Genomic DNA, 66,192 nt, shown 5'->3' on the forward strand with positions numbered 1-66,192 from the left:
GGATTGGTGTTGTGCATCATCAACTAGAGGGAAATGTATATTATCAGCAGTTGATCCCTCTCCCTCTCAAAGATGAAATATTTTCATCATAATTAAGTATTCTCCTGCTTTTAAAACAAAGGACATGGTTTACTTTGAAAACAACATTTATATTATAATGTTATATTGCTAAAGGAATCAACTACCTATGATAAATGTATACTAGTGTTCTATCCTTCCTCTGCTACAACAAGGAGAATTTCTAAAGGATCCCCTACAACATTTCTCAGGGAATTTACTCAGCAATTCAGTGTTGGCCCAGTGACATCAGTGGCATACGCCTGAAGTCTTTGCTGTCAACTGAAGATAAAATAAATCTTAAAAAGGCCTATCAGTGAGTCCTTGAAACCCCAAACCAGTCAAACAGAATGGCCTAATGTGTCCTTGGGGAGCAGGAGGTCACCTGTTCCTGGATGCATAACTAATTTCTAATAAATTGCTTTTTTTCCCTAATGCCAGTGTTTAGAGGTCACATTGTTTGCATGTTGTTTTTCTGCAGTCTCTCGTCTCCGAAGTCTCTCGTCTCCATTTTCTTACTGCCACGTGAGACGTGAGGAGTCTGGGATTTGCTCTGCTGAGCCTGAAAAAAACGGTTGAATAATACATTTGATCGTTTTTATTTTTAATGACTCATGATTTTCCTGAATTTCTCCAAAGATTCATAAATACTGCCTATGACTGTTAGAGACTGAGGGACAGCCTCAAAGTATCTCCATAAAAATGAATGCAATTTTCAAACAAGGACTTTTTTATGAAGGTATTGGAACAGCTGCTACCAATACTGTGTTGGCAATAACTTCATCAAATGTTCCTTAATATTGTCCTTTTTCTAAATGTTGGACCTTCAAAGCACTTGATCTATGTCACATTAACAACAGTGACTATCTTCAGAAAGTGATAGGGCTTCGATGTGACCTTGTGCCTAACCCTGTTACACATGTGCCTTGAGCATGTTCATTGCTCTGTGACATTTTGCTCCTTAAAAATAACACAGATGCTCTGACGTCCTCGGCAGGCCTGTCTGATTCCAGGCATTGGAATTGGACAGTGTCCGGCTATTTTCATTGCCTCTCTGTGAATCGCTCTTGTCTGAGTCACTCTATTAGTTTTGAAGCCTGACATGTTACCAGCTTCTTGATCTTGTCAGATGAAGCAGTCAAACCCTGTCTGCAAATGGTTGGTGTTAATCGTGGATCAACAACTCGGGTTTCACCTGTTGAGCATCCCATTTTAGATATATATACAGTACCAGTCAAAAGTTTGGAAACACCTACTCATTCAAGGGTTTTTCTTGTGAAGACATCAAAATGATTAAATAATACATATGGAATCATGTAGTAACCAAAAAAGTGTTAAACAAATCAAAATATATTTTAGATTTTAGATGTTTCAAAGTAGCTACCCTTTGCCTTGATTGAGCTTTGCACACTCTTGGCATTCTCTCAACCAGCTTCACCTGGAATGCTTTTCCAAAAGTCTTAAGCACTTGTTGGCTGCTTTTCCTTCACTCTGTGGTCCAACTCATCCCAAGCCATCTCTATTGGGTTGAGGTCAGTTGATTGTGGAGGCCAGTTCATCTGATGCAGCACCCCCAAGATGGCTTGGAATCCTTCTTGGTCAAATAGCCTTTGCACAGCCTGGAGGTGTGTTGGGTCACTGTCTTGTTGAAAAACAAATGATAGTCCCACTAAGCGCAAACCAGATGGGATGGTGTATCGCTGCAGAATGCTGTGGTGGCCATGCTGGTTAAGTGTGCCTTTAATTCCAAATAAATCACTGACAGTGTCACCATTAAAGCACCCCCACACCATCACACCTCCTCCTCCATGCTTCACGGTGGGAACCACACCTGGAGATCATCCGTTCCCCTACTCTGCGTCTCACAAAAAAAATCTAATTTGGACTTATCAGACCAAACGACTTCCACCAGTCTAATGTCCATTGCTCGTGTTTCTTGGCCCAAGCAAGTCTCTTCTTATTATTGGTGTCCTTTAGTAATGGTTTCTTTGCAGCAATTTGACTATGAAGGCCTGATTCACACGTCTCCTCTGAACAGTTGATGTGTCTGTTACTTGAACCCTGAAGCATTTATATGGGCTGCAATTTCTGAGGCTCGTAACTCTTATGAACGTATCCTCTGCAGCAGAGGTAACTCTGGGTCTTCCTTTCCTGTTGCGGTCCTCATGAGAGCCAGTTTCATCTTAGCGCTTGATGGTTTTTGCGACTGCACTTGAATAAACTTTCAAAGTTCTTGAAATTATCCGCATTGACTGACCTTCATGTCTTAAAGTAATGATGGACTTCTCGTTTCTCTTTGCTTATTTGAGCTGTTCTTGCCATAATATGGACTTGGTCTTTTACCAAATACGGCTATCTTCTGTATACCACCCCTATCTTGTCACAACACAACTGATTGGCTGAAACGCATTAGGAAGGAAATAAATTTCACAAATGAACTTTTAACAAGGCAAACCTGCTAATTGAAATGCATTCCAGGTGACTAACTCATGAAGCTGGTTGAGAGAATGCCAAGAGTGTGTAAAGCTGTCATCAAGGCAAAGGGTTGCTACTTTGAAGAATCCCAAATACAAAATATATTTTGATTTGTTTAATACTTTTTTGGTTACTACATGATTCCATATGTGTTATTTCATATTTCAGATATCTTCACAATTATTCTACAATGTAGAAAAAAAACAAGAAAAAAAAAAAACTTGGGTAGGTGTGTCCAAACTTTTGACTGGTACTGTATATTTTTATTATATGGGGTTTTGACTAGGCCTGTACTGTGTCTTCCAATACTAGCAAATGCACTTACTCTAATATCATGGCAGACATCATATTTTGATGTGCTGGCAATAACTGTGGACCCATTCAAATTCTGTGTGCACGTGTGTGTGCATGTGTGTGTGCGAAGGGTTGTAGGCCAAGGCTCATTACAGATAAAGGGGGTGGGGAAACTAGTTCAAATTTATTGCCTGTGTCAGCTGTGTCAAATTTGGCAAGCTCAAATGGTCAGCTTGCAAATGGTTGGGGTATACGTAGGGGTCAGAGGCCTTTCTAATATCCACAAATCTGTACATTTTGAGCACACACTACATGTATAAATAAAAACATAGGATTAATGGAATTAGATTAAAGTTAATTACGTTAGTAAAATATTGATACATTTTTACAAATGTCTCATCATTTATCTCTTATGTCTGAGTATGACAGTTCTAGAAAAAGTCCTCTCTAACAGAACATTCTATAAGAGGCAAGTATGCATGTTCTGTCATACAGGTGTTGGACAACCAAGCAATGGCGAGAGCCCTCCTATAAGTGTATGGAGCCCTCTCATCAGAGCACTGCGGAATGACCTTATAGCAGGGGTTTGGGTGGCTAGAGTGGAGGTGCTCCACTGCTGTGCAAGCATCCACAGTGGCAATCCACAGATATTCTCCAAGCTCATCTTCTGAAACAATCTTGAGTTTTTATCATTCATAAAGAGGACCACCCACTTTCTAAACCTTTGCCTCTATTTTTGCAGGGTCAGAAAAGAGTGTCCAGTTGTTCTTTATGGTGGAGATCTTTACGATGTAGTTGGAGCTGTTGGGAGACCACCAATCGTCCTTTCACTTGTTACCGGAGGTACAGTAGCTCTGAAGTATACTGGATCAATATTGTCATGTGTTGACGAAGTTGCTCAAAATAATAAGTAATTACATGTAGTGATACTGTATAGTGAGGCTTTAAAGCTGTACATAACTTTATGCAGGCAGCCTTTGGTCAGCTGGTAGCAAAACATGAATTGATTTGAGGTAGGTAAAAAAAATGGTCACTGCATGACGAGGAATAACGTTTTCACATCTGATTTGTCCGATTTTGGGAGACAAGTTATGCTCTAAGGTGGTCTCTGTTTAAATATGGGTGTGTCTATACATTTATAATCACATATGATCAGTTTCACATTGAAGCATGACACTTGAGTCAGATCTATCTGCCCACCTGTCATGGGTTTCTGTCGTTCCACCCAAGTCTTTTTAAAAAGTCATCCCCCCCCCCCCTCTCTCTCTCCTGAGGTTCAAAGAATTCTGTACCTTTTCTGTGGGTGGCTGTAGGTGCCTGCTTTTCAGTGAAAGTCTGGTTATTTCCATCACAGCTTTAGCGCCAGTAAAGCCAGTGGAGACATGAATAAATAAGATCAGGTTGCAAGGCTTCAGATCTCACCGTCACTTTGTAAACTGAAGTGGGGGTGTGTGTTGGGGGGAGGGGGGGGGGGGTGGACGAGCAGCATTTCATGAAACCACTTCTCTTTTTTTCGTTATACATCCCACTCCCCAAAAATATTGCTGACACCAGAGCAAGGCAGCCTGATGGAGATGAATTCCACAGTGATGAGGCTAGCTACTGCAAAAGCTCTCTCTCCCTTCAGCCACTCCCCAAATTTCTGCTACTTAGCTCCTAAAATTGGAGTCTAGTCACAAGAGCTAAACATCCCACGCTGCCATGTTTCTACGTATAGCAGTATGTAATAACCCTTTTGAACCACAGTCATATTCATCACCCACTCACTATACTAGCATATAAATAGAAAATACTAGAGACATGAAACATTAAGGATGGCATTGTCTCCAAAACTACTTGTGATGAGCAACCAAAAATGTGCATTTTATGCGTGAAAGGTCAATGAGTGTGGTGGACTAGTGGTGGTGGTGGGCTTTAATTGTCCCCGGCACAAGGTGCACCTGTGTAATGATCATACTGTTTAATTAGCTTCTTGATATGCCACACCTGTCAGATTCTTTAAAAAGTGTATATTTGAATTTTACAAGAAGACTAAGCTGAAGACAGGATCAAATATCAACAGATGCCTGACAAACATTCTTTGAAGAAGCAAATAGATTTTCCAGGTGATGTGGTGTCTATTACTGCTGCATAAGAAATTGTGGTTTATTTTTGTATTGCTGCATATGCATCTATATGTATACATACAAATGTGTTTGGAGAATGTTTCCTTACTCTCAAATCATGAATGTTACCTTGGTTGTCTGAAACTTAGTTTTTTTTTTTTTTTTACACAAAAAACATTGTTTGTTGTTGGATTATGTCAGAGACTACAGTTTGACTAATGCAACTTGATGGATGGACTGACTGACCACTTTTAAGAAGTGACATTAACAAGTGGAATCAACTGCTATGAAGTCTGTCAGTGTCTACCATTGCCTGTCACACATTCAGCAGGATGAGTTGTCAGAGATGCTTAACTGCTGTTGCTACAACTTGTCAGAGATGCTTAACTTCTGGCTGAACAGAGGGCCAGTGATGTGAGCGGTGGACGATGTAAACACTGGGACTTGCTAAATTCTTGCACAGAGCCCACATTACACAATGTTCTGTTTGAACGTACCCTTTAATGGTAGAAAATGTTATTTCAACTATAACAGTGCGAGGTTTTCCAATTGTGAAACTGTCTCTTGCAATCTGTGCTGCTAGGTATAAGAATATTTGTAGTTAATGTGCTGTATTGGATATCAGTGTAACTAAAGAAATAAATCAATTCTAATATAATTTTATATAACATTAATTACAACTCATGTATTGCACTGAAACAATAAATTGTGAAAATATCAAAGTCTCTCAGAGACATCACCATAACCTCGATGACGACTTTGACACTGGTGAAGGCCTAGACAAAAATAAACCTTAATTCAATGAATGCCAGTTTAACCAGCGAAAAATAAGAATCCTGTTAACATCAGTTGGTCATCAATTAGTGACGTTGATTAGGCTACTACACATTGGCTTATCTCACCAGACTACCGTTGGTTGCATCATGACGACACAGCCTATTGTTAAAATGATTTGTTTGACACATTAGCTGAACGTGTGAGCAGTAAACTGCTCAACGAGAAAGAACGTAAAAGCGATGGAGTATTTGGCACATCATTGCCACACCTCTTCAAGTGACATTAAGCTACTCACTTATGAATACAGCGATTAATTATGATCTAAATGCATTATAACATAGTTGATAAAAACGCATTTTATATCCGTCACGAGAGAGAGATGGAAAAACAAGATGTAGGGTTAAATTAAAACTTTTCTTGTAACCCGATCAGTCTTTTTATATCTTGTGTATTTTCATAAAATTAAACAAACATACGAAGTTCATGCTGATATGCATACTGCATGTTGGTTCATTTGTCGTTAATTGCGTAGGCTTATAATATGCGTAATATTGTGCGTAAAACATACCCAAAGTGCATCCATTACCATCTGCACCAGGGAGCTACAAAACCTTTTGCCCCAATATTTTCGACTTTGCAGTCAACTCTGCCCTGCCCACCCACAATACAAAACCTACAACTCTCAACTCGTGGGAGGGACCTGCCTTTCAACATTTAACCACTGCCCAGCAAGAGGCCAAGACGCGCTGAGTAAGAGGGCTTTTTAAACGTGTAATTACTTGGGGCTACATTGCGATACAGTGCCTATAGGTGACACTTTTCTTCCCTTGAAATAAACATCCAAATGGCAATAGCTAATAGTTTTTCATGTGGATTTTGGAAGTTTGACTCTAAAATGTATGATGGATCTCGGTGACTCTCTTGGTTGCAGACTTTTTGGATACTCTCAGGAAGACTTTCACACTTCAACACACATGCAGTAACTGGAGTATATGATGAATGGAATAAAACTCATAAACTAACAAGAGACACGGAGTGGACAGGTCAAGCGGATGCGAGGGAACTCTTGGATTATTTTGGATCCGTTGGGAATATTAGGCTACTTGCTCTCTGTGAAGAAAAACATTTGCGATTGGATGAAAGAATGTATGGAATAAATCTGCGCTGTATTTACATGTAAGAAGACTACCGTTTGAAATATTCTTATCAAAACAGATTGCAATGTTGGTGATAATGTTTTATTTATTGTGATTTTATTTTGCAGATCTTTTCATTTCTTCGTGTTGTGGTGCCATGCTCAGGTAAACCCTCTTCCATAGTTCCTCACAGATTGCACATTGATTCCTCGCAGATTGCATAGACAGTTTGGGGCGCAGGTAGTCTAGTGGTTAGACCATTGGCCCAATAACCAAAAGGTTGCTAGCTCGAGTCCCCGAGCTGTCAAGATACCAATCTGTCGTTCTGCCCCTGAACAAGGCAGGTAACCCACTGTTCCTAGGCCGTCATTGTAAATAAGAATTTGTTCTTAAACAAAAAAAAACTGGGCACAGACGTCAGTAGTTCAACGTCTAATTTTGATTAACATTTGGTTTAGGTGACGTGAAATCAACCAAAATATCACCATGTTACTTAGATTAAAAATAGGGTGAAAAAAATACGAAATGCCCTTATGTTGAATACTTGTTGCAAATCCAATTCGTTTTCCACGTTGATTCAACGTCATCACATTTTTGTGGGTGGGAGTAACGGGTAAACAACATTGATTCATCCAGTTTTGGGCTGATGATAAAGATCCTTTAAAGTGCTTGCTTGTTATTTTCAAGTGGGCCTCTTGCTTCTGAATGCACTTAATATGGCTAACGTCACACAATATTTTGTGATACCACATTATTTTATATGATGGGCTTTTGTTTTACCAAATCATTTACACATTCTGATGTTTTATTGTTTGGATTGAGTTATTCAGTGAGGCTCTCCTCGGGCGGTGGTTGGTTTATTTTAGAAAAAAATAGAGGTTAGAAGAAAATTCTATATGTGATTTTATTTTTCCCTTTTGCATAAAAAGGGGGAGAATCACCCGTCTCCTAATTTTAACCAGTATGTGATGGAGCAGGGCGCAATGACGGACCAGCTTAGCCGGCGACAGGTCAGGGTTTATCAACTATACAGCCGGACCAGCGGGAAGCACGTCCAGATACAGGGCAAGAGGGTCGCCGCTACTGCCGAGGACGGCAACAATTACGGTAAGTTGTTCCCATGACACAATGGTGGCTGCATTTGGGCAGAGTATCTGTTTTCAACCAGTCAGACCCATGCATACAAGGCTAAAGGCTTGTTAATAGTTTTTTAATGAGGACTGCATTTGTAATGAGCTGTCTGTCTATGAAGAGGTGTGCAGGGCTAGCCTGGGCTACTTGCCCACCTATTGCTGGCCCGAACCTCTGTGGGGCTGTATGTTCATGCCTACTGTATCTAAACCCTTGTCTGGCGAATCAGGCCAAGTCTTTTGTCCTGGTCCAATACACATGCTAGTTGTTAACCCTAATTAACCAGGGGGTGAATCAATTGACCCATAGGACAACTGCAATTGGGATTTGTTGAATTCCACTTCCATTACTTTTGTCTTCAAACATGATTAATGATAACACTTAATTAATCCTCGCAATGTCTCAAACCTGAAACACATAATATCTCACATAGGCTGTTGTGATGGTCTCTCTCCAGTGAATGTCAATTTATTTTAGGATCTCCTTTTGCATATATATATTTTTTGTTGTTGTAGGCCAATAGATGGCAGACAGTTTATTTTTGCCTTTATACAGGTTTGTATTATTCCACTTCCATATATTTTTTGAATATGATATAGAGAGTGTCCAAAATACACTTGTTATGTAGTGAATTTACATATGCCTAGTGGATTTATCACATCATTTTCATGTGGATATTTGTGTGGATGTTGTAGCACGTCTCTTTGTAGAGACTGACACCTTTGGCAGTCGGGTTCGGATCAAAGGTGCAGAGAGTGGACGCTACCTCTGTATGAACCGGAAGGGGAAACTGGTTGGAAAGGTATGATATCAAATCCACATCACTTTCAAAGTTGTAAGAATTCCAGCGTGCTTGTTTCCTAGTTTGTCATTATGTATAATGAACAAAAATATAAACGCAACAGGCAACAATTTCAACAAGTTTACAGATTTACAGTTTATTTTAGGAAATCAGTCAATTGAAATAAACTCATTAGATCCAAATCTATGGATATCACAATTGGGCAGGGGCGCAGCCATGGGTGGGTTTGGAAAGGCATAGGCCCACCCACTGGGGAGCCAGGCCCAGCCAATCAGAATGAGTTTCCCCCACAAAAGGGCTTATTACGGACAGAAATACTCCTCAGTTTCATCAGCTGTCCGGGTGGCTGGTCTCAGACGATCCCGCAGGTGAATAAAGCCGGATGTGGAGGCCCTGGGCTGGCGTGGTTACACGTGGTTTGCAGTTGTGAGGCTGGTTGGACGTACTGCCAAATTCTCTAAACCAACGTTGGAGGCAGCTTATGGTCAAGAAATTAATCTAAAATTCTCTGGCAACAGCTCTGGTGGACATTCCTTCAGTCAGCATGCCAATTGCACACTCCCTCAAAACTTGAGACATCTGTGGCATAATATTGTGTGACAAAACTGCACATTTTAGAGTGGCCTTTTATTGTTCCCCAGCACAAGGTGCACTTGAATAATGATCATGCTGTTTAATCAGCTTCTTGATATGCCATGCTTGTCAGTTGGATGGATTATCTTGGCAAAGGAGAAATGCTCACTAACAGGGATATAAACAAATGTGATCAGAAATACAGTCTAGACATTGTTAATGTTGTAAATGACTATTGTAGCTGGAAACGGCTGATTTGTAATGGAATATGTGAACAGAGGCCAATTATCAGTAATAAATGGCACGTTGTGTTAGCTAATCCAAGTTTATAATTTTAAAAGGCTAATTGATCATTAGAAAATCATTTTTGCAATTATGTTAGCACAGCTGAAAATGGTTGTCCTGATTAAAGAAGCAATAAAACTGGCCTTCTTTAGACTAGTTGAGTATCTGGAGCATCAGCATTTGTGGGTTTGATTACAGGCTCAAAATGACCAGAAATAAATAACTTTCTTCTGAAACTCATCAGTCTATTCTTGTTCTGAGAAATGAAGGCTATTCCATGCGAGAAATTGCCAAGAAGCTGAAGATCTCGTACAATGCTGTGTACTACTCCCTTCACAGAACAGCGCAAACTGGCCCTAACCAGAATAGAAAGAGGAGTGGGAGGCCCTGGTGCAAAACTGAGCAAGAGAACAAGTACATTAGAGTGTCTAGTTTGAGAAACAGATGCTTCACAAGTCCTCAACTGGTAGCCTCATTAAATAGTATCCGCAAAACACCAGTCTCAACGTCAACAGTGAAGAGTCGACTCCTGGATGCTGGCCTTCTAGGCAGAGTTGCAAAGAAAAAGCCATATCTCAGACTGGCCAATAAATAAAACATATTTAGATGGGCAAAAGAACACAGACACTGGACAGAGGAACTCTGCCTAGAAGGACAGCATCCCGGAGTGTTCTGCCCCACCTGTACTGTGAAGGGAGTAGTACACAGCGTTGTATGAAATCTACCATTTCTTGGCAATTTCTCGCATGGAATAACCTTCATTTTTCAGAACAAGAACAGACTGACGAGTTGTCACATGCGCCAAATACAACAGGTGTAGTAGACTACCGTGAAATGCTTGCTTTTGAGCTCTTTCCCACAATGTAGAGTTAAAAAGTAAGAAAAATATGAGATATACGTGACTTATATTGTGTTATAATGGTACTTATTTGTAATGTCATTCATTAGCCTGGATAGGGTCGGTGACAGAGAGACAACCCAACTTGTATTTCATGTAGCATTACAGTTTCAAGGTATGGGAGAAACTCTCCTCACTCCATTTGGTGGTTGGTCAGGAGTCAACCCTCCACTTCTTGAATGGAAAAATAAAATATGTATTCAGTGTTGTCTGCTTGCCATGAGAAATAAAGGGTTTCATCTCGCATCATCATTTTCATCTGTCATCATCATTTTAAAAGATCTGGTTTAATCTAGTGAATAAATAAATGTAGATAAAGGGTGTAGCTTTCTAGCGGTTCCTCTCTTTTGAAAACCTTAGGTTAGAGAGGGATAGTTTGCTAATACTTCTCACAACTCCTACAATATAGTTATCGTTGTGTGGTTTGGATATGCTGCTAATAATTCGTACCTAATTTTAAATATATTCTTCACTATTCCTAGTTTACTCTTAGTTATTGGCTGTACTGATACAGTATGTGGTATCTTCATTGTAGTTTTCACAAAACTGTCTTAAAATGTAGATACAATGGGTTTGACCTTGTCGTGTAGGCTACTATTTGGCTTGTCTTGTACCCATTGTTTGTAATTGTTATTAGTCTGTTCTGTGTTTCATTACAATATTGAAGTATTCAATTTTGTTTGGAGCGTGGACATTAATAGATAGCAGTGTAGTTCAGAGGGAAATACTGTAAGTAGCCAAATCAGATGTTGTTTTTAATATGCCTTCTAGTAGTGGTGCTAAACTGTGTATGTGCCTATAAACTTGGATTTGACTTAGTCTTTCCTCTCTCTCATCCTTTCAACAGCCTGATGGCAGAAGCAGGGATTGTATCTTCACAGAGATTGTTCTGGAGAACAATTACACTGCCTTCCAGAATGCCAAGTATGAGGGTTGGTATGTGGCTTTCACCAGGAAAGGGAGGCCCATCAAAGCCTCCAAGACGAGGGAGAACCAGAGAGAGGTTCATTTCATCAAGAGGCTACACAAGGGCCCACTACCTTTCCCCAACATGGACAGAATCAAACAATTTGAGTTTATCAGTTTTCCACCCACCCGTCGAGCGAAACGGAACAGGAAATCACAGACTGCTGCCTAGTACAGGACAAATCGGACTATTATTGAGGAAAAATGTTAATTTTATTTTTGTATGTTTTTAATATGTGAAGATACTTAAAATGCGAAAAAGTCTAAAGTAATTTTGTTGTAAAATGATCCCATGTAAATCATGTAAGAGAGTAAATGAGATTTATGTATATATTTAATATGACAGTGTGTATGTATGTGTTTTCTTTTGCTTTTTGATTGGTCCCGTGACAGAATGGGTATTGGATAGGTACATTAATAAACATGTTCAGCTTGGTTATCACAAAACTTAAGTGTGACAAATGCAACATTTGACCTTTAGATCATCTCTCTCATTTGATATGACTGCTTTCTTCGTACTAGTGCTGAAATTGATTTCTAAGTTAAGAAAAGCTCTTCGGAAATGTACAGGAAGTAGTAATGTTCTTGTGTCACAGATCAGTGTGTACAATCAGTGCATAAAGAAAATGTATCCAGTATAAAAATCTGTAGCCAAGTGGCATACCATTCTAACGAACTGCTATGCCAAAACATGATTTATTGCTCAGGTATGATTCTTTAAATCATGGGTGTCAAACTCATTCCATGGAGTGCCGAGTGTCTGCGGGTTTTTGTTTTTTCCTTTTAATTAAGACCTAGAAAACCAGGTGAGGAGAGTTCCTTACTAATTAGTGACCTTAATTCATCAATCAAGTACAAGGGTGAAGCGAAAATCTGCAGACACTCTGCCCTCTGTGGAATGAGTTTGACACGTGCTTTAAATCATCTACCTACCAATATGTAGCCTAGCTACTGTACTTATAGTCAGAAATATGAAATAATTTGCTTACTATCAGTGAGACATGTACTGATTATACTTATTCAATTCCATGCTATTAATTCTGTTGCTTAGCCCTACTGTTTTGTACAATTACGTAAATGCTTCATTCAACAACACCAATCAAACCAACTCCTAACGCCATTCATTTTCTGTGTAGGATGAACTTGTCATGATTCCAAATTGTCAATCACATGGATTTATGGCACTGTTATGACAGATCAAAAATGATATAGCCACTAAGCCCTTTATCAAGGAATAGTCCAATTATATTGTGGAGATTATCACTTGTAATGAACTTGGCAAGGAAGTAAGACATGGATATTACAATTCATTATCATTAATAGCAAGAGATGTGGTCTTATGTTTATTTAATATTCATTTGATCTATTTTCAACCTGATGACAGATTCTTTTTCAGGAAAACCATTTGTTAATGTAGTCCTATGAAAGCCACAATCTGAATGACCCCACTGAAGGTGCTGATCCATTCATCCCTGACATCTGTCTTTTATTCAATCATCATCAAAAGCCAGATAAGAGCATCCATTTCCAAAACTGCGGTTTGTGTAATGCTTTTATAGGGACATTCCCCCCCCCCATCCTTTCATAATAGTGCTTAAACAAATTAGCCTGCTGACAAATCCAAATGTCTCAATGGAGTAGGTATCCTAATTGCAGTGCCCCCCCCCCCCTAACTAGTGGTATACACTGAGTGTACCAGACATTAGGAACACATTCCTAATATTGACTTGGAAGCCCCCTCTCAGAACAGCCTCAATTCGTTGGGGGCATGGACTCTACAAGGTGTTGAAAGCATTCCACAGGGATGCTGTCCCATATTGACTACATTGCTTCCCACAGTTGTGTCAAGTTGGCTGGATGTCCTTTGGGTGGTGGACCTGTCTTGGTACACACGGGAAACAGTGTATTCTTGACCTGTGTGCCTGGCACCTACTACCATACCCCGTTCAAAAGCACTTTTGTCTTGCTCATTTACCCTTTGAAAGGCACACATACACAATACATGTCTCAATTGTCAAGGCTAAAAATCCTTCTTTAACTTGTCTCCTCTCATTCATCTATACTGATTGAAGTGGATTTAACAAGTGACATCAATAAGGGATCATAGCTTTCACCTTGTTTGTCTTTTTTAAATGTTTTTCTTCTGCTAATACTAGGATGATTGAAGTGGAGTAACAGTTCTCTCTAGTGGTTATCATTGTATACTGCAACGGTAATTGTGCCCCATTGGGCTGATCAAGTCATTTTTGTTTGCTTCAGGTTTTCTGGTAGGATAAGCCCAATAACCCCATTAGAATAAACTGACCCTGGACCTGCACTCGCTGTGATAGAAATGCTACAACCGTGTGACAAACGTAAACACGACCGTAAAGAGTTTCTCAATAGACCCCTTTCTGTATTTACAAACATTGCCACACAAGGGTGATCTGCGTAAATTAGTGGAGGACAAGTCAATGTGCAGGGGTACCTGTTAGTCAAGGTCATTTGTAAATGTTGGTAGGGGTGAATTGACTATGGATAGATAATAAACAGCGAGTAGCAGCAGTGTACAAAACAAATGGGGGGGGGGGGGGGGGGGGGGGGAGGGTCAATTTAAAATAGTCTGGTGGCCATTTGATTAATTGTTCAGTAGTCTTATGGTTTGAGGGTAGAAGCTGTTGAGGAGCGTTTTGGTCCTAGACTTGGCGCTCTGTTAACTCCTGCCGTGTGGTAGCAGAGAAAACAGTCTATGACTTGGGTGACTGGAGTCTCTGTCATTTTCTTGGCCTTTCCTCTGACACCGCCTAGTATATATGTCCTGGATGGCAGGAAGCTTGGCCCCAGTGACGTCCCGGGCAGAATGAACTACCCTCTGTAGCGCCTTACGGTCAGATGTCGAGCAGTTGCCATACCAGGCAGGGATGCAACCAGTCAGGATGCTCTCGATGGTGTAGCTGTAGACCTTTTTGAGGATCTGGGGACCAATGCCAAATATTTTCAGTCTCCTGAGGGGGAAAGGGTGTTGTCATGCCCTCTTCACGACTGTCTTGGTGTGTTTGGACAATGTTAGTTTGTTGCTGATATGGACACCAAGGAACTTGAACCTCTCAACCTGTTCCACTACAGCCCTATCCGATGAGAATGGGGGCCTGTTTGGCCCATCTTTTCCTGTAGTCCACAATCAGCTCCTTTGTCTTGCTCACATGGAGGGAGAGGTTGTTGTCCTGCTCACATGGAGGGAGAGGTTGTTGTCCTGGCACCACACTTCCAGGTCTCTGACCTCCACCCTATAGGCTGTCTCATCGTTGTCGGTAATCAGGCCTACCACTGTTGTGTCGTCAGCAAACTTCATGATGGTGTTGGAGTCGTGTTTGGCCACGCAGTCATGGGTGAACAGGTAGTACAGGATGGGACTAAGTACACAACCCTGAAGGGCCCCCGTGTTGAGGATCAGCAAGGCTGACGTGTTGTTGCCTACTCTTCCCACCTGGGGGGCGGCTCGTCAGGAAGTCCAGCATCTAGTTGCAGAAGGAAGTGTTAAGACCCAGGGTCCTTAGCTTAGTGATGAGCTTTGTGAGAACTATGGTGTTGAACGCTGAGCTGTAATCATTGAACAGAATTCTCACATACAGTTGAAGTCAGAAGTTTACATACACTTAGGTTGTCTAAAGGTCAGTAAAACTCGTTTTTCAACCACTCCACAAATTTCTTGTTAACAAACTATAGTTTTGGCAAGTTGGTTACGACATCTACCTTGTGCATGACACAATTCATTTTCCCAACAATTGTTGACCTACAGATCATTTAACTTATAATTCACTGTATCACAATTTCAGTGGGTCAGAAGTTGACACTAACACTAAGTTGACTGTGCCTTTAAACAGCTTGGAAAATTCCAGAAAATGATGTCATGGCTTTAGAAGCTTCTGATAGGCTAATTGACATCATTTGAGTCAATTGGAGATGTACCTGTGGATGTATTTCAAGGCCAACCTTCAAACTCAGTGCCTCTTTGCTTGACATCATGGGAAAATCATAAGAAACCAGCCAAGACCTAAACATTTTTTTGTAGACTTCCACAAGTCTGGTTCATCCTTGGGAGCAATTTCCAAATGCCTGAAGGTACCACGTTCATCTGTCCAAACAATAGTATGCAAGTATTAACACCATGGGACCATGCAGCCTTCATACCGCACAGGAAGGAGACGCGTTCTGTCTCCTAGAGATGAACGTACTTTGGTGCAAAAAGTGCAAATATATCCCAGAACAATAGCAAAGGACCTTATGAAGATGCTGGAGGAAACAGGTACAAAAGTATCTGTATATCCACAGTAAAACGAGTCCTATATCGACATTACCTGAAAGGCCACTCAGCAAGAAAGAAGCCACTGCTCCAAAACCGCCATAAAAAAGCCAGACTACGGTTTGCAACTGCACATGGGGACGAAGAGCGTACTTTTTGGAGAAATGTCCTCTGGTCTGATGAAACAAAAATATAACTGTTTGGCCATAATGACCATTGTTATGTTTGCAGGAAAAAGGGGGAGGCTTGCAAGCCGAAGAACACCATCCCAACCGTGAAGCACAGGGATGGCAGCATCATGTTGTGGGGGTGCTTTGCTGCAGGAGGGACTGGTGCACTTCACAAAATAGATGGCATCATGAGGCAGGAAAACTGTGGATATATTGAAGCAACATCTCAAGACATCTGTCAGGAAGTTAAAGCTTGGTCACAAATGGGTCTTCCAAATGGACAATGACCCCAAGCATACTTCCAAAGTTGTGGCAAAATGGCTTATGGACAACAAAGTCAAGGTATTGGAGTGGCCATCACAAAGCCTTGACCTCAATCCTATAGACAAGTTGTGGGCAGAACTGAAAAAGCATGTGCGAGCATGCCTGACTCAGTTACACCAGCTCTGTCAGGAGGAATGGGCCAAAATTCACCCAACTTGTGGGAAGCTTGTGGAAGGCTACCCAAAACATTGGACCCAAGTTAAACAATTGAAAGGCAATGCTACCAAATACTAATTGAGTGTATGTAAACTTCTGACCCACTGGTAATGTGATGAAAGCTGAAATAAATCATTCTCTTTACTATTATTCTGACATTTCACATTCTTAAAATAAATTGGTGATCCTAACTGACCTAAAACAGGGATTTTTTTTACTAGGATTAAATGTCAGAAATTGTGAAAAACTGAGTTTAAATGTCCAGGTGGGAAAGGGCAATGTGGAGTGCGATTGAGATTGCGTCATCTGTGGATCTGTTGGGGCGGTATGCGAATTGGAGTGGGTCTAGGGTAGCCGGGAGGATGCTGTTGATGTGAAACATGATCAGCCTTTCAAAGCACTTCATAGCTATTGACGTGAGTGATACGGGGCGGTAATCATTTAGGCAGGTTACCTTCACTTCCTTGGGCACAGGGACTATTTTGGTCTGCTTGAAACATGTAGGTATTACAGACTCAGACAGGGAGAGGTTGAAAATGTCAGTGAAGACACTTGCCTGTTGGTCCGCACATGCTTTGAGTACATGTCCTGGTAATCCATCTGGCCCTGTAGCTTTGTGAATGTTGACCTGTATAAAGGTCTTGCTCAGATTGGCTGTCGAGAGCGTTATCACACAGTCGTACAGAACAGCTGGTGCTCTCGTGCATGCTTCAGTGTTACTTGCCTCGAAGCGAGCATAAAAGGCATTTAGCTCGTCTGGTAGGCTCGCGTAACTGGGCAGCTTGCATCTGGGTTTCCCTTTGTAGTCCGTAATAGTTGTCAAGCTCTGCCACATCCGATGAGCGTCAGAGCTGGTGTAGTAGGATTCAATCTTAATCCCGTATTGACACTTTGTTTGTTTGACGGTTCGTCTGAGGGCATAGCGAGATTTTTATAGCGTCAGGATTAGTGTCCCACTCCTTGAAAGAGTTAACTCTAGCCTTTAGCTCGATGCGGATGCTGCCTGTAATCCATAGCTTCTGGTTGGATTATATACGTACGGTCACTGTGGGAACGACGTAGTCGATGCACTTATTGATGAAGCCGATGACTGATGTGGTTTGCTCCTCAATGCCATTTGATGAATCCCGGAACATATTCCTGTCTCTGCTAGCAGAACAGTCCTGTGTGGTACAAGTTGTAGTTCCTATAGAACGCCAGCAAAAAAAAAAAAAACTATTACAGTGGGGCAAAAAAGTATTTAGTCAGCCACCAATTGTGCAAGTTCTCCCACTTAAAAAGATGAGAGGCCTGTAATTTTCATCATAGGTACACTTCAACTATGACAGATAAAATTAGAAAAAAAATCCAGAAAATCACATTGTAGGATTTTTTATGAATTTATTTGCAAATTATGGTGGAAAATAAGTATTTGGTCAATAACAAAAGTTTATCTCAATACTTTATTATATACCCTTTGTTGGCAATGACAGAGGTCAAACGTTTTCTGTAAGTCTTCACAAGGTTTTCACACACTGTTGCTGGTATTTTGGCCCATTCCTCCATGCAGATCTCCTCTAGAGCAGTGATGTTTTGGGGCTGTTGCTGGGGAACACAGACTTTCAACTCCCTCTAAAGATTTTCTATGGGGTTGAGATCTGGAGACTGGCTAGGCCAGTCCAGGACCTTGAAATGCTTCTTACGAAGCCACTCCTTCATTGCCCGGGTGGTGTGTTTGGGATCATTGTCATGCTGAAAGACCCAGCCACGTTTCATCTTCAATGCCCTTGCTGATGGAAGGAGGTTTTCACTCAAAATCTCACGATACATGGCCCCATTCATTCTTTCCTTTACACGGATCAGTCGTCCTGGTCCCGTTGCAGAAAAACAGCCCCAAAGCATGATGTTTCCACCCCCATGCTTCACAGAAGGTATGGTGTTCTGCAACTCAGCATTCTTTGTCCTCCAAACATGACGAATTGAGTTTTTACCAAAAAGTTATATTTTGGTTTCATCTGACCATATGACATTCTCTCAATCTTCTTCTGGATCATCCAAATGCTCTCTAGCAAACTTTAGACGGGCCTGGACATGTACTGGCTTAAGCAGGGGGACACGTCTGGCACTGCAGGATTTGAGTCCCTGGCGGCGTAGTGTGTTACTGATGGTAGGCTTTGTTTCTTTGGTCCCAGCTCTCTGCAGGTCATTCACTAGGTCCCCCCGTGTGGTTCTGGGATTTTATTTTATAGTCTACAATTTTGTTTCTGGTGTCCTTTGACAGCTCTTTGGTCTTGGCCATAGTGGAGTTTGGAGTGTGACTGTTTGAGGTTGTGGACAGGTGTCTTTTATACTGATAACAAGTTCAAACAGGTGCCATTAATACAGGTAACGAGTGGAGGACAGAGGAGTCTCTTAAAGAAGTTACAGGTCAGTGAGAGCCAGAAATCTTGCTTGTTTGTAGGTGACCAAATACTTATTTTCCACCATAAATTGCAAATAAATTCATAAAAAAATCCTACAATGTGATTTTCTGGATTTTTTTTCTCAAATTTTGTCTGTCATAGTTGAAGTGTACCTATGATGAAAATTACAGGCCTCTCTCATCTTTTTAAGTGGGAGAACTTGCAAAATTGGTGGCTGACTAAATACTTTTTTGCCCCACTGTATTTACATGTTGCTTATGAGTGCATTTCACACTACTTTTGGATTATACTTGGATTTTACGGCACGTATGAATGTCCTGCTTAATATAATGTGTGTGTCATCATCGGAAATGTATTATACTCAAAAAAACAGTCAACAAGTAAAATTACTCTTTGGCTAGCTTTTGCTACAGCCTATATCAATGAGCAATAACATTCTAGCTAAAAACGGCTGCATCTAAAATAGTTATTTTGCAAAGATCACAACCAAATATAATCTTAGCGACTGTTCAAGCAAGAATCAATCATAATTTTAACCGTATGAAAACCCCAAAACGTTATTTTGTTTAGAAGTAATAAAAACTTAAATCTATGTTGAACGCGCACAGATGGCGATAGCGAAGAGTCAAGCGCATCTGTGCATGACGTCTGTGTGTCAACTGCTGGAAAAGGGTCTGTAGCAGTTCTCAACAACATGGTTAAGTCTCATTTACCTAATGCATTTACAGATGAGCCAATCGGGAGAAAGGATTAAGGTTGGATGATTGGTTGGAAAGCTGCAGATGAGAAAGTTAGCGGAAGTGGATGCTGTGTTCGAATAAAGCAGCACATCGAGGAATGTCGGTGAAGATGAATGTCTGAAAGGACAACAGTGGTCGCAAAAAACGGAACAAAAAGGAAATTGTCTAAAATTGGAGTGAGGATACGTCTATGAATGATAATTAATCGCTTCTTGTTGGGATGCGTTTGTTGAGTAAGGATGCATTTGTGGGAAACCAGTTTGAGGTGTAGAAAATATTGAAGTACTTTTATGTGCTGGGAAAAGAGGGGTCTGTCAGATTGACCAGGACTGGTCTTATTTTGATTAAGTGTATTTCTGAAAAACAGAGGAAGATTGCAGTGCACCTCAAAAGAAACCGAACAACAGAAGTTTTGGGTTTTGAACTTCGGAGTAGAGCACTGGTCTAAGGGGTGACGACAGATGTTCAGGTTGAATACCTGAACAAAATTCCTGGTGTTGTTGATGCCCGGCGTCTGACCTGATTGGTGAATGGAGAAAAATAAGTAAGTCTGCCAGTCCTGCATGTGAAGCTTGGTTATGTAAGATGCACTATAAGAGCTTTCGACCCAAACCATTGCAGTGCAAGAATTGTAAAGGATGTGTACATTTTTCAAGTGTGTGCAGACGGACAGAGTATATTGAAGAACTGTGTGTAGAATGACTGTGCTGAAATTGTGGTGGGGATTGACCGTTCTAACAATCGAATCTCCAATGTGGAGGTGACAAAAATAAGTGAGGCTAGTGAAGATACAGTGCCTTGCGAAAGTATTCGGCCCCCTTGAACTTTGCGACCTTTTGCCACATTTCAGGCTTCAAACATAAAGATATAAAACTGTATTTTTTGTGAAGAATCAACAACAAGTGGGACACAATCATGAAGTGGAACGACATTTATTGGATATTTCAAACTTTTTTAACTAATCAAAAACTGAAAAATTGGGCGTGCAAAATTATTCAGCCCCTTTACTTTCAGTGCAGCAAACTCTCTCCAGAAGTTCAGTGAGGATCTCTGAATGATCCAATGTTGACCTAAATTACTAATGATGATAAATACAATCCACCTGTGTGTAATCAAGTCTCCGTATAAATGCACCTGCACTGTGATAGTCTCAGAGGTCCGTTAAAAGCGCAGAGAGCATCATGAAGAACAAGGAACACACCAGGCAGGTCCGAGATACTGTTGTGAAGAAGTTTAAAGCCGGATTTGGATACAAAAAGATTTCCCAAGCTTTAAACATCCCAAGGAGCACTGTGCAAGTGATAATATTGAAATGGAAGGAGTATCAGACCACTGCAAATCTACCAAGACCTGAACGTCCCTCTAAACTTTCAGCTCATACAAGGAGAAGACTGATCAGAGATGCAGCCAAGAGGCCCATGATCACTCTGGATGAACTGCAGAGATCTACAGCTGAGGTGGGAGACTCTGTCCATAGGACAACAATCAGTCGTATATTGCACAAATCTGGCCTTTATGGAAGAGTGGCAAGAAGAAAGCCATTTCTTAAAGATATCCATAAAAAGTGTTGTTTAAAGTTTGCCACAAGCCACCTGGGAGACCCACCAAACATGTGGAAGAAGGTGCTCTGGTCAGATGAAACCAAAATTGAACTTTTTGGCAACAATGCAAAACGTTATGTTTGGCGTAAAAGCAACACAGCTGAACACACCATCCCCACTGTCAAACATGGTGGTGGCAGCATCATGGTTTGGGCCTGCTTTTCTTCAGCAGGGACAGGGAAGATGGTTAAAATTGATGGGAAGATGGATGGAGCCAAATACAGGACCATTCTGGAAGAAAACCTGATGGAGTCTGCAAAAGACCTGAGACTGGGACGGAGATTTGTCTTCCAACAAGACAATGATCCAAAACATAAAGCAAAATCTACAATGGAATAGTTCAAAAATAAACATATCCAGGTGTTACAATGGCCAAGTCAAAGTCCAGACCTGAATCTAATCGAGAATCTGTGGAAAGAACTGAAAACTGCTGTTCACAAATGCTCTCCATCCAACCTCACTGAGCTCGAGCTGTTTTGCAAGGAGGAATGGGAAAAAATTTCAGTCTCTCGATGTGCAAAACTGATAGAGACATACCCCAAGCGACTTACAGCTGTAATCGCAGCAAAAGGTGGCGCTACAAAGTATTAACTTAAGGGGGCTGAATAATTTTGCACGCCCAATTTTTCAGTTTTTGATTTGTTAAAAAGGTTTGAAATATCCAATAAATGTCGTTCCACTTCATGATTGTGTCCCACTTGTTGTTGATTCTTCACAAAAAAATACAGTTTTATATCTTTATGTTTGAAGCCTGAAATGTGGCAAAAGTTCAAGGGGGCCGAATACTTTCGCAAGGCACTGTATATGGTCGTGGACGCACCACAGCCTGAAGAAAATGTTTGCTGCCAGTCAAGAGATACCCTGTGTGTTAAAAAGGTGGATTTTGTGGCATTCATTACCACATTTATTAACTGTACAGCACAAGTCTAACAAACTGAACATTACTGTGGCTGTGGCAGAAAAGGTATGGGGACTTAAGGATTTTACACCTGGAGACTTGCTAGGGGTACTGGTGCAAAAAGACCCGCCCTCCCAGGTTCCCCATTGAGCCTGTGTAGGGATCAGGTTCGTTTGATTTAGTTTAGTGTATTTATTATTTGGTACATTTGGGAATCCTTTTTGGGAATCCTGTTTCCATCCCGCACAGTAGTTGGCAATCGCCAATATACTGTATACTGTGATATACTGTAATGAAACAGGCAGGGAGCAGGTTTCGAACCCTCGACCTTCTATAGCCCGAAGTCCAGCGCGCTCCGCGGCAGTCGATATCCGCGCTCATAAACCCAGGGTCGTTACAATACCATAGCAGAAGAGCATCATGTCCACCATGGCTTGTGTTTATTTTGAAAGTCTATAACATTGGACTTGGGTATAAAACATAATCACTTAATGCTCCATTTGTTGAATTGTGTTGGACAACTGGTAGGTAGAGTGAGAAGACAACCTTCTATTGGTAAAGTTAGCAACGGTGAAATCAGATAGACAACGCTAGTTACAGTGCCTTGCGAAAGTATTCGGCCCCCTTGAACTTTGCGACCTTTTGCCACATTTCAGGATTCAAACATAAAGATATAAAACTGTATTTTTTTGTGAAGAATCAACAACAAGTGGGACACAATCATGAAGTGGAACGACATTTATTGGATATTTCAAACTTTTTTAACAAATCAAAAACTGAAAAATTGGGCGCGCAAAATTATTCAGCCCCCTTAAGTTAATACTTTGTAGCGCCACCTTTTGCTGCGATTACAGCTGTAAGTCGCTTGGGGTATGTCTCTATCAGTTTTGCACATCGAGAGACTGACATTCTTTCCCATTCCTCCTTGCAAAACAGCTCGAGCTCAGTGAGGTTGGATGGAGAGCATTTGTGAACAGCAGTTTTCAGTTCTTTCCACAGATTCTCGATTGGATTCAGGTCTGGACTTTGACTTGGCCATTCTAACACCTGGATATGTTTATTTTTGAACCATTCCATTGTAGATTTTGCTTTATGTTTTGGATCATTGTCTTGTTGGAAGACAAATCTCCGTCCCAGTCTCAGGTCTTTTGCAGACTCCATCAGGTTTTCTTCCAGAATGGTCCTGTATTTGGCTCCATCCATCTTCCCATCAATTTTAACCATCTTCCCTGTCCCTGCTGAAGAAAAGCAGGCCCAAACCATGATGCTGCCACCACCATGTTTGACAGTGGGGATGGTGTGTTCAGAGTGATGAGCTGTGTTGCTTTTATGCCAAACATAACGTTTTGCATTGTTGCCAAAAAGTAAAATTTTGGTTTCATCTGACCAGAGCACCTTCTTCCACATGTTTGGTGTGTCTCCCAGGTGGCTTGTGGCAAATTTTAAACGACAATTTTTATGAATATCTTTAAGAAATGGCTTTCTTCTTGCCACTCTTCCATAAAGGCCAGATTTGTGCAATATACGACTGATTGTTGTCCTATGGACAGAGTCTCCCACCTCAGCTGTAGATCTCTGCAGTTCATCCAGAGTGATCATGGGCCTCTTGGCTGCATCTCTGATCAGTCTTCTCCTTGTATGAGCTGAAAGTTTAGAGGGACGGCCAGGTCTTGGTAGATGCAACAGTGGTCTGATACTCCTTCCATTTCAATATTATCGCTTGCACAGTGCTCCTTGGGATGTTTAAAGCTTGGGAAATCATTTTGTATCCAAATCCGGCTTTAAACTTCTTCACAACAGTATCTCGGACCTGCCTGGTGTGTTCCTTGTTCTTCATGATGCTCTCTGCGCTTTTAACGGACCTCTGAGACTATCACAGTGCAGGTGCATTTATACGGAGACTTGATTACACACAGGTGGATTGTATTTATCATCATTAGTAATCACACGCCCAATTTTTCAGTTTTTGATTTGTTAAAAAAGTTTGAAATATCCAATAAATGTCGTTCCACTTCATGATTGTGTCCCACTTGTTGTTGATTCTTCACAAAAAAATACAGTTTTATATCTTTATGTTTGAAGCCTGAAATGTGGCAAAAGGTCGCAAAGTTCAAGGGGGCCGAATACTTTCGCAAGGCACTGTAGCTACGCTACCAGTATAATTGACTAGCTAACCTTGTTACTAACAAGTTAAACGTTTCTTATAATCGATTTTCGACGCCGAAAACCCTCTACATTGTAGCCAACGTATGAGACGTCATTATCTTCTATAACTGGTGTTGGAAGGGTGGCTCCCTTCACGTCTTTTTACTCAATTTCTTAGCGCAAACATGTTGAATTGCTTTGTTTACCTTTTGAATTAGACGGCATTTACCCCTAATGATCCCAGAGTGCAACGCGTTATTTACATTATGTAGTAAATGGGAAATAGGGCCTTTTTTTTATTAACAACAAATCAATACAGAAAGCACATGAGGGAACACAAGTAGAGATTATAGATTACAGATTATAAACAATGGACAATCGAGCTAGGGGGTACAATATCACATTACAATTAGACAAGGACCTCAAGGGACATACATACACTTACAATTCTAACAGCTTTTTTGTTAGAGTATTTAACTGTCTCAAAATACAGTTCAAATTCTTTTTGTAGGGTAAGAAAGTGTTTTTTTTGTTTGTAAATTTACATTTGTGTATATGAAATTTGGCCAAAAGAATTAAATTAATTACATAAAAATGTTTCAGCTTATTTCTATCGTATGTAAAGAATCCAAGCAGTACATCTCTGATGTTTGTTTTCCTTAAACTTCTTCATATAGTGGTTGGCAAGATAATATTTATGAATAATTTTAATGGAAACTTCCTTAATTTTGTTAACAAGCGTGTGGCAACATCCAAACTTTTTTCCAACAGATAGTATCAATAAATTAATTCCAATAAGGCATGACATAAGGTATAGATAGATACAACATCCTGCTGAAACAAGGCTCGTTGAATGGACCAAAAGATAAACAAATCTTTCCTACTGATGAGTCAACATGGTCAATAGAAGGTAGGCTCTGAGGGTCAGGTCTTGACAAATTCCTGAATAACAGAGCAACACCTGAGGGAATGGCGTCTAAAACAATTGCAAAATCTTTAGGTCTTACAGGGACCTTGTAAAGTGATAAGAATTCTTTATAACGGAGTAAAATACCCTCTGCATTTACCAGTTGGCTCACCAATAGGATATTATTTCGGAACCAATATTCTAAAAACAAAGAAGTATTTTTATACAATATATCCCGATTATTCCATATATAATATCTGTGTGGAGAAAAAATCTGTTTATAAATTAAGGACCATGACAAGAAAACCTGCCGATGAAAAGCAGAAAGTTTCACTGGAACTTTGTCAATATTATAATTGCAAAACAACATGAAGTTAAGGCCACCAAAAGTAGAGAAGACATGATGAGGAATAAAATTCCAGATAGAAGTTGGTCTTCTTAGGAATTATTTTATCCAATTGATCTTAAAAGTATTATTTAAAGTAGTAAAGTCCAGAAAATTCAGTCCACCATTCTCATAAGTGTTCATTACAACAGTTTTCCTAATGTAATAGGTACAGTTTCTCCAAAGAAAGTTGAAAAGCATCTGGTCTATCTCCTTGCTTATTTAACTGTCAAGATATAAAGATAGAGCACCATATGTTAGTCTAGAGATACCTTCAGCCTTGGTTATTAGGACTCTACCTTTTAAAGATAAGTCCCTCTGTAGCCATTGATTTAGCTTCTTCTGGGTTTTTTTTATGAGAGGGTTAAAATTTAGTAAGCCTCTAGACTTCTGATCCTTTGTAATGGTTATGCCTAAATATGTAAGTTCTTCTTTTACTGGAATACCATAATATGAAGGTGTCATACAATCTTTGACAGCTATGAGTTCACATTTATTAATGTTAAGATATAGACCTGACGCTTTGGAAAAGGATTGTATCACATTGATCGATATGGGAATTTGGTTAGCGTCTTTCAGAAAAAGTGTAGTATCGTCAGCAGGCTGGCTTATAATAATTTATTTACCAGCTGTGGAAATACCTTGTACAGGACTATTATTTAAAGAATTTGCAAGAAGTTGGGTGATTAATAAAAACAGGTACGGAGATAGGACAACCTTGCCTAATTCCTCTCTTTAACTCAAATCTAGGTGAGGTGCCATATTTCAATTTGATTGAGCTGTTACCATTTGCATAGAGTCTTAATGGCCTTACAGAAAAAATCCCCAAAGCCAAGTCTCTCCAGGGAGTGGAAGATAAACTGATGCTCTACTGTGTCAAATGCTTTATAAAAAAATCTAAAAATAATATGAAGCTATCCTCAGTTATTAGGTCTGAGTAGTCAAGTATGTCCCCTACCTGACACCCTAGACCCACTCCAATTTGCTTACCGCCCCAATAGGTCCACAGACGACAGAATCGCAACCACACTGCCCTAACCCATCTGGACAAGAGGAATACCTATGTGAGAATGCTGTTCATCGACTATAGCTCAGCATTTAACACCATAGTACCCTCTAAACTCGTCATCAAGCTCTAGACCCTGGGTCTCGACCTTGCCCTGTGCAACTGGGTACTGGACTTCCTGATGGGCCGCCCCCAGGTGGTGAGGGTAGGTAACAACATCTCCACCCCGCTGATCCTCAACACTTGGGCCCCACAAGGGTGTGTTCTGAGCCCTTTCCTGTACTCCCTGTTCACCCAAGACTGCGTGGCCATGCACGCCTCCAACTCAATCATCAAGTTTGCGGACGACACTACAGCGGTAGGCTTGATTACCAACAACGACGAGACAGCCTACAGGGAGGAGGTGAGGGCCCTTGGAGTGTGGTGTCAGGAAAATATCCTCACACTCAACGTCAACAAAACAAAGGAGATGATTGTGGACTTCAGGAAACAGCAGAGGGAGCACCCCACTATCCACATCGACAGGACAGTAGTGGAGAGGGTAGTAAGTTTTAAGTTCCTCGGCGTACACATCACAGCCAAACTGAATTGGTCCACCCACACAGACAGCGTTGTGAAGAAGACGCAGCAGCGCCACTTCAACCTCAGGAGGCTGAAGAAATTTGGCTATTTACCAAAAGCACTCACAAACTTCTACAGATGCACAATCGAGAGCATCCTGTCGGGCTGTATTACCGCCTGGTACGGCAACTGCTCTGCCCACAACCGTAAGGCTCTCCAGAGGGTAGTGAGGTCTGCACAACGCATCACCGGGGGCAAACTACCTGCCCTCCAGGACACCTACACCACCCAATGTCACAGGAAGGCCATAAAGATCATCAAGGACAACAACCACCCGAGCCACTGCCTGTTCACCCCGCTATCATCCAGAAGGCGAGATCAGTACAGGTGCATCAAAGCAGGGACCGAGCAGCTTCTATCTCAAGGCCATCAGACTGTTAAACAGTCACCACTAACATGGAGTGGCTGCTGCCAACATTCCGACTCAACTCCAGCCACTTTAATAATCGGAATTGATGGAAATGGATGTAAAAATGTATCACTAGCCACTTTAAACAATGCCACTTAATATAATGTTTACATACCCTACATTACTCATCTCATATGTATATACTGTACTCATTTAAACTGCTGCATCTTGCCATCTTTATGTAATACATGTATCACTAGCCACTTTAAACTATGCCACTTTATGTTTATATACCCTACATTACTCATCTCATATGTATATACTATACTCGATACCATCTACTGCATCTTGCCTATGCCATTCTGTACCATCACTCATTCATATATCTTTATGTACATATTCTTTATCCCTTTACACTTGTGTGTATAAGGTAGTAGTTGTGGAATTGTTAGGTTAGATTACTCGTTGGTTATTACTGCACTGTTGGAACTAGAAGCACAAGCATTTCGCTACACTCGCATTAACATCTGCTAATCGTGTGTATGTGACAAATAACATTTGATAAGTCTAATACTAGTTTGACATTGTTAGAAATATGTCTGTTCCTCATGAAGCCAGACTGTGTTTCATCAATGATTGCATCCAGGACTTTGTTAATTATTTTTGCAAGTAGTAAGGCTAATATCTTATAGTCATTATTAAGAAGACAAATTGGACGCCAGTTATCGATGAACAGCACTTATTTTTTAGGCTTAGGTATCAGTGTTATTAACCCCTGACTCATTGTAGGAGGGAGAACATTGTTTTTAATACTCTCTAAAAAGACTTCAAATAGGAAGGGAGCTACTTCAGAAAATAATTTGTAAAATTCTGATGTAATTCCATCAACACCTGGTGATTTATTGTTCTTTAGATGTTTGATAGACTCTATATTCTCTTCAACTTTGATGGGTTCATCACACTGTTTAGATTATATATCACTGATAGAGTGAACATTATTCAGTGAGTTAAAACACATATCTGTGGATTCCTGACAGTACGTAGAGCTATACAATTTTCTGTAAAAATTGCTACAGTATTTAGCGATTACTTTTTGGTCATCTGTAATAACACCATCAATGTTTAACTTCTGGATAGTGTTATTTTTAGAGTGAAATTTCTCAAGTCTAAAGAAGTAGGATGAATTCTGTTCTCCCTCCTCCATTTTTTCCTAGATCTAATAAAGGCTCCTTCTGCTTTTAATTTATATATATATTATCCAGCTTATTTTGGAACTCAATGAGTTCCATCTTCTCCTCCCCCGATAGGTCTGCTGGGGACCTCTGAGAAAGGGAAGTTATCTTAATGATCACCTTTTCCTCCTCAGCTCTTCTGGTCTTAGCAAGATTACTACCATATTTTCTAAGGTATTTGGACACCTCCAATTTAAAGAGCTCCCAGTTCTTGCAATAATATTTTTCTTCACAAGCCTTTTCCCAAAAGTGTGAGAGCAGATCATTAACCTCAAATTGAACTATATCATTATTTAATAATGAGCTATTTAGCTTCTAGTAGGATGCTCTACCAAGGTTAATATCAGGGGTAAATATTTTGATATCAATGTAAATGGCCCTATGGTCTGTGAGGGGAGTAGTACAAATATTTGTAGTAACACACTCACTATCAATACATTTGGATATAAGCCAAAAATCTATTCTGGATTGTCTTGAACCTGTTTTGTTACTCCAAGTGAATGATCTGTCGGCCGGAAACCTCTCTCTCCATATATCAGTAAGATCAAACTTTTCCATAAAAAGTATTAAACCCAAATTCTGATTGGTTGGCCTACCTGGGGGCCATCTATCAGTTGAATTATCTATAAGTAATGTTAAAGTCCCCTCCTATCAATAATAACAAATTGGGAAATTTAGATAACCAATTAAATATATGTTTCTCTATAGATTCAAGTAACTCATCATTCTCATGTTTGGTGTTGTACCCGTAGAAGTTTACAGTAATGAGTGTAATGTCATTGTAACTGATCACAAGACAAATAAAGTGACCAAAGGGTTCACATTCCGAGTGTAGAATATTACCACCAAAGGTATTTTTCATTGTAGTGACACCAGCGGAGCGTTCAGATCCATGGGAAAGCCAAATATCGTTGCCCCACTGTGACCTCCAGAAGTTGGCATCAGCCGAAATTGAGTGAGACTCTTAAAAAAAGCAAAAATCTGTTCAAAATTGCTTAGCAAATAAAAAGAAGGCCTTACGCTTCACACTGTTTCGTAACCACCTAGCATTAAGAGAAACTATAGACAAAGACAAAACAACAAAGATTATATAAAAGTATAAACTGTAGTAGGATGAGTCAAAGACGTAGGAGCAGTGAACATAAATGATAAGGAACTGAGATCTGCACCATTTAAGTCAATTTAAAGAGAAAATAGCTCATTGCATAAACTTTGAGCTAGACATTATCGGGCTTTGAAATTCAACTCAACTGAAAATGATGTTCAAAACCAAACCAAGGGTTATTGTAGTAAGAGAGACTATTCTGAGAAATCAAATACAAATTAATGATTTAAATAAAAGGGTACCTACTATTTTATGTGCATATGAAAACTGAACATAAAAAAAGGAATAAAACATGTTTTCATATACATGTTCCTAAGACCTTTTTTTGGGGGGGGGGGAATTAGTATTAATAACTAAATAGAACAATAACCGTGTAAAGTCAGAGCAGACCTGTATGCCTTTTAAAACAGTATCTTAGTTATTGTATACACAAAAAATAAATACAGCTTTCAATCTTCTTCGTAAGTTTGTAAACAAAATAGGACTTCCGGTCATACAAGAACAAACTAATAAATTGAAGTACCTGAGTATTCCTGAAAAATAGCCACCCGATGCTTGTTAGGTAAACAACATAAGGAAAATGAGAATACCATGGCTGAAACCATCAACCTGTTCCTTCTGGTGAGATTTTAGGGAGGAATATGGATTTCTGAACCGTTGATGAACCCTCGTCCTCCGACGAAGTAAGCATCCTTTCCCTCATTTCGTGCTATCTTGATCGTTGGCCACAACTTGTTCCTTCTTTCTCTGTCCCCCGGGCTGAGATGCTCGGCGAAACGCATACCATGGCTCTGTAGGAAGGCGTTCTTCCTAGCAGCTTTCCAGACAGAATCCCTCTAGAATCTGGCAGTGAAGAGGATGATACCCCTTGGTCTTGAATCGTTTTTGCTGTTGCTTCTTGCCGAGGCGATGCACAACGTCGATGGTATCACCAACTTTGTTATTCTCTGCAGATGCGGATAGCCTCTCCTCGCACATCTTCATTCTCCACATCTGGCAAGCCGTAGTCTCAGGTTCCATCTTCTTGTTCATTGTTTCGGATCAGTGAGACGTCTATGGTAGACATTGTTATTATTTTCCACACTTTTTTCAACTTATGCCACTCTCGTTTTCACATCCTTGATTTCACCACATGCAAACTCCAGTCTTTTTCAAGCCTTCGATAACCATGGTGTTCGTGCCAACCTTTTCTCAATGGCGTCAGACCTGGGGTTGATGAGTAAGGAGAGGGTGGCCACTATGTCAGAGTTCATGTTGTGTTTTTTGGAGGGTGGAGGTTTGCACGGAGTAACCGGTAAAGAGGGGAATTCGTCATCTTCAACAGCATTCGAAAGCATGATATTATCCATAGGCCAAGCGTAGTTATGGCAGTTGTCCATAAGCACGTTTCTTTCTTGTTGATTAGCAATAGAACGGCTAACTTCTTCCTTTCTTTTTTTGTCACGACTTTGTATAGACATGCCGAAATAAATAATCCAATTATTATTCAAGTAACAGTAAAAGTCTTATATCTTGAACAAATAAAAATAGTAATGACTGTAAACTTGTTTTTTTCACAATCTTTCTGAAGTTTGGTACGGAGCTCGGTAAAAAAAAAAGGGTCTGTTCAAGCTGCCATCTTGGCACCTCCTCCAATAAGGCCATTACCCCGGAGCAGAACAATTCACAGTACCATGGATCAGGTGATATGTCAGCTGATGATCATAAGAAACAGGAAGAGAGATTAGTTGGTGTCCTAGCGTTATTTCTCAATAAGTATTATATTTATCAACCCAAGAAAATCATAATATTTGAGAAGTATTATTGCTACACGAAAGAAAATACATTCAAAATGTTTGCCGCTGATGACGAGGATGGAGATTTTCTGTCGCCTACTGGAGGGTGAGTTTGCTTTCTTTCAGGCTAACTGGCTAATACCAATCTAGCTAAACCATTTTTCTTTGACATGAAGCTGTGCTTATTTTGTAGCTAATGGAAGCTAAGATATCTTGCTTGTTTGCTTTTTTAGACACTTCCTGAATTGAAGTAGGCTGAGCTATAATTTTCAAGGAGCTAGCTAGCTAGTTACTGCACCCACTGACGACAACTGCACCGATGCTATTGAAAATGGCTAGCTGCGAAATCATTTTGATTGACACTGTAGCCAACTACCCCCTGAATTCACTACAACAATTTGATGTAGTCAAGCCCATTCACACACAGTCTGGTACATTGTTAGATTACTTGTTGATATTGCTGCACTGTCGGAACTAGAAGCACAAGCATTTCGCTACACTCGCAATAACATCTGCTAATCATGTGTATGTGACCAATACGATCTGATTTTACGGATTTGAGTTAGTCTAGCTAGAGCTAGTACCTTGCACAATATAAATCGAAGGAAAGCGTAACCTCGCCTTACACTTCGCGCATCCCCAGTTAGAGCCCTGTGTTCTGAGACAGGCTTTGTCCTCCAACTCTCACCCAGAGACAGTAATGCATTGGATTTGCATGTACAGTAGGTGTCTCTTGCAACTGGTTCAGTTGCAGGTCACGGTATTTGCTATATCCTATGTTTTGGGTAGTTTGATTTCACCCCAATATGTTTTTCCATTTGGCTGTGAGCCCGATTTCAGTTCAAGAGGTTTGGTACCTCTTAATAGGTCTGCTATGTCTCATCTGAAGTTCATATCTATTCAATCACTTGAACAATGCAGGCTAACTGCCAACTAGGGCATGTTGTTTTGCTCTCTAACATTTCCTGGTTAGTGGGGCAATTGTTCACTCAGATAATATGATTTGGAGGAATAAAGCTTGTCTGGGCCAGGAGCAGTGGAGGAGGGGGAGGCTAGGGTTGTGGCTCCTAATTCCTCTCACATGCTGCTAGTTAGGGCCAGTAGGGCGAGGGCTGCCTGCTCCTTCACATCAGCTCAGCAAACTGGACTGCAGACGTAGCCAGAGCACCACAGCTCTTCCAGTGATATGGTGTCAAATCTGCCATGGTGGTGTGACTGCATTGATGAGCAAGACATTGGGGAAAGGAGAGGAGGGCATTGCTAAGAGTGGCAACACTGAAACTTAGTGTGTTGTTGGGTGGCCCATGCCTGTCTGTGGCCCATGCCTGTCTCTTACAAGTGGCTAAACGGGCTACTCTTCACCACCAGTCGTCAGCAACAAAGACCCCGACCTCAAGGTGCCTACCATGTCTTCTGCTCTGAGGGATAATGACTACCTTTGGAGGGAGATCCAAGGGTCAGTATGGCCCTGCTCTGGAGGGAAACATTAAAATGAAACCTGATGTTTTTCATCTCGATAATGAACAAAGCATTAATTTGCCGCTTGTGGTCTGTCTGTGGAAGTTGAGGAAGGTCATGGTTTGAATTTGTGATATGGTTCTTCTGCTGGAAAGCATGTAAATGTTGTTGTGATGTATTTACGCTTCAGTTATGGCAACATATCGTTAGAGATGATGGTGCAATACCTGATGATGTAAGCTATTCTAGTGTGTACGATTTATTATATCGTAGTAAGAGCTGCTGTGATAACACACAACTGTGAATGTAGGTTGTTTTCGTCATCTTTGATTCAACAAACTGTTAAATGAGGAAATGGGCTACTTGACTTATTAACATGAACAAGTCATTTTTACATTTTCACTTGTTGGATGCAGTTGCTTTGGGATTTGGAAATCCTCAGTCTTTTTCAGATGAAAGGGCTCATAAGAGCAGCTTTTCTCTGTTGTGTGGGCATGGGTCTTGATATACAGTGTGTGGTGGCTGTATAAACCGGGCATGGGGCTTTTGTTCTCTGTGCTCAATATAAATACATTTTTCACTTCAATTTGTTGTCAGCTGAAATCAGGAACGGTAAGCAAGAAAATTGTTGACAATGAAACGGCAACAACTGAATTGACAGAATAGCGTTTGCTTTTTATCCAATGAGCTGTTTTTTTTGTCTCTATAGAACATATGTGTTTATCTGTTTTGAATTTGACTTAGGAGAGTGTAGTAGACCTACCTCATTACGGTACACTAATAGGGCTTCTGCAGATTATGGGCTTACAGAAATAACCCAAATAACACTTGCTCTATGTCCGGGTTCCCCATCTCGCAGCCTGCGGGTGATTTAAAAATAATAATAATAATAATAATAATGATGATAATAATTTGGTACCCCAAGTTTTGAGTGTTAATTTTATTTTTTACTTGTTGGACATGAGACTGCAAATCAGCTCCAAGTGATTTTACTTTTGGAAATCTGTTTCAAAGTATTCCCACACATTGTAGAGAGATGTGATTCTATACAAATGTAAGCAAGGTTAGAAATGGTTTGGGCTTCTTGTGGTCAATTTGCAGTCTACAAATGAGTTGTAATTACAGTACATGCGGAAAGCATTCAGACCCCTTCAATTGTTCCACATTTTGTGACTTTACAGCCAGACTTATTCTAAAATGAATTTTAAAAAAATCCACAAATCCATCGACACACAATACCCCATAATTACATTTTTGCAAATTTATAGACAACTAATGTCACATTTATCACATTTTCAGACCCTTTACTCAGTACTTTGTTGAAGCACCTTTGACAGCGTTTACAGCCTCAAGTCTTCTGGGTATGACGCTACAAGCTTGGTTACACCTGTATTTGGGGAGTTTCTCCCATTCTTCTCTGCAGATCATCTCAAGCTCTGTCAAGTTGGATGGGGAGCGTCGCTGCACAGCTATGTTCAGGTCTCTCCAGAGATGTTCGATCAGGTTCAAGGCCGAGCTCAGGCTGGGCCACTCAAGGACATTCAGAGACTTTTCCCAAAGCCACTCCTGCATTGTCTTGGCTGTGTGCTTAGGGTTGTTGTCCTGTTGGAAGGTGAACAGGTTTTCATCAAGGATCTCTCTTTATTTTGCTCTGTTCAACTTCCCCTTGATATTGACTAGTCTCCCAGTCATTGCCGCTGAAAAACATTCCCACAGTATAATGCTGCCACCACCATGCTTCAATGTAGGGATGTTATTGGCCAGGTGATGAGCGGTGCCTGGTTTCCTCGAGACATGACGCTTGGCATTCAAGCCAAAGAGTTCAGTCTTGGTTTCACCATACCAGAGAATCTTTTTTCTCGTGGTCTGAGAGTTCCTTAGGTGCCATTTGGAAAACTCCAAGCAGGCTGTCATGTGCCTTTTACTGAGGAGTGGCTTCCGTCTGTCCACTCTACCATAAAGGCCTGATTGGTGGAGTGCTGCAGAGATAGTTGGAAGAGTCTTGGTGGTTCCAAATTTCTTCTATTTAAGAATGGAGGCCACTGTGTTCTTGGGGACCTTCAATGCTGTAGAAATGTTTTGGTATCCTTCCCCAGATCTGTGCCTTGACACAATCCTGTCTCGGAGCTCTACAGACAATTCCTTCTACCTCATGGCTTGGTTTTTGCTCTGACATGCACTGTCAACTTATATAGACGTGTGTGTCTTTCCAAATCATGTCCAATCAATTGAGTTTACCACAGGTGGACTCCAAGCTGTAGAAACATCTTAAGGATGATCAATGGAAACAGGATGCACCTGAGTTCAATTTCGAGTCTCTTAGCAAAGGGTGTGAATATGTTTGTAAATACATTTTTAAAAAACTAAAGAAATTATATATATATATATTTTTATACATATGCAAACATTTCTAAACCTGTTCGCTTTGTCATTACACTGTATTCTGTGTAGATTGAGGAACATCTATTTTGATACATTTTAGGATAAGGTTGTAATGTCATTTTTTTTTTTTGAAAAAGTGAAGGGGTCTGAATGCACTGTATGCTCCGCCTCCTAGACCATCCGCCCAAGAAAAAGATCAGCTTGCGGCTGAATATAGATGATGATCCCTGCTGTGTTATTTCAGGGCAAAGCTGGCATCACTTTTTGGACTGGACCAAGCACCTAGTCAGGGGAATGAATCCTTCCAATATACAGCCCCTAAACAGCCTAGGAAGACCTTGAATCCAGGTAAAAACAATTTTAGCAATGGAAGGAAATATGACCAAAGTTAGGTTAACATGATCAGGTGAAACTGAGATGTGTTTACTGACAATAGAGCATGTTTTAATTTCCAGGACCTCCTGCCCAGAAACCCACTGGCCCTCCTGGTGCTCCTGCAGTATTATTGGCTACAGCTATCCATGCTTTCAAATAGTGAGTATCTTTAAACTGTACAAATGACTTGAAATGCCGCCCTGTTGGTCCTGTGACGAGACCCATTCATTTGTTTTGAGTTCATGACTTACTCCATAATTGATGGTGCATCTTTTTGTTTAGTCTTAATGGACAGTATCAGAAACAAGGAAAGCTTGGAGCTGCAGTCCTGGGTAACCACACAACCAAAGAGGTGTGAGCAGAGATGTGCTTTTATTTTCTAAAATGTGAATAAATGTTAATGATTTCTGTCTCTTTGAACATGCTCATCATCATGCACGTTTGCTAACAATGACGTAAAAGTTCCCTGTCTGTTTTTTCATAGTACAAACTCTTGCTGTACGCCAGTCAACAGAAACAAGTGACTGCGGCCACGATTCATGTTGGGTTCGTCTTCACAGTGAGTTTGTGTCAGAAGAATCTGAGCAAGTGAGGAGCGAGCCAGTTGGCTTCACTTAAAGAATCTCAGCTCTTACTCTTTCCCATTGTCTTCTGCAGGTTCAGCCCAGCAACTACTGCACTTTTTATGACGACCAGCGTCAGAACTGGTCCCTGATGTTTGACACAGACAAAGCTGCCGTGGACTTTTGTAAAGAGGTGAAGGACAGCAGATGGACTCTGAGTTTGATTAATTTAATACTGATATAAAAGTGATTGAATTGGCAACTTGTCTTTGATTTAGGTGTGTTTGGCAAAAGTGAACAGCGCCCCCTCCTTAGATATGGTGGTGGTGCAGGACCTGACACTAGGGGAGGGGCAGGGTGTTGAGAATGGAGACTCCCTGGAGGTGGCATACACAGGATGGCTCCTGCAAAACCATGCCATCGGACAGGTAAGATATCGCTTTGTTTATTGTGCCATTAGAGACCAGTGTTTTGCACATTGCTGTATGTCCTCTTTGCCCTGGGATGTAGTGGTACAGCAGTGGTCTTGTAATATTCAACTATTGTTTCAGGTGTTTGACTCCAACCTGAACAAAGACAAGCTACTACGACTGAAACTTGGCGCTGGAAAAGTGATGAAGGTGAGTCATTGATGTCCTATGGGTGAATCATTTGGGTTGTATAGGCGCAGCTTCTGTTCTCAAGAAGAATAGTAGGGACATGTGGAACTTACAGCTTCCTCGCTCTCCTTTCTAATTGCCAGGGCTGGGAGGAGGGCATGCTGGGTATGAGGAAGTCAGGCCGGCGTCTCGTGGTGATACCCCCCAGTCTGGGAGACGGCTCCCAAGGAGTGGCCAACTGTGTCCCAGCAGACTGCACACTTATCTTTGAGGCAGAGCTACGACGGGTAGGATGTCCAGCATCTCTCAAATGGGACTGTCCGATAACATTAAGCCAAAAGTCACATTTGATGAGTTTCTTTGTCTCCTCATGCTCTTCTATTGTGTCCTCAGTTGAAGTTGGCAAAGGACAGTGTGTCTGACCGTGCCAGTGCTGGGTCTCGGGACTCTGCTGCCCCCTCACCTGCCCCCAGTATGGAAAACTTGGGCCCGGACCTCCCAGCAGGGCCCGCTCAGCCCCCTTCTACAAGCCCCGGGAGACCAGGGTAAGAGTACAGGCTTTCCTGAACACTCATAACCATATCTCCCAGCTCATTTCTTGTCTTTTTCCTTCTTTCATTGTTTTCACCCTCTCGTTTTCAGGGAACCACTACTTCGGGCAAAGTCGAATTCCATCAGTGAACAGTTGACAGTGAGTGCTTTCTCTTCTGAGTAACATTAGACTTTAATATAACATGTTCAAAGCTGACTTGTTTGTAACCCAAGCCCTATCAGGCTGATGAGGTATAACCTACTCCTTAATCTTCCCATGGCTCCAGAATCCAGATGCCACCAAAGCCAAGCTGATCTCTCGCATGGCCAAGATGGGCCAGCCCATGTTGCCCTTCATGGCAGGGCCCTCCTCTCAGCCAGACTCCAGTGACTCTGAAATGGAGGTGAAATGGAGGGTCCAAGGGATTGTATTTTCACATCGCTGCACCTACAGAATATGAGCTGATATAATGATGCTAGATATAACCAGTGTTTTCCTTCAGGACCCCAGTGTGTCCAGACTGAAGGAGCGTCCTGCTGCTCCCTCTCCTGTGCAGATCTCCCCTGCCCCCCAAGCTCCAGTGCAAGGTGTGCTCTCCCACAACCTCTGCTGGGGTCATCACTCTCCATGTTTAGCTGGCCAATAAATTGTCTAATATCAGTTTAAGACTCATTTAGACTGATTTGCTATAAAACTTTCTTTTCAGTGTGTCAATGTTTGTTGATGCCCTGGGTGTAATTTCTCAGTTTGTACATAATGTGTATTTTTCCTACAGTGCTTTCCTACCCTCATGGGGCACCACCCTCTGCCTTGATGCCTGTCGCTATGACAACTGCTGCTCCGCAGCCTGTGATGCCAGGCTCCGCCCATGCCTTTCAGGTGAGAATGACAAATGTCATTTTCATCATTCAACTGTCAAACATTTAAACTAATTTCCATGCTATTTTGTATTGACTGCAGAGCTGACTTAAAGGCTAACCTCCTTTCTAACGAATCTTCCTCCATTCTCTGTTGCGTCATTGAATCAGTCTGTTATGTTTTTTCATAGCCTTATGCCTACCCACAGTCCTCTATGGCTCCCTCTCAACTTCAACAAATGGGCCAGATTTACCCCACCCAGACAGTGCCATACATGGGAGGCACTGGAGAGGTCACTTCCTTCCTCATGACTGAAGCTCGGCAGCACAACACTGAGATCCGATTGGCTGTCGGCAAAGTGGCCGATAAAGTGGACCAGTTGGCGTCAAAGGTCAGCAATATTATTATTATTTCTCTTTCTGTGTCAGACATTTCCACCTCCAGTATGACATCAGATTTTCACTTCTCATCAATTTGACAGGTTGACGACCTTCAGAGGCAAGGAGGCCACTCATTGGCTATGCCCAGTGTTAATATGGAAACATCCATGATTATGCACAACATCCAAAGAATCATTCAGGTATAGTCTGGTTGGGGGGGGGGTGTTAGGGATTTAATTCCCTAATAACACTTTAGTAAAATGTCTACATGTTTTTTTTCTCTCACTGTATCTCACTATATTTACTGTACAGGAAAATGAATCTTTAAAGAAGGATGTCTATGAGAAGAGCTCACGTGTAGAGGAGCAGAACCACAAGATTGGGGAGCTCATCAACCAGAACCAGAGGTAAGACACAGACATTGATGCGGAAGTTAACATTGGGGGATCTAAAATGGCACCATATTCACATACCAATTTCAGACACAGCTGTTGATTTTCTCTGCGTGTCCAGCCAGGCTTGTCTCTTTTGTTGTTGTCCAGATACATGGAGCAGAGTAACCTGCTGATGGAGCAGAGGAATGATTCCCTGAAGTCCTCCAGTGAACACAACCAGGTCCGGGTGCTGCAGGCTGAGCAGGACAAGGTAGATCACAGTACCACCACCCTACCGTACTTCTTCTGTATATACTGTCATCAGACTGCAAGGAGGAACTAACCTTCTCTTATACTCTCACAGTCAGGGCTCATTATTCTCACGTGACTTAACGGCTCTATTACTGTATCTAACATGGCTTTAGGGATATTAGTGTTGTTTTTGTCTGGGGACTAGACTAACAGAATGACTGCTGCAGCTCCTGGCTATTTGTCCTGCTGTGTTCCTCTCAGGACCTTTAGTAGTGACTGCTCTCTCTTTCCAGCATGCACGGCCTCAGGACCTGTGCTTGGGCCAGGTGAGCCTGTTAGCTCTACCTTCCTCCACTCATCCTCCTTCCCGTCCCCCTTTTTGCTGACTTTTCTTTTTTTTTCTTCAGCCCTTTCCTCCTCATCAGTCATCATAATTCACCAGTCATCTTCTTCCCACAGGATCATGCTGTCAGGCTCCATGTTAACTCTGTCTCTCACTCATCACGTCCAGCCAATCACCATCACCACTGTCCACTCGCACTGTCTATGGCTGTGTCCCAAAACTCTGAGATGGGCTCCTTTCCTCGTCGCCTTTCCTTCATGACCATTGGATAAATGACTGGACACTGACAGTTCCCAACATCTTGATTTATTTCCAGTCAGATTAGTGATCATGAAGGAAATAAGTTAGTTTAGGTTATTGGGACACAGCCTGCCTTTGGACTGTGTATTGTATAGACCGACAACACCGCTGACTAACAGTACTTCTCTCTGTCGCTCAGGTGCGTCTGACAGAGGAGCTGGCTACGTGTACAGCGCGGGTGTCCCAGCTGCAGCAGGAGGCCACGTCTCACCAGCAGAGGGCTGCAGAGCTGCAGAGCAAACTGACCTCTGCCCTGCAGGACAGTGACACACACTGCACACGCATCTCCTCCTTAGAGACCCAACTGGAAGGTTTGCACTACTCTTACATAATTATGTGCTAAAAACACAATGTTTTTATTTTAAATTGGTTAGAAAGGTGTCAGTGAGAGTGTGTTTATGTTGGTGTGAGTAGAGCTAAAGGAGACGTCAGAGCGAGGCCAGGCCCAGTACCGTACAGAGAAGCAGAAACGCAAAGAGATGGAGCTCAGAGTAAACAACATGGAGGAGGAGTTGCAGGACCTGAAGATTGACAAAGAAAGTCTGGAACGAGTGAGTATGGCACAGTGTCTGTGGGCTGTTTTCTCGCAAGGGCGCTGGGCGTGATGGTATTCCAGGGCGTGTTCTCAGAATGTGCGCAGATCAGTTGGCAGGCATCTTCATGAAGTGCTAGGAAAGGCAGGTTATGGCACACATCAACTCCATCATCCTAGACACACTCCAACTTGCATACCGCCCCAACAGATGCATAGACGACGGAGTCTCAATTGCACTCCACACTCCATTTTCTGATGACCCAACGGTGGTAGGTCACTGGCAACAATAAGACAGCCTACAGGGAGGAGATCACTGACCTGGCACTGTGGTGCCGGGACAACAACCTCTCCCTCAATGTCAGTAAGACCAAGGAGCTGATCGTGGACTACAGGAAATGGGATGGCGGGCACGCCCTCAGCCACATCGACGGGGCTGTAGTGGAGCGGGTCAATTTTCTCTATGTCCAAATCACTAAGGACTTAAAATGGTCCACGCGCACAGCGCCTCTTCCCCCTCGGGAGGTTGAAAAGGTTTGGCATGGGCCCTCAAATTCTCAAAGGTTCTACAGCTGCACCCTTGAGAGCATCTTGACTGGCTGCATCACTGCTTGGTATGGCAACCGCACTGCACTCAATTGCCTGGCGCTATAGAGGGTGGTGGGGACAGCCCAGTACATTACTGGGGCTGAGCTCCCTGCCATCCAGGACCTCTATATCAGGCAGTGTGAAAGAAAGGCCCAGAAATCGTAACCATGTACTTACAACGCTTACATCTCCGCTAGAAATTGCCCAAAGGCACAGATCTAGGATCAGCTTACAGATCTCAGTTCTCTTCACTCCTATACCATAACCTTCACCAATAGTGTGGGAAAAAGACCTAAAACTGAAATTAGATCGGTGTCTAAGGGTAGCTTCATCTTTCTTCTCTTAGACGCTGTCAGACAGGAAGAGGAAGTGGCAGGCGGAGAGGCAGCGGTGTGATGAGGAGATGGAGGAGCTGAGGAGGAGCAGCCAGCAGGACATGGACAGTCTAAAGACACAGCTCCGCAAGGCCAGGACCAGCACTGGCCAGGCGGCCTCAGAACAGGTACTGGACAGGGTATAATAATATGTCTATGGGGAGAGGGTGAAGAGTAATTGTGCGTGTGCGGCTGACTGTGCGTGTGTGTTCCAGCTAGCTCAGCTGCAAGCGGAGCTGGAGGAGGAGTGGAAGGGGAAGTGTGAGCAGGCGTTGGCCTCAGCCAAGGAGCAGCAGGGGCGTCAGATGTCCGAACTGGTAGAGCAAAGGGACACACTGGAGCAGAGACTGACCCAGCTACAGGAAAAGGTCAACAGCCTAACCCATATTATACCGTATACAAAGCTTTCTCTCTCCTGACGCCCATTTGGACTCCTGAGTTAATACATACTTTTATATTGTGTGGCTAAGGGGGATTTGTTACTGTTGTTATAGAACTTGGAATTCCATTGTTGTAAGGCTGGGAAATGATTTGTGTAGCTTAATCTGTGAGAGTTTAGTGGCTCTAATGCATTCTAACAGTTCTCAGCTCTGAAGCAGTCCAGGGACTCAGAGGAGCAGGGCCTGCTACAGCAGCAGGTACAGGACGAGAAGCTGCAGGTCCTACAAGAAAAGGTACTGATGTGTTTACATGTTAGTCTAGCATTAGCAGCTAACTCTCTCCATATCATAATGAAGTCCTCTTTCTCACACACCCACATTCTTTCTCTCCTTTTCTCTTTCAGTATTCAGGCCTGCAGGAGCAGTCATCAGCTATGAAACAGAAGCTTGAGGGGCGAGTGGCTGAGCTGGAAAGGAGGCTGGCAGAGCAAATGGGCCAAGAGGACACTGCAGGGGAGGTGAGAGGGACACAGACATGTTTCACAGCTGAGTGTCTGTCTTACCTGTACTTCATGGTTTGACCGTAGCCCTGTGTGCCCTGGCAGGTGAAGCGTGTGATGAACGGAGTGTTCCACTCTCTGAGAGGGGAGTTTGACCTACATGAGACCTACACAGGCAGCGCTGTGCTCAGTATAATCGTCAACACCATAAAGGTACTGCATCTCTGCTTTACAATTATCGAGACTGTTATATCTTACTGTGTTATTCACAATGGAGATGGACTGAAAGGGATTTGGGTGAATTAATGTTGGTGTTTGACCCTTCAGAGTGTTACGTTGCAACTGCTCAACGTTACTGAGGGACCTTCGTCCCAACTGAGTGAAGAGGAAGAGGTGGTGGAGGTCAGTGATGTGAAGCTTCGAGAGGAGAGACCACCACAGGATGTCCATGTGAATGGAGAGGAAGAGGAGGAGCAGTGGGTAGAGTCAGAGCAGCCTAGTGAGGCCGTTGGGCAGAGGGAGGGAGACCCCAGAGATGTGCAGGAGAGGGCTCGTCTGGAGGCAGAACCAGAGACCGAGAAGCCAACTAAGGTGGAACTAGCGTCAGACATCCACACAGAACCAGAGCAGCAATCACACTCAACCCAGCCACGACCAACATCTCCCGAGCCACTGGGAGAGAACACCACCGAGGCTTCGGAACCCACTGACATAAACCCTGAGGAGAATCTGCCCTCTGAGATGGGACAGGAATGTCAGTTAGAAGGTGATGTAATTACCCCAGAGGTGAAGAAAGTGAGTGTGACTATTGAGGGTCCCGTGGGTGAACTGGAAATAACTAGCCCCAAAGCCACAGGTCCTCCAACCCAGCCCCCACCTCCACCAAGCCCTCTGCATGACAGTCCTGGGAAAGTAAGGTGAGTTTTCTAGAGAGACCAGTGAACTACACAACCCAGTCTCATTCAACTGAGTCTTATCTATGTTCATAATAAGTCTGTTGTCCCTTGCTAATATGCATGAATTCCTGCACCTCTCTCTGCCTTCTATCTCCCCCCTGCTCTCCCTCCTTGCTCTACTCTATGTCCATTCTCATTTGTGTGTTCTATTCTCTCAGTCTGACTGAGGGAGTAGGAGAGGAAAATGGAAAGGAGCCATTTTTCCAGAGCACAGCCCCAACCAAACCCCCACCACCACCCACTGAGGAGGAGGAGGATGAGCTGGTGAGGAAGGATCAGTAGAGCCACACCAGTTCTCTCAGATTTATACACACTGCTTCTGTTCCCCTTGTTTGTCAGTAAAGTTTGTCTGTTACATGGCCTACTGAATAGTACATCAGGTAACATAAAGCTGGTTTCAAGATATAATTCAGTGGCAGGTTCCTCTGCTGTTGAATGTCTATGACAGGAACTTGTTCTGAATTACTTCATTTCCGAACAGTCTCATACGTTTTTTGTGGTTGGTCAGCATAGGATTACAGAACACAACTCACATTTGATATACTTTCCCCATGTTTTCTAAGAGCTTGAAGGGGCGACCTCCCCCAGCCCCTCTGTTTGGCGATGAAGAGGATGAAGATCTTGACTGGCTGGGCTGAGCAACAACTGAAGTGATAAGTCTTATGAGTCTTGAAGGCCATCCTCTAGAGAGATGATTTCCACTGCACTAGAAGAGACTATACCTGGATGAACATGTAGTGAACTCAGTCTCTGTCTGAGATAAGGGAACTCTGAACAATGTGCGTGAGAAGGATGTCCTGTCAGACTGCCCTGAACACTGCGGTTAAAGATCTGTGTGCCATGTTGAGATCTGTAGGGCTGCCCTGATTGCTGTTGCATGAAAGCCACCTTTGATCAATTAAGTCTGATGAAATCCACCAGAAATCCCCCCCATGCAATCAAAGTCAATCCATCCATTAGCCCTGTAATTTGTTGTTTTCATTGGGTCTTCGAGATTAAAAAGATGGTCTAGGGTATTTTAACTACTGTAGCTTGATGTTCATTTATCTGATTTGATTTAAGATGTCTGTTTGCTTGTTGTGTATTAATAATGAGGGCTTGATGCTTCAAGAACATCTCATTTTTAAAAATGTTTGCTGAGATTCATTCCAGAAAATAAAAAAACATATAAAAAAGATGTCCACATATTCTTTCTTGAATTTTTTTCTTGTATTTCCACAATGACATCCATAATCAAACCAACGACCTGCAATCAATGAATGCTGATACTGCTAGATTATAGCATACTTACTGCAATTAAAACGTTTAAAAATACATCGACAAAACTGGATCATAATTTGGTGTTGACACATTTACCATAACACCATATAATAAAGTATACCTAAAATGAGTAATGGGTATGAAAGGCTATGCAGAGCATCCTCCAACAGAGGATTGGTGTTGGTGTAAAAACTGACGAGCAGGTGGAGACTTAGTATGGAAGTGTCTCGCCGTTGCTTGGCAACGCAAGTTCTGACAGTTGGCTCTTCCTGGGTAGCTAGCTAGCTGAGTTGTTGACTAGCGACGTTTATTTTTATTTGGCTAAATTAGCCTAGCATAGTTATTCCATTCCGTTATCTAGGTTGCCCTACACGAGGTACGTATGCGTTGCACTCGGATTGGGGGTTCTGCTCAATAAGTATTGCAGAGTTAACGTTACTGTAGAAATGGCTGGCTGGCTAGCTAACTACTAGTACACTAAGTTTCTTTAAAAAAAAGTAGTTTCTTTCCAATTGACGAGAAACAGACAGATCACAAGGCCAGGTGCTTCTCCAAAAATGTTAGCGGCTCTGTTCTAATATTCACAATAGCTCATTGGATACATAGATTGAACCAATGTAGCTAGCTATTATTGGGAATGCATTCTAAGTGGTATGCTAGTATGGACATTAGATGGCTAACAGTATATGTACTACAGGACAAGCTACATGATTGCATTCTCTCACTCAGGTGTAGTCCATGGGCAGCCTTGCCAGTGAGGTTTTGGATGAGGCCCACTGTTTCTGGGCGACGTGCGCTCATCCTTGCTGCTGGGAGTCGGAGCAGCGCATTGCCAAAGGCGTCCCACACTACATAAAGCAAATAATATCAGATGGGGGCAGAGCCCCTGTAGATGGTAGGCAGTCATGTATTGCAATTCATTTTCTCTCCTCTCTTTCAAACACACACAGCAGTACTGCAAAATGCATTGAGCAGCTGCTGTCTCATATGGACCATATGTCAAAGTGGATTAACAGTGCTGTTCTTGCTGTTCAGTGGAAGAGTTTCCAACCCTTAGTGTGGTTAATGTATCGGAGTGGACTGAGGGCCAAAAGACCCCTAAAGGGAAGCTGCTTTACAAGACGCGTAGCAAGGAGAATTTTGCCACAGATGCCTCTCTAACTCTTCTCTCCAGCCAGTCACAAGTCCAGCAGCGGGAGCATAACACAAGGTTAGTAATAGCCTAATAAGTCAATATAGTATATTGCCATTCAGTATACTGAAACAGAGAACAGAGTTATCATTTATAGTTGAAGTTTAAACAATGGATTTGCATAGGGGTCGTCCTACTCTCTAATTCTTCTTTGCAGTGCAGACCTTCACGTTCCAGGGTTAAACTCTGTTGACCAGATTCCTCGTAATAAACAACACAAGGAAGTAAAGGTTCGTCACAGTTACACAGAGACAGTAGGCCTAAAGTCAGACGCAAGGCTTACTGACTTTGTCTTACACCCTTTGTTGAAAACCAAAGATGGAGTTTTTGTAGGCTATACTTTTCCATGGTGAGTAATATTGATCGAAGTATAGCTGATCCAGTGTAATGTTTGTTGTGGGTATTATTGCAGCTCAGCACAGCTCAGATCAATCAGTTGGCCAGCTGTTCCAGTGCATCATGGGGCTCTGGCTCCCTAGTGATGTGGGTACCCAATCCCCATCACATCCCGCAGTGCCAAGCCCGAAACAGGTCACTTGATTTATTGTATTTGATGTTGATTGTATCTTTATTTTTCATCATACTCAGTCACCTTGTGCTGTACTTTTTATGTTGTAGGCCTATTACCTTTTTAGGCGTTAAACTTGGCAGATATGCAAATTGCCTTTTTTGATCACAGGCCTAAATCTCCCTATGTACCTGTCAAGGAGCTCATTTGCCTTCCGTCCTTAAAAACCTCAAAAATTGTGAGTACCATATTTACACGGCTTTCATAAATTGTATGTGGCAGGTTATTTGTCTTTGTATTACATTAGTGTTAAAGAATAGGTCTATTTCGTTAACCAGTTACATTTACTAGTCTTTCTTGTATATTATAGAACAGAAATCCAAGAATTCAAGTCCAAGATTCCAAGAATGTGCGGAAGAGGGTGCCGTTCCAGCTGACAACATTGACGTCAAAGCCGAGAAGTGAGCATGGGTTGAGCTCCCCAGTGGCACAGCAAACTGTCCACCCAACAGACCTTGCCCAGGCCAAGCCTGACACAGACACTGACCCCAAGAGGGAGGAGGAAGAGGCCCAGACCCAGGCTCATACCAGCCCACACCCTCCCCCAGCACCCAGGATCCCCAGTGCTTTCCTCCTCAGGAACAAACCTGTGGTGTTCCACAGTGTCAGGGAGAGGGTACTGAGAAGACACACCCAGCAGGACCTCTCAACATACAAGTACAAACTGGACAGCAAGGTCACACATACTATCATACTACTGTCCCATGGGCATTCTCTTTTTACATAATGATTCTCTGCTCTGAGTATGACTGGTCTGTCTGATCATTAAAAGGCCTGGCTCCAGTGCTGTTTAATTTACATGTAACCAACAGCCATGAAGCATGTTGCTGCCTTTCAATCCATACTCATCAGGCTTGCTGAGTGGTTGAGAGAGGGGGAAAACCCTGCTTTGGCTCCACAGTGAGGGAGAGTCACGGGAGAGTGAGACTGGGCATTGGTTCTGGAGATGCAGGCCCCGATAGCTCCTATTACACTCAGCTTTTCTGCCTGATTTTATAACTGTTTATTTTCTGTTTTCAGCATCTCGTGTAGGGAGTGGTCAGTAGTCACGTACTTCCTCGAACAGCCAATCTTTAGTCCAGGAAGAATGGAACAAATTCCTGCTCAGCTGTTGATAAATAAATGAAGAGTTTAAACTTAACTGAATTATTGCCAAATACACTGTCTGAGATGTATGCTACTTATTGTAGACAACACCTGTCTATTGTAATGTTCTGTTGGTGGGTGGAAATGAAGCGAGGAACCGCTAGTTTAGTCGAATATATATATATATTTTTGTAGAGTGTTACACTTGAATAAGGTAAATCTGGCAACCCATGTTGTTGTTTTGGTTGATTTTTTTTTTTTTTTAGCTCTATTTCCTTTTTCTTCTGTCTTCATGGCTCTTACTCTAGACTGGTGGGGGTGGCATTGACTGGGATAGTCTGAGAAGACAGACCTATCTGTGGAGGAAGCACAACCTTCCACCCAACTGTGACAGAGAGAAGCCATTTCCCCCAGAGGACATGACTGTCAGCCAGATAGTAGGCTTTGGTTTCTACCCCATCCCAAAGGCCATGCTCCATCATGACCCAAGGAGCCCACTGTCCAAAGGTAACACACTGGAGCTCTAGGCTGCATATTGTATGCAAGCCAGGACGCTGTGTCATGCTGTCACAAAGAGACTTACAGATTTGTAGATTTGGCATCGAATGGATCAAGGTGATCAAAGAACTGCTCATTTGTAACAAACTTGTATATGTTTTTTGGTGTGATGCCAATAGAGAGAAAGATTGCAAAGAATGTTGTTGAGGAAGATGTGTGTGCATTGCAGGTCCAGCTGTGTGGCGCTGCCTGGAATGTGTGGATGGGATGTGGTGTGGCCATGGTGGTGGTCCACTGGCCTCCATATCCAAGTGCCTTAACTCATTGGTGTCAAACAGTTCCTTCAAGTTCTGTAGCAGATCCAACCTCAGCTGTCAAAACCCCTTGCACCAAGTAATTGTCCGACTCTACATCTCTCAAAGCTAGTCAACACACTCAGTGTGAACCAATCAAAGCCAAACTTTGTCCCTGCATTTGAAACTGATCTGACATGTTCTTTAAGCTCCTAGATGGAGATTACCTAAGTGATGTGGATCCAGGCAACAAGGGCACCATCGCTCCTCAGAACTCCATGATGTACCTTCAGGACACAACTTCAAACTACAGTGGTGAGTATATCAATACCTTATAGGATGGTTCTCAGTTTTTAACGTTTATATTTGTTATTGTATCGTCATTCATCTGCTACTTTTTAAAATGTATGTACATTTGTACATCAGAAGTGTCCATATATGCAATATATTCTCAGATCATTTTCCTAATCTCCATGTGATTCTACAGACTGTCAAGGAGAGGATAATGAATTTGGCTTATGTCCAGAGAGAGATGCTGAAGGAGGTCTAGGATCCCTAGAGAGGCCAGGTAGGAGCTCTTAGGACAAAGGGCACAGGTCTTCAGGGTCCCAGCCATCCCCTCCACCCTCTAGCTTCAACTCCGATACCTACGGAGATGGTTAACCTTGAATATGAAGAGACGGACACTGAACGATCCAGGACTAAGATCCAGGAGTAAATGTACTCATCATGCCTGTGAACATTCATATATTTAATCCAGAGCTATCCTTATGCTTTAGATAAATACATCTGGTGGCTTGCTTTTTTTTAATGTCAAGTATAGCCTAACATGGTAACGTAACAATAAACACTAAGTGTACAAAACATTAAGGACACTTGCTCTTTCCATGACATAGACTGGCCAGGTGAATCCAGGTGGAATCTATGATCCCTTATTGATGTCATTTGTTAAATCCACTTCAATCCGTGTAAATGAAGGGAATGAGGCAGGTTAAAGAATGATTGTTAAGCCTTGAGACAATATAGAAAGGGATTGTGTATGTGTGTCATTCAGAGGGTGAATGGGCAAGATAAAAGATTTAAGTGCCTTTGAACGGGGTATGGTAGTAGGTCCTAGGTGCAGCGGTTTGTGTCAAGAACTCAACAGTTTTGTGTATCAAGAATGGTCCACCACCCAAAGGACATCCAGCCAACTTGACACAACTGAGGGAAGCATTGGAGTCAATATGGGCCAGCATACCTGTGAAACGCTTTTGACACGTTGTAGAGTCCATGCCCCGACGAAGTGAGGCTGTTCTGAGGGCAAAAGCGGGGGTGTAACTCAATATTAGGAAGGTGTTCTTAATTTAATGTTTTGTCCACTCAGTGTATGTTAACTTACATGATTTATACTGCCTAATCCTTGTTCAACAATCAACAATTCTTATTCAGTTATGTCATGATTCAGTATTTGATTATTTGACATTAGTCAGCTTCATGGTAGCCTTGCATATCAGGATTGGAGGTGCTTCTCACCACAGGGTTTAAATGGAGTCCACCACCATCATGGATATGAGAGGGCACCAGGTGTCACTGTAGAGTCATCGAGGAAATTCCCAATTTGGCTGTTTTGATCAGTTGCCATTGCCAACCTCTAAATATTTCACTTTAAAACATAGTTAAAATGTGTTTTTATTATGATAAAATCGTCTACAAAAGATAAACTTGGTTCCACATATTTTGGGAGCTCTGTCACAACCGTGGCTCCTGTCCGTCCAGCAGCCCAAATATATACATTCGCCATGACAACTGAAAGAAGGGGCTCTGGGGTTAGATCACATCATAGGGCTAGGGCTATGGTTCAGTCAGTTTGTTTATGGAATAGTTGATGGTACCCCCTCGACTCTCCAGCTGCACTCATTTCCGCTCTCTGTCCTTGGCCTAATTATGACTGCAGCAGCAGTCAGTGGTTTGTAATGTAGCAGAGGATGTGAAGTCTAGTGTTGGTGCAGGAGGTTAGGCTAGCTGTGCTACTGCTAGTGGAGTAGACGCCCAGGAGAGGTTTCCTGCTGCTCTGCCAGGTGCTCCTCCTATGAGGGCCTCATAGTAACAGTACTTATTAAGCACGGACTCTCACTGTAACAAAGCTGGGTTGAGGAAAGAACTGGCTGAACCGAACCTGTCTGATGCCCTTTTTTTACTTAAATTCTCTCTGTAAAAGGCAAGGTTTTAAAAGCAGAAAGTACTACATGAACAAGTTATGAACCCCAGATCATCTCCAATCAGGGAAAGGCCTCTTTCTGCGGCGTGTTCATTATTGTATAGATTTTATTTGTTATTTTTTCCGATTGTAAAGGTCCTGTTTTGATTCAATTCACCAGGGCAGTGGTGGAAAACGTACCCAATTGTCATACTTGAGTAAAAGTAAAGATGCCTTAATAGAAAATGACTCATGTAAAAGTGAAAGTCACCCAGTAAAATACTACTTGAGTGAAAGTCTCAAAGTATTTGGTTTTAAATGTACTTATGTGTCAAAAGTAAATGTAATTGCAAAATTATACTTTAGTATCAGAAGTAAAAAGTAAAAGTATAAATCATTTCAAATTGATTATTAAGCAAACAAAAAGGCACATTTTAGATTTTTTTTTTTTTATGGGGGACACTCCAACACTCAGACATAATTTACAAACAAAGCATTTGTGTTTAGTTAGTCCGCCAGATCAGAGGCAGAAGGAATGATCAGGGATGTTCCCTTGATAAGTGCGTGAATTGGACCATTTTCCTGTCCTGCTAGCCATGCAAAATGTAATGAGTACTTTTGGGTGTTAGGATAAATGTATGGAGTAAAAAGTACATTGTTTTCTTTAGGAATGTAGTAAAGTAAAAGTTGTCAAAAATATAAATAGTGAAATAGTAAATTACAGATACCCAAAACAACTACTTAAGTAGTACTTCAAAGTATTTTTACTTAAGTATTTACACCACTGCACCAGGGTATAAAGAAGCCATTAATTAGGAATGACCTCAAGTAAGTTGAATGTCAGAGCAAACAAACTGGCCTATTTTTAGGTGGCATAACACTGAATATTGGTCATTAGATATTAGTGCCTGCTGCAAGCTGCTGGATAACGAAGTATCTAACTACTTAAAGAAAGTATTGCTTAATGCTCTGAACTATGATAGTGGAGTGTAAATATCCAGTAGGCCTGACTCCCTTACCTGTACATACGCAGCTGTTTTATCATCAGCTGTAGATTTAATGAAATATCAAGTGTATGGTGGGTTACATTTTCTAGGCTATTACCAGCCTAGTGGCCCATTCAGTCACAGTAAGCTTTATGTGTTTGTGTCACCATCCCTGTTGGATAACTCTGGAACTTTCTGTTTACAGCTCTTTGCGATAAAATGTTCCCCTCTGAATCATAGGCACCACTGTGTAATGGTGCCACACAGCCCGTCCCCCTCTCGCCTCCCCACTAACAGGACACTCTCTGTCAGGCAGCTACACCAGCAACTCCCACACTAAAGTCCCTTTGAAATGCAAGTTCGTTTTTTTGTTGTTGTGTGTACTTAGTGTAATATGCAGTGTGCAGCTTAAGAACCCTCAGGTTCACTGGAGCAAAAAGCAGTGTCAGTAGGTATGGTTGCCTTGGCCCATAATCTGTTTGTCTGATTCAATTTTTGGATTGGGAGGAGAATCAAAGTATTTTCAATTGATGTAGGCTATAAGTAGCCACAGTGTATTGGGTAAAAGGAAGGATTCATTTTGAAATGGACTGTGTGTAGGTGGTCTGGATTCTCAGTTCCAGTAGATGGTTTATAATGAATGTCTTGTCACAGCCTAGTAGTTCTGTCCTGGGATTCTATTTATTTTTCTATGCATTGCATGTGTATTGTGCCTGGTTGTCATGCAATTATTCCAAAACTCATAACCTTGTGTAGGTGGGTGTGCTTCGCACTATCAGGTGATTCTGCAGTAGTTTTGGGTTACAGCATGGGCTGACTGATTACAGTGGGCATGCATACCTCTCCTCTCTCAGAAAAGGTGCGCCTGTCTCTCTGTACCTGACTATAGCACACCTGCTCATGTCAGTCAGCCCCACAATGGACAGGTTGTTGCAGTGCTGTGGAGAGCTCTGCAGAGGGGGTCTCTTCTCCTGGTTGCTTTCATCACTCCTATTAGGCTGGGTGAAGGAATGCACAGGCCATGGGTTCCCTCTGCTCTCCTGCTTGGGTAGCCATCAGGTTAGGCCTAAATGAGGCCCTTTTGTCTCTTAATGGGTGCAGGAGCGCCACACCTGCATTAGGCTAGCACAAGTTTACTTATCATGCTCTGCCCTGGGGCCTCGTGGAGGAGCGTACTGGAGGAGAGATGCACAGATGTCTACCCCCAGTCGTGGATCCATACGTCCAATGACCAGGCCCCCTGACATCATCCTTTTCACAGCTGTCTTGCTCAACTGCCTTACAGGAATGTACAAAATGTAACGTATTTAAAGAATTGTTGTATAATTAGTATTCTCTCTTATACATGTACAATTATGGGCATTTAGCAAACAAACAAGTGCTCTTTGAATGGACCATTTGAAGGGTTACTGATGATTGAGTGTGTGAGTGTACCAGCCAAGGTTTTTAGGACACTAGTGTGAGGAATTCAGTGGAGGCCTGACCTATAGAGCGGGTGTCATGAGCTGGGTTAGGGTGCATCACACGTACACAGCTGACTCTACACTGGGTAGATGTTTACCCAACTACATGTGACGTTGCTCCCACAGTCACTGTTATATACTGTACCTCAGAATGCAAGTCACATGCAGTACTTGTCAGACAGTTATGTACGAGTGTCTTTTTTTAATTGTCTACTTTTAGTGAAGAAAATAGTTGTAGTACTTTAGAGGACTCTCATTATACAGTACACCAGTCTGATAAAGTTGACTTGATGAAACTGTCTGTTTGCTATGATACGGTATGGAATACTTACTCACACCCACAAACCCAGTTACACTGATTTACGTGTTCAGGGCAGATCTGTTTGGATTACTGACTGTCAGTCTTAAGGACATTAGAACACCTCTTCCTGAGTGTTGTGTAGATACTGTAGACTTCCTGTTTACCCACTTCTTCACCAATGATACATGACTATACCCATCATCATTGGCCTTTCTCGGCACTACACAGGGTACTTACAGGCATCAGGGCTGCCAACAATATCAACATGTCCACAGACCATCATCTTCAGACTGTGAGTAGACTAGAAATCAAGCTCTTTATAAAAGCCTCCAAAATAGTAAAGCTGCTAACTACTGTCATACAGTATAAATGGGTCAGACTGCAGACACAGGAGTGGATAGGAGTAAATCTGGGTGGAGGTTTGTTGGTGTAGATTAAGACTAGGCTGAGTAGATTGAGACTAGGCGGAGTAGATTGAGACTATGGGGAGTAGATTAAGACTAGGCTGAGTAGATTGAGACTAGGCGGAGTAGATTGAGACTATGGGGAGTAGATTGAAACTAGGCTGAGTAGATTGAGACTAGGTTGAGTAGATTGAGACTCGGCTGAGTAGATTGAGACTAGGCTGAGTAGATTGAGACTAGGTTGAGTAGATTGAGACTAGGCTGAGTAGATTGAGACTAGGCTGAGTAGATTGAGACTAGGCTGAGTAGATTGAGACTAGGTTGAGTAGATTGGAAAGGGACAGCATTGATAAATCGCCAGGGTTCCTGACCCCCCTGTTTTGGAAATGTTTGTCAATCTGACAAACAATGGCTGGCTGAAGGCCAGGGGGGACTTGCCAAACCACGGCCAGCACACACATCCTGCCTTTGTGGGCCAGGAATGCCAGGAATCCAGACAGCTGCCCTCCTTCTCCCACCCCTCCCTCCCCAAAAAGGTGCTCTCTCTCAAACATCCCCAGTGTCCCAGTGGTTTCAGCCCAGTAGCCTGGGTGTCTGGGTGTTTGTGTAAGGCGCTGCTTGTGGCTCACCTCTCTCTCCCTCCATTCCTCCTCTCTCTCCACAGTGCTCCTCCGTCCTCACATCAGTGGCAGGCAGGTTAGTAGCAACACCTGCTCTCTGTGTTTCCCCTCTGCTCCCACCCACTGATCTTTATCCACACTGAGATTCCTGCTGCCTCAACTCTCAACACATCCATGGTGGTTTTTATATTTGGTTTTTCATTTTGGTTCATTCCTTGCAATTCTTGAATTTTTGAAGCGGTTTTGTATTCAAAGATACTTGTATTATACTTTTTTTTATTTTTTTACATCAATTTTATTTAAAGAGCACATAAAGAGCATGTAAAGTGCCTACACAACGTATCTTTGCATTCTTTACAAAGGAGCGTAGTGAGATTCACATGTTAAGGGTACATTTTGGCTGTATAAAGCAAACATTTCAAGAGTCTCAATAAGAATACAATATGTAAAAACCACTTAAGAAAAATAACATAAACAATCAAACACAAAAACCCAGAAGTTACAGAATAAGACCAGTACGATATGACAGGAACTTTGACCAGACATCTTCATACCTATGCTGTCTATGTTGAAAGATTGATATAATTCTCTCCATGACAGCGAGTTCCACCCATAGACCTAACCACATATCTTTTGGGGGTGCATTTTGTTACACATTTCCTTTCTGCTGCTAAAAGATCATCTATCAATTTAAGTGGAGAGGAGTGGAGTGTATCCACAGGAACAATATCTAAGAGGAGATGACATGGGTCTGGTTGAGTAATAATATGTGTGATGTCCTATATAAAATGGAGAATTTCAGACCAAAAAGACTGGATTTTCAGACACGTACAAAATATATATGATTAAGACACGTGTTTTTTCTGAACCATTATTATTTATATATCGTTTTAATTTTTTGGGGGGGGGGGTCTGCTTTTGCAGAAGAAGCTGTGTTGTGGTTTTGTAAAGGTGAACTGGGTTAAGTGAGGACAGTTCTGACAAATTGAGCAAGGATCCACAGAAACAGGTCCTAGTTATTTTCTTTGCCTTCTCCTGTGGTGTGAGAGGCTTGCTATATTCACACTCACTCCTCTCTGTCTCGCTCTGCAGGTTTTCAGTGGCCTCATCAAATGTGCTAAATTCCGTTTCCTGTGTTTCATAACAATGAGAGCCAAGGCCTAATGCAGGGCCTTCCTGCCCTCGAACAAAACACTTTTTATGTCCCGCTGGTATGACAATGGGAATGTTTCGTTTTTCCTACCAAACATGGGAACCTGTAGAAGAGCCTTTGTTTCCTGGAATGTGGCCATTAGGAAAGAGATGGAGGGAACACAGGATATGTGCCCTGCCCTGGGCAATGTGTTTCAATGGGGTGGCTGGGGCCAGAGGAGTTGTACGCAGGGATTTTCTCTGCTATCTGCATCACCACTTCCCCTATTAAAGTGGATTCTATGCCAGAGTGGGATTCCCCACTCGTTTTTTCCTTTACACCTGCACTTGTTTTTTTTCTGTTGACAGCATCAGTCTTACTTGACCCCCATTGTCAAATACCGCTCATATGCCAGAATGTAGCTACCGTGTCACTCGACAGTATGGGAATCCCGCAGCCCTGGGTTCAAATAGTGTTTGTGTTCATTCAAATACAAATACTTAAAGGACATATGTGTTACTTTTCAACCTCATATTCATTAACTCCAGCACCATACCAGTGTCTACATATGGGAAAATGGCATGTTTCTATGTTCAGTGATTACAAAGTTAAGATGAAAGGTCCTAATGAAGGCTTCTCTGTGACATCACAGTGTAGGGTTAAAAGTTTTTTTTTTTTTACATTGATTTTTCAAACCTGCAACAAGTTTCTAGCCAGAGGGAAGATGTTCTCTTGCTCCCCACGTCACCGCGAATCTCATAGTGTTTTTCAAAATTGTAACTTTTGATGACGTCATGGGATAGAACTATTTAAATGTTACATTTTTTCTACTGAATGTAGAAATGCATTGTTTTCACACATGTAGACACTGGTACTGTGAAAATGGAGATAATGAAAATGAGGTTAAAAAGTGGTGGAATTGCCCTTTAAGCTGCACTTGATTGAGCTTTCAAGGCAAAATGGGACTGATGGGGAGAATTTAATTTGCATACTCCTACTCCTCCCGTCCTCTCCCTGCCTCCTTCTCAAAACCCATTAGAGGAGAAGGTTAGGGTGGAGGGAAATCTGGCTTCCCATCCAATGGGTTTTAAGAAGGAGGCGAGGAGAGAGGACACGAGGAGTATGCAATTGAGATTCTCTCATGGAATAGTCCCAAAAGTGCAAACCACACCAATCTGGCACTAAAGAAAGGCTCAATCAAATGCTCAACCTATTTGAAATAAATCAAATACTATTTGAAGCCACTCCACACTTAGCTTACTTATTATGGATTTATCAGCAATGATATTTTCTTGTAGTTTCTCAATAGCATTAGGGACATATGATAGTAAGCTGTCAGTGCACTGAAGTGCCTACAGAGCTGTTTCATAATATAACCATGGTTTCTCAGTATGGTAATGTAGCAATGGTGCAATTTCTTCCTCTCCTACTCCACTCACTCAATCCCCCCTTGATTCACTTTCTCTTCCTCCTTGAGAGGAGAGCTGATGTCACAGGGAGGTGGCGGTCTGCCCATGTCTATAAGTACAGGCACCACAGAGGGAATCTCTATATGAAGTGGAGCTAACCCAGCTGAGCAGTGCTGACCCATGCTGAGAAAAGACACTGCAGGAGAACAAAGAAACACTATCGACTGGTGTACCTTTTAGTGCGCTCAAACAGATGAAGGAATATGTGAACTGACATACAGACTTCTCTCCTCTGGACTCAGGTGCAGGCTCTGGACAGTATATCATCACAGACACTAGGTATCTATTCTAGAATTAACAACCTCTAGGACGGAATCTTTATCTCTAATTTAAATTGTGTAATCTACACCTTCGGGATGTTTTCTCTGGTTAGTTTGAGACGGACCGTCTCCACACTGTTCGTTCTCCTCTCCAGTGCTGCTGTCATGGTGAGTTTCAAAGATGCATTCTTACCTTCCTGCCCTCATTTGATTTATTTCCCATTCACTCTTTCTCTCTACACTTTACATGACCATATTTACATTGTGTTTCTGTTTTTTATTTTTCTATGTAAAAATATTTTTTACAAAAATAATTGTTGAACTTTTTTGGTATTTTGTTACAATGAAGAAAGGCACTGAGATCAATATACAATTGTATCAGTAGTCATAGAAATCAGCCTGGAATGCATTCCCCTCACCTCCACCCTACTGCTGCTGTGCCGACCCTATCTCACATTTAACACTGACCCTGCTGTCTCTCTCAGGTAGAGAGTGACTGTCCTACCCAGTGCTCCTGTGGCCCCTCACCGCCATCGTGCCCAGCGGGCATTAGTTGGGTGACAGATGCCTGTGGCTGCTGTAAGGTGTGTGCCAGGCAGTTCAACCAGGACTGCAGCCCCAGCCAGCCCTGTGACCACATCAAGGGCCTGCACTGCCACCTGGGGGCTGGGGGAGACCCAGAGAGAGGCCTGTGCCGAGGTAAGGACCAGGAGCACACCTAACATCAGTGGGAGAGATATGAGGTGGTTGTGCCAGTATGGGAGTATGCAGAATTATGGGAGTAGCAGCTGGGTATGTGTTTTTCAGATTGTAGTAAGATTTTGATCATTTAATTGATCCAGGTAGATAGTTGTCAAATGCTCAGCATCATAGTAACACACTACCATAGGGGTATGAAGTCCACAGTGCTGCTAATGTCTCTGTTTCTCCCCAGCGGAGGCCCAGGGCCGGCCCTGTGAGTTCAACGGGCGTGTCTACCAGCATGGAGAGGACTTCCAGCCCAGCTGCCAGCACCAGTGCAGCTGCATGGACGGGGTGGTGGGCTGCATGCCACTCTGTCCCCAGCAGGTACCCTTGCCCGACTGGCGCTGCTCCCAGCCAAGGCTGGCACGGCCCTGGGGCCGCTGCTGTGAGGAGTGGGTCTGTGATGACAAAAACCACATCAGTGAGGACCCAGAGGAACCTCCACAGGCAGCCCTACCTGACCCACAACCCCTCCCAAACCACATCAACAACCAGCTCCAGGCCCAAGCCCTGGCCCAGCCACACTATCAGGCCAGCACTGGAGTCACCTTTAGAGGTACAGTAAATCCTAACCCAAAGGGCCAGTTTCCCAGGCACAGATTGTCTAGTCATGGCTTTTCAGTACAGGACTAGGCTGAGAAACCGGCCCTATATGTTTGTTTTTCCCAAGCCTTACCCTACATCTTGCTGATGACTCTGTCATTTTCTTCCACAGAGTTGGTGTCCCTCCCCAGGTCCCAGGTGTTGCTAAGCGCCAGATGCCTCCCTCAGACCACTGATTGGACGGAATGTTCCACCACGTGCGGGATGGGCATCTCAAGCCGGGTGACCAATAACAACGCAGAGTGTCGGCTGGTCAGAGAGACACGACTCTGTCAGGTCCGCCAATGTGACCTGCCGCTTACCCCAGCAATCAAGGTAAAGTGAGACACATGGTTATCAGATGTTAATGTGAATGTAGCGAAATGCTTGTGCTTCTAGTTCCGACAGTGCAGTAATATCTAACAAGTAATCGAACAATTCCACAACAACTACCTAATGTGGGAAATTGCGTTAGAGCACATATAATATTTGATATTTCACTTTTAATTATGAGAACTTTTGTAATATATATATTTTTTTGTGGAATACATAGCTCAGTTGTCTAACTCTGTTTGTTTACTGTCCAGAGGGTAAAGAAGTGCCAGCGTACAGTGCGCCCCCAGGAGCCAATCAGGATCAACTTTGCTGGCTGCTCCACAACACGCCGCCATCGGCCTCACACCTGTGGCTTCTGTGCGGACGGGCGATGCTGCACCCCTTCACTGACCCGCACCGTCCGCCTGCGCTTCCAATGTCCCGACGGAGAGGGCTTCACACGCAACGTCATGTGGATCCAGAGCTGCAGCTGCAAGAAGAGCTGCCACAATCACAGTTCCCCCTCAAGGCCCTCTGTCAGCCTGCACAATGACATCCACAACTTCAGGCACTGAGGCAGGCTTAGGAGGATGCCCAACCCTAGCCTCAACACACTAGACAGGGCTACTGCATGCTAACCTCTCCCCATCTTCCACCCACCCTCTGCCCAGGGATAGCCCTGCCTTTCAGTCCCTTCCTGGACACCAGCCTCTCCCTCCTGCACCAGCGCCAGACTATGGGAGAGACAACCTCGGCTAGGTGGCCGCTCCATCCAACCAGGCAGAACTATCGCTTGCACTTTAAGCTTCCTGACACGTTGCCACAAGTTATCCGATATGAGAGATGTGGAGCAACTGCTCTCCACAGCCAGGTCCAGTGTCCCTTCCCTGTTGATGACACAGTCACAGAACTGTTCTGGTGGAGGGAGGGACAGCACTGAGCACAACAGACTATGGATGGCCTGATGTGACTTTCTTGATGTCATGTTGAACTTGTAAATGAATCAGTTTGATTGTCTGCTTTTCCCCCTCATTATTTATAATTTGTATTTGTTAACATTGTCAAGTTCCTCTATAACCACAGAGGAACAAGGGAAAAGGAATGTATATGTATGTGAAAGACATATCACTTTTTGTCATAATAGAGATGTGTAAATTAGTGAGGCCAGTGAATGTGTAAGGATGTGATGAGTGACGACCATGGGCAATCTCATACATGCATGATGTGTTTTGTCTGATACATCGATGGTAGAAAGAGGACAGGATATCATTCTACAAATTCATCAATGATTGTAATTAACTGTATATTACATTGTGTAAAGGTCAGTGTTTATGTGTGTGATAGAAAATGAAAGGGCGAGAAACAGAGTGTTTACATGTGTGTATTTGTGTCATATGACAGAGTATAGTGTACAGACTTCACTCTTCGTGGAGTGGCAATTGATGGAGATCACCTCATTTTCCGGGGTGTGTTTTTATTGCCTCATAGTATAGAGACTTGTACTGGAGGGAAAATTGTATTTGATATATTTAAGATTTCTATATTGTTTGAATTCTTATCAATAATACTCTAAAAAATGGAATAAAAACATTCAACATGTGCCCCTCTCTGTCTTACTTGTGTTTCTCAGAGAGGTGTGTTAGTTGATGGTGATTTAGATGACAGTATCGGGTGGTTGGTCTGAGATGCTACAGTAAGGGGGAAAGCAAAAGTCTCTCCTGAGTTGGGATAGGCTCACAGAAGGTGGTGAGTCTGACATGTACCTTGTAGAGGTACTTTATTGCCGAGTACTACTCCAGAGAGGGGAGCTGTGCTGAAAGCCAGACTGTTGTTTTGTGGGTAGGGCTGGGGCCGGAGAGAAGAGGCTGGGTCTCCAGTGTGGCCGGGGTCAGTACTCTAGCCACGATCATGTTCCCTTGTGTCTTTATACATACAGGCTGGTCTCTGCAGCACAAACATCACAGCAGCCTCCCAAATTCCACACCCCGTCCTCCCCCCTCTGTCTCCTATCTCTCTCCTTGTCTATCTATTCCACCCTGACCTCCTCCGGTGTCTATCACACCACTGTCTACAGACCTGGTCTGGCTCGGAACAGACTGACTTCCAGTTGCCTAAATGGCATCTCTGAGGCTGTTACAGCATGGACCTACTGGTTAATGTATTGGGATCATCTCAATGTATCATCTTTTCACCTGCTCAATGTAATCCGTTTGAAATTCAGGTTTGGACACATCAATCATACACTATAGGGTTAGATAAGGGTATTCGACAGTTTGATTTCTTATGAGCCAATACATTCTCCTTGCATTTTGTTCACTGGTCCACTGACAGACAAAACCCTACAGAGCACACATGGCATTCCATCATCACCATAGAAACCGCAGTACTATCTGTCATCCTCTGCGATAAAGGCCCCAATCCTCCTATTGGCTGTATCCATTCTGACTGTACCACATTTCTCCAAAGACTATGGTCTCTAGTGTTTGTCTAGTGGGACTATTTGGTGTTGTAAATTCAGGGAAATAGTATCGTTCTCAGAATTATTGAACACTAGAGCTGATGTCCAAGGACAACGTTTGACAAAACAGCTGTCAAAGAGGCGCTCTTGCATTTCAGTGAAAACCATGGCAATATGAGGACTGGGGAAGGAGGTTATAGGAGGCTGTGTGATAGTTGATTGTTCAAGGGAAGAGTGTTAAAATGGGGTTATAATATCATGGTATGGATTTTTATAAGGGTTCAGTCCGTATTAAACAGAAGCTTTGTCATGTACTGTAGTTGACTTACACTAACACAAAATTAGCGTTACTCAAAGGCAGTGTATAAATGTAGTTCTCTCCCCTGTGAATTGTTTTGGCTGTAGCGTCCTTCTGCGGTGGAGTTTACTTTGTCCTGGACACCAGACTGGATGTTACAGGTGTTGTCCAGCCTCACAGAAAACCGAGTTTCAGCATGGCCGTAACATAGGAAGAGGAAATATGTCAGAAATAAACAGGGTCTGTGGGAAGTAGTGGTATGGTGGGGGCCTGGGTGGAAGGTTAACCAGAGCAGAAGAAACTCCCCCCCCAAAAAAACATAGCATCCTCTGCAGAAGACAACTGTCATATAAGTAAATTAAAAACACCTTTTTGTTTTGTTGCAAAAATTATTCTCCCGGAGAGAAATGTCACTCTAAACAGGAGTTTCACCAAGATATAAACATTCCAGCAGTTCGGGTGCTGCAATCTGTGATATGTATTGTGTTAAACACAACATTTAACTTGTCCCGCCACATGACTCTGAAGCATATCTTTACATTAAAAAATTATAGGGACAAAATAACACTGGGTGGACATTTTCTGCAGCACAGTTTTCCAGTACACTGAAGTTCTCATTGTTCATTGCCCACTGTTGAGGAGACAGTAGGCCTACAACACAAGAGAACACTGTTCTCTACTGGCCCCTAGTAAGCAGTGCAGGTTAGGTTGAGCTTGGGCGAGGACATGGAAGCTAAGGTTAGGCTTATGGCTAGGGTTAGGGTTGAGCCAGGGTGTGGACATGAAGCTAGGGTTAGGGTCAGGGTTGAGCCGGGCTCTCCCTTTGACCCAAGGTCAATTTAACCACTGTGTATTTGGCCTACCCTAATAATAATACTAGCATTTAGTCTTATTTGAAAATGTTTTATTTTCTTATTGTTGATCCCCAGCTCTTTATTTACTATGAAATATATGATACAGAAATACATAATTTAACTTACACAAAAATATAGTAACTATTCAAATACTATATTCTATACTATAATACTATATAAAAACTATATTCAAATAAACGTATTGCCACATCTCGCCCAAACTTCTCTTAAAAGTAAATGTTAATGTCTAGTAAACCAAATTTGTATGATTCCCAAATATATGAATTGTAAGGTGGAAGTGGTTATTGACAGTTTATGCGTTTTAATTGCACATATGAATTGTGGAATGGATTGTCATATTTGGAAACAGTTTAGTTTGGTTCAATCTAATGAGAAAATGTACAATGGCCCTCTCCAAACACATGAATCATTTTGACAGTAACCCCACCCCTGAGAGTCTAGTGGCTGCGCACACTGCATGTTAAAAACGTCACCAAGAAGCGAATTAAATACCCGCTTGCGCAATTCAGTTAATAGTGTAGCTGTCAAAGACGCTAGTGATAGTTGAGAGTCGGATGATCAATGTAATTGACTTAAAAATATGTTGCATGCAATCTCTTTAAAACTAATTTTATTTCATTGTATCTTTGATAACGTGCGCTTTTTCCTTTTTGACATTGTTTAAATCTTTCGAAAATGTGTCGCTTTATTTGTGGGATATGGATATCATAAAAGCGCTAGTTTGTCACAGTCAGATTTAACTGTTGTTGAAACATTATCCGCTGTCGTCCATTGTTTTGTTTCTGCTTTTTTACAACAACTTCTCCACGTCTGAATTCTCTGGAACGCACATCAAGGTGAGCATCTTATTTTCTAAATGCGATTATGATACGTTAATAAGCAGCCTATTTTGATGACCAACTTACTTACCGTAATGTTCAACTTAATTTCAATTCCATGAAATATACATTTATATACAGGCTATTTTCACCTAATCTTGATTCGCTGTTGTGTGATGGTTCGAAGTTCATTCCGAGTCTCCTTTTTTTGTGACTGCTATTGTTTTTCTTGCACGTGCATCACTGACACTTCTGTGTTTCACTGTATGATTTCCTGTATAAAAAATGCTATTCCTAACCAGGACCTTATTCAACATAGGAAAGTGTTCCGCATGAATAGATAGCACAGCTCCCTTATCTTGTGGAATATAAATCAGTAGTTTTTTATTTTGATACCTGTAAATGACAGGTAAAATGGCAGGTTAAACTGGTGTTAAAAGTCATACAACGTGTTATAAATGCTATGTTACAGTTTTTAATATAATGTAGCTTATTTTGTTCAACCAGTGAACATATTATTTGTTGGACTTTCTACATTATTGGTGAGTTGTGATGCAGGCAAATTAACATTTGCTAGATATACCTTGTCTGCTTGGTATTTGGAATAAATCCTTCACCCAACCACATAATATGGGCATCATTTATTAAATCCTCAGTTTACAGTTTACCTGGCTTGTCCTGTAGCGTAATGTTCTTGAACTAGCAAACATACAGAAAGTAAAGTTGTGGGGAATTCCTTTCTCTGAAGATATAGTGAAACATGAGCATGTTGACTAAATACTAGTTAAAACACTTGGATTAATGTTGCCCATGCATGCTTGCTTTAATGGTCACCTGTTAAGACTTCTGGATATCCTGACCCCTTCCAGTAGTAGATAATTGGAGGCTCCCTGCTTACATTGTCCATGAGGTCATTGTAACAGCTTGCTACCTTTGCCATGTAGCTTAAGTGTCAACATTGTCTTTGTTTTCAGGAGCTTCTGAGGGCTCAGCATGGTGAACAGTCAGCTGGGTGGTGGTGTGGCGTCACCCCCCAGGTCGTGTGCAGGATGCGGGGGGAAGATCGCAGACCGCTTCCTGCTCTTCTCCATGGAGCGCTACTGGCACACACGCTGCCTCAAGTGCTCCTGCTGCCACGCACAGCTAGGCGACATTGGCAACACCTGCTACAGTAAAGGAGGCATGATCCTGTGTAGGAGCGACTATATCAGGTGAGGTCCTAATGGGGCTCTGGGGAGAGGACAGGAAGGGGAGGATCTAGACTTTAGCTCCCAGGCTAGGGCACTGAGACTGATCTGACTCTGGGGAGAGGACAGGAGGGGGAGAATCTAGACTTTAGCTCCCAGGCTAGGGCACTGAGACTGATCTGACTCTGGGGAGAGGACAGGAGGGGGAGAATCTAGACTTTAGCTCCCAGGCTAGGGCACTGAGACTGATCTGACTCTGGGGAGAATCTAGACTTTAGCTCCCAGGCTAGGGCACTGAGACTGATCTGACTCTGGGGAGAATCTAGACTTTAGCTCCCAGGCTAGGGCACTGAGACTGATCTGACTCTGGGGAGAATCTAGACTTTAGCTCCCAGGCTAGGGCACTGAGACTGATCTGACTCTGGGGAGAATCTAGACTTTAGCTCCCAGGCTAGGGCACTGAGACTGATCTGGCTCTGCTGATCTGGCTCTGCTGATCTGGCTCTGCAGGTTGTTCGGGCACAGTGGAGCATGCAGCACCTGTGGCCAGTCGATCCCGGCCAATGAGATGGTTATGAGGGCACAGGGCAATGTGTACCATCTCAAGGTAAGACCCTCTGGCAGTAAGTGTTTCACTGTTGTTAGTGTCTGTCACCATCAGTGCATTTGTAACAGGTTGTTTGTGTGAAACCAATAGATGTATACTTGAAACAAGGTGCTTTATACACTATCCTAAAGTTACCTTGTATGTTGGAGTTTAGCGTTTGCTAACGCCCCAATAAAAAAATATATATATTTAACGTTTAACTAGGCAAGTCAGTTAAGAGCAAATTCTTATTTACAACCCGGACGACACTAGGCCAAATGTGCACCACCCAATCACGGCCGGTTGTGGTACAGCCTGGAATCAAACCAGGGTCTGTAGTGTTGCCTCTAGCACTAAGATGCAGTGCCTTAGACCACTGCGCCACTCGGGAGCCCACTAGAGTAAGGTGTGGACTTGGCATGAGGATTCTAACTCCTGTGTCTCTTTTATCCCTAGTGTTTCACATGTGCCACCTGTAGAAACAGACTGGTGCCAGGCGACCGCTTCCACTATGTTAACGGCACCATCTTCTGTGAGCACGACCGGCCAGAGGCTGCACTGCTCAACAGCCACCTGCCCCCACTCCAGAGTAACCCTGTGCTGCCTGACCAGAAGGTGAGAGAGGGACCAGGACCATGAGGCCTTTCACACTTTCATACACACTACTGTCCAGTACTGAACATTCTATTCCCCCCTGCTCTTGTCTGTAGGTGTGCTGAGTGGTTAGAGCGGTGCGGTGTGCCTTCATCCTTCCCTTGTCTCCAGAGGTCTCTCCATCCCTGCTCCTGATACTGTTGTTGTGGATCCTTTTTAATTGAACCTTTTCTTAAACAAGTCAAGTCAGTTAAGAAGAAATTCTTATTTTACAAGGACGGCCTAACCCAGACGATGCTGGGACAATTGTGCGTCGCCCTATGGGACTCCCGATCATGGCCGATTGTGATACACCCCGAGATCGAACCAGGTTCTGTAGTGACGCCTCTAGCACTGAGATGCAGTGCCTTAGACATCTGCGCCACTTGGGATCCTCATCACCATCCACCATCTTGTCTCTTTGACCAGGAGATTATTTTTACTTGCAGGATCAACTTCAGATGTGTTGTACATATCTATGCTTGAGACAGTGTACAAATACACCGTAATGGTGAGTCGTGTGTGATACAATGCTGGTCTGCCCATCAAAGACAATATGGACAACATTAACTACTTCAGGACTGAGGTTACATGTTGTACTGTAAGTAAGGGACCCCCAATTCTGTGCACATCCAGAACTTT

The 66,192-nt window shown here is 42.5% G+C and overlaps 5 protein-coding genes across 21 annotated transcripts in view; all 5 read left to right on the forward strand.

The window, feature by feature from the left end:
• fgf17 (fibroblast growth factor 17) overlaps positions 1-11,790 on the forward strand; it is a 13,288-nt gene extending 1,498 nt beyond the window's left edge. Inside the window, exons 2-4 of the mRNA XM_090239401.1 lie at positions 7,774-7,951; positions 8,671-8,777; positions 11,381-11,790. Coding sequence (XP_090095527.1) covers positions 7,774-7,951; positions 8,671-8,777; positions 11,381-11,671 — 576 coding nt within the window. The 3' untranslated portion in view covers positions 11,672-11,790. The remainder of the gene's footprint in view (positions 1-7,773; positions 7,952-8,670; positions 8,778-11,380) is intronic.
• A 14,688-nt stretch (positions 11,791-26,478) lies between these two features.
• Positions 26,479-44,655, forward strand: fkbp15b (FKBP prolyl isomerase family member 15b). 16 transcript variants are annotated; one of them, XM_090237222.1, is made up of 29 exons: positions 26,479-30,505; positions 35,682-35,785; positions 35,893-35,971; positions 36,095-36,164; positions 36,297-36,371; positions 36,470-36,568; positions 36,654-36,803; positions 36,927-36,995; positions 37,118-37,261; positions 37,368-37,519; positions 37,617-37,665; positions 37,793-37,909; positions 38,009-38,093; positions 38,282-38,385; positions 38,555-38,755; positions 38,846-38,944; positions 39,057-39,151; positions 39,287-39,389; positions 39,664-39,696; positions 40,153-40,324; positions 40,428-40,564; positions 41,480-41,635; positions 41,723-41,875; positions 42,089-42,181; positions 42,292-42,405; positions 42,493-42,600; positions 42,715-43,304; positions 43,502-43,607; positions 43,907-44,530. In XM_090237222.1, the coding sequence occupies exons 1-29, from the start codon at positions 30,483-30,485 to the stop codon at positions 43,979-43,981; spliced, it is 3,555 nt and encodes a 1,184-aa protein (XP_090093348.1). In that variant the 5' UTR covers positions 26,479-30,482; the 3' UTR covers positions 43,982-44,530. The 16 variants fall into 16 exon arrangements, 15 of the variants coding, with proteins under 15 accessions (XP_090093348.1, XP_090093351.1, XP_090093353.1 ...); XM_090237217.1 differs by having other exon boundaries at positions 30,204-31,703; XM_090237218.1 differs by having other exon boundaries at positions 30,204-31,703; positions 38,573-38,755.
• A 111-nt stretch (positions 44,656-44,766) lies between these two features.
• LOC110525481 (uncharacterized) lies at positions 44,767-49,104 on the forward strand. Its single transcript, XM_021605614.3, has 11 exons — positions 44,767-44,979; positions 45,333-45,498; positions 45,639-45,813; positions 45,953-46,025; positions 46,208-46,326; positions 46,475-46,541; positions 46,674-47,039; positions 47,758-47,956; positions 48,177-48,340; positions 48,450-48,555; positions 48,728-49,104. Exons 2-11 carry the CDS (start codon positions 45,342-45,344, stop codon positions 48,820-48,822), a joined length of 1,521 nt encoding a protein of 506 aa, XP_021461289.1. The 5' UTR covers positions 44,767-44,979; positions 45,333-45,341; the 3' UTR covers positions 48,823-49,104.
• Positions 49,105-56,777: 7,673 nt separating this feature from the next.
• On the forward strand, positions 56,778-60,295 carry ccn1l2 (cellular communication network factor 1, like 2). The gene is made up of 5 exons (XM_021605615.3): positions 56,778-57,222; positions 57,540-57,753; positions 57,989-58,354; positions 58,514-58,716; positions 58,968-60,295. The coding sequence occupies exons 1-5, from the start codon at positions 57,151-57,153 to the stop codon at positions 59,268-59,270; spliced, it is 1,158 nt and encodes a 385-aa protein (XP_021461290.1). The 5' UTR covers positions 56,778-57,150; the 3' UTR covers positions 59,271-60,295.
• A 2,502-nt stretch (positions 60,296-62,797) lies between these two features.
• lmo4lb (LIM domain only 4-like b) overlaps positions 62,798-66,192 on the forward strand; it is a 3,802-nt gene continuing 407 nt past the window's right edge. The window contains exons 1-5 of one of the 2 annotated variants that reach the window (XM_021605616.3): positions 62,798-63,162; positions 64,119-64,355; positions 64,842-64,938; positions 65,374-65,532; positions 65,628-66,192. The exon at positions 65,628-66,192 is cut by the window's right edge and continues 407 nt beyond it. In XM_021605616.3, coding sequence (XP_021461291.1) covers positions 64,138-64,355; positions 64,842-64,938; positions 65,374-65,532; positions 65,628-65,636 — 483 coding nt within the window. In that variant the 5' untranslated portion in view covers positions 62,798-63,162; positions 64,119-64,137 and the 3' untranslated portion in view covers positions 65,637-66,192. The remainder of the gene's footprint in view (positions 63,163-64,118; positions 64,356-64,841; positions 64,939-65,373; positions 65,533-65,627) is intronic. The other variant, XM_021605617.3, reaches the window with a different exon arrangement.

Source organism: Oncorhynchus mykiss, chromosome 6 (assembly GCF_057628025.1).
Source record: "Oncorhynchus mykiss isolate SJ-2025 chromosome 6, ASM5762802v1, whole genome shotgun sequence".
Taxonomy (NCBI): domain Eukaryota; kingdom Metazoa; phylum Chordata; class Actinopteri; order Salmoniformes; family Salmonidae; genus Oncorhynchus; species Oncorhynchus mykiss.

Bases quoted from the DNA above. Each gene is read 5' to 3' on its own strand.
- LOC110525481 (XM_021605614.3), top strand. From the start codon at position 45,342: ATGGGCAGCCTTGCCAGTGAGGTTTTGGATGAGGCCCACTGTTTCTGG. The intron at 46,026-46,207 runs GTTCGTCACAGT...GTATTATTGCAG, and splicing joins AACAACACAAGGAAGTAAAG to CTCAGCACAGCTCAGATCAA. The intron at 46,542-46,673 runs GTGAGTACCATA...TGTATATTATAG, and splicing joins CCTTAAAAACCTCAAAAATT to AACAGAAATCCAAGAATTCA.
- ccn1l2 (XM_021605615.3), top strand. From the start codon at position 57,151: ATGTTTTCTCTGGTTAGTTTGAGACGGACCGTCTCCACACTGTTCGTT. The intron at 57,754-57,988 runs GTAAGGACCAGG...GTTTCTCCCCAG, and splicing joins AGAGAGAGGCCTGTGCCGAG to CGGAGGCCCAGGGCCGGCCC. The intron at 58,717-58,967 runs GTAAAGTGAGAC...TTTACTGTCCAG, and splicing joins CGCTTACCCCAGCAATCAAG to AGGGTAAAGAAGTGCCAGCG.
- fkbp15b (XM_090237217.1), top strand. From the start codon at position 31,510: ATGTCAGCTGATGATCATAAGAAACAGGAAGAGAGATTAGTTGGTGTC. The intron at 36,165-36,296 runs GTGTGAGCAGAG...GTTTTTTCATAG, and splicing joins GTAACCACACAACCAAAGAG to TACAAACTCTTGCTGTACGC. The intron at 38,945-39,056 runs GTATAGTCTGGT...TTTACTGTACAG, and splicing joins ACATCCAAAGAATCATTCAG to GAAAATGAATCTTTAAAGAA.